Genomic DNA, 72,089 nt, shown 5'->3' on the forward strand with positions numbered 1-72,089 from the left:
CTACAGACTCTTATTTGATAATTGCTGGCATAATCATTACATTGCATAGAGTAATCAGTAATGTCACGGTTACACTATATTGCGCTGAAATTTTGTTGATGATATGTTCAACTCATCTTCATAGCTGCTAAAGTCTGGTTTCCATATCGATTGCGAGACTCCGGCGGTAACTTGCGCAGCAAAACGCTTGCGACGTTAGGATCGGCAGCTTCTGTTCACATCTAAAGCTGCATTGCTAAACATAATCGCAGCTTCACATAAAATGTTCGCTCGCCACGCCATTTTGATAATGGTGACCTTTACCTGTACAGTGCATTTCAGGAAGGTTTTGCTTGCGGCTATTTGCAAAATTTGAACAGCGCTAAACTCTTGTGTTAACTGCCGGCAACTACCGGTGGTACTCGGCGGTACCCGGCGTGTAGGCTCACATTTCACCGCCACAGCCTGCGGTGCTGTTGCCGGTGCTTTGCGGCATATATGAGAACCACGCTCAAGGTAGTCGTTGTGTAACTCATATTCATTTGCAGACGACTGTCGCCATGAACCTAGAAGATCAGCAGGAGACGATGAGCACCAATATGACATACATTCAGAGTAACGTGTCTGAGTGCCAAAACAATATCATGCAGATGGAAGAGGAGGCGAAGGTTTGTTCATTTGCTTTTGCTATGCGTCTGCTTAGGCTTGTAGTGGCTACTGCTAGCATTTACTAACTTTGCATTGTTTCCTGTCTAAGCATTTACTAACCTCGCAATGCTTCCTGTCTAAGCATTTACTAACCTCGCATTGCTTCCTGTCTAAGCATTTACTAACCTCGCATTACTTCTTGTCTAAGCATTTACTAATCTCGCATTGCTTTCTGTCTAAGCATTTACTAACCTCGCATTGCTTCCTGTCTAAGCATTTACTAATCTCACATTGCTTCCTGTCTAAGCATTTACTAACCTTGCATTGCTTCCTGTCTAAGCATTTACTAATCTCGCATTGCTTTCTGTCTAAGCATTTACTAACCTCGCATTGCTTCCTGTCTAAGCATTTACTAATCTCACTTTGCTTCCTGTCTAAGCATTTAGTAATCTCGCATTGCTTCCTGTCTAAGCATTTACCTAATATATTTCATCAGTGCGTTGTATGTTTAGTAATTATTCATTGCTTTATTTATCCTTTTTAATGTTACAGCGGGCTTAGCTAACAATTCCCATTTATCGGCCCGTTCCCATAGATGGCTATACTCGAATTTACGTAAGCGCATGTAAATCAGTAAAGTTATCTTCTACAGTCATGCAGCAACATTTGATTTTGTTAATTCAGAATCTATAATCTTTCACCTTTATTTGACATCCACAATGAGTTCATCTCCTATCGACTGGAAACATTTTCTCAATAATTCACTAGAAGCAGTTCATGTTATGTTTAAAACGCTACCCCTCTAACAACCTCTAAACCTCATCGTACGACTTGCATGCCCTTTCATATCTATCTTGTTTCTCATATAAAATATTATTATAAGCCAAGATAATCTTTTAACCTGTCGTTATTCACTAGAAGAAATGACACTTTTATTCCTATATCAATAATTTTATTATGGCTCAAATTCTTCTCATAGATTCAAGAAACAGTTAACATGTTATATATTCTTATAGAATGAACCCCTGCTGTTTTTTTCTTGAGTCCTTTTTCATTAGTTTTTATCAGTTTATATTACGACAAAACAAGTTACATTTACATATTGCGATAGCTCTTTGGTTTGAGCATCAAATTTGGTCATTGCTTTTGCAATCACAACGCAACTCGAAGAACTGGTTGTTATATTGCTTGTAATGATGTCTCTGAACCATATTACAAAATGTGCTCATTACACATAGTACCTTACTTGTTAGGATGAGACTAGTTTGACAAAAGCTTTGGATGTCTCCTCTGTTGATGAAAGCAAGTATCTGTTGGAGCACCTTCTCTCACTCGCTCTCACTCAGGGCTTTGCTTGTACTCAGAAAGAATCTCAATTCAAGGAGTTGACTGCTCGCTACGATAAAATGCAGATGGATTCCAGGTTACGGGATCAGCTTTTAGACCAGGTTTTGCAGGATTCCGGGATAACTATACAGTCGCAACAAGAATGTAAGCCGGCCAAATATTCTAAACACTCTACGTTTACTACCATAGTGTTAAGGATTATCAAAGAGAATGTGAAATGTCTTGCAGATGGTTGTAGTTATAAGCTGTGTTACCTTCTCTTGTGTTAAGGTCTACCTGTAGTTATAAGCTGTGGTACCTTCTCTTGTGTTAAGATCTACCTGTAGTTATAAGCTGTGTTACCTTCTCTTGTGTTAAAATCTACCTGTAGTTATAAGCTGTGGTTCACCTTCTCTTGTGTTAAGATCTACCTGTAGTTATAAGCTGTGGTACCTTCTCTTGTGTTAAGATCTTCTCTTGTGTTAAGGTTAATGTGATTGTTTCTATTTGCATCAGTTTACTGGACATTTAATCTTTTTCGAAATTTTTTTAAAGCACTAGTGCAATAAAATGATTATTAAAATACATGACTACGGACATTGCATTAATTCATGTTTGTGAATGCAAGTAAAATTTTATAGGGTGAGCTCCAGCAAATCTATCTATGACAGCTACAAGTTCACATACACAGTAAATAGTATTTATAGTAAATAGCTACTATCAGTTTTAGTAGCTTTTAGCTCTCTGTATGACAGGCCTTAACTCACTCTGTATGACAGGCCTTAACTCACTCTGTATGACAGGCCTTAACTCACTCTGTATGACCGGCCTTAACTTACTCTGTATGACAGGCTTTAACTTACTCTGTATGACAGGCTTTAACTTACTCTGTATGACAGCCCTTAACTTGCTCCGTATGACAGGCTTTAACTTACTCTGTATGACAGCCCTTAACTTGCTCTGTATGACAGGCCTTAACTCACTCTGTATGACAGCCCTCAACTTGCTCCGTATGACAGGCTTTAACTTACTCTGTATGACAGCCCTTAACTTACCCTGTATGACAGGCCTTAACTTACTCTGTATGACAGGCCTTAACTTACTCTGTATGAAAGGCCTTAACTCACTCTGTATGACAGCCCTCAACTTACTCCGTATGACAGGCTTTAACTTACTCTGTATGACAGCCCTTAACTTACCCTGTATGACCGGCCTTAACTTACTCTGTATGACAGGCTTTAACTTACTCTGTATGACAGGCTTTAACTTACTCTGTATGACAGCCCTTAACTTGCTCCGTATGGCAGGCCTTAACTTACTCCGTATGACAGGCTTTAACTTACTCTGTATGACAGGCCTTAACTTACTCTGTATGAAAGGCCTTAACTTGCTCCGTATGACAGGCTTTAACTTACTCTGTATGACAGCCCTTAACTTACTCTGTATGACAGGCCTTAACTTACTCTGTATGAAAGGCCTTAACTTGCTCCGTATGACAGGCTTTAACTTACTCTGTATGACAGCCCTTAACTTACTCTGTATGACAGGCCTTAACTTACTCTGTATGACAGGCCTTAACTCACTCTGTATGACAGCCCTTAACTTACCCTGTATGACAGGCCTTAACTTACTCTGTATGACAGGCCTTAACTTGCTCCGTATGACCGGCCTTGACCTACTTTTTCTGCCTGCAGAGATCTAGAACGGTATAGCTGTGGCACTAGTGGTGATAGTTCTGTGCAAACATTTCCTACTGAAATGGATAACAATTCCGTTTCTTCAATACCTCAGGTGATACTGACCTTTATTGATTTATTGAACAGGCATTTATTATTAATTTCAATAACTCTGCACGCATTGTTCAATCATTGTTAAGTGTCAGTAAGATGCGAATGGATATTTGAATAAATTACAAAGACAATTTGAATCAATGTCGTTGTTTATTTGGCAAAACACAGTTTTGTTAACCTAATAATTATATTACATGTTTTATATAGAATGCTTTTAAGTTGTTGTTTTGTTAAAGAATAGAGAAAGCATAATATTATTATGCTTTATTATTCATCTTGAGGTGTTGACTGATGTTCTAAAAAAAGAATCAAGAAGATTGACCAACCAGAAGCTGAGATATGGCCAGCCAAACACAGGTCTACCAAAAAAACAAAAGTGTTTCGGTAATCATCAATATATGACGTATGAAATCGCCTTGTGTGCCATTGGTCAATTAAGCCAACTAATGCGCTCTCCTATAACAATCACGGCGTTTTAATTGGTTTAATCCCTGGAAGTATAGAACAATCAAATTGGGCCTAACAATCATCGCTCCTAGAATTCCGAACCAGTCCCTCTGACGTGTAGATTAGTTTTAGCATAAAATAACTACACGCATCTATTATTTCGCAACATTTCGCTATCTTGCTAGTTCAGCTCAGTTTTGTTGTTCTCCTACTTAGCTTCCCTATTCAGACTCATCTTTAGCGTTGTTCAGATTTTTTAACTATAGCTAATAAATAGAATCAATTAAATCAATCATCAATCTCGGTTATCATTTGGAATTTTCTACAAATTATATTAGTTACATCATTTATTCTATACGCAGTTATATTATTATTTTGTATAATATGCATTATGAATATTATATAAATCATAAAAAATAATCATAGATAAGATAATAGATCAATAGAAAAATCAAAGCAAAAGTTATCGTTTTCTTTTCTTATAGCAAGAGCAGCACGGTCAAGTTAGTCTTTTTAAGATTATGGCTGTAGTGAACTTCCAGTGTGTTAATAGTGACGATAATCATGAAAATAAACTGAATGCTGCAGTAGATACACAGTAGAAAAATGATGAAGGGAACAAAAAGTCCCATTCCTATTTCTTATTCTAAACAAACTGCAATCGCGGATATCGCATATAGACTATACACGCGCCGTTCGTTGAACAGATGATCTTCGGAGCATATCCGTGGAGATCGAGTTAAAATTTGAAGCACAATAGTCAAAATCTGCTCTTCTGCTTTAAAAAATCATGGCGAGGGGTTGTGGGCAAATGCCTTTACCATACAATGTTTGGATGATTTTCCTGAGAAACCAGAGCTAGTATGTAAATTATTTACTATCGCGAGAAGCGTTTCACATCTCGTAGCCAAAACAATCATTATAAGTAACGACGGTAAGGGTGCGCAACTCCGGCACATGACCATTAAGTCGATTTTAAACGTCACAGTTTTTGGGATTTTCGAAGGGTTTTCCTCTGATTTTTTATTAGGTAGACCTGTGTTTGGCTGTCTATATCTCAGCTTCAAGGGGGTCAATCTCCTTGATTCTTTTTTTAGAACATCAGTCAACACCTCAAGATAACTAATAAAGCATAATAATATTATGCTTTCTCTATTCTTTAAGGCAGAAAAAAACTAGCTGGATTCTGTAAAGTCTGACCTTTTTTAACCAATCAATTTATTCTCTCTCAAAACCAACAGTAAAATTTACACAACAAAATTTCCTTAAAAACGCTAATAATAACAACTAATGATAATAAAAAATCTAACAAGAATGTCATGGCCTTCGCCTGGTAAAGGCTAATTCGCACTCGTCCATTTATTTGTCAATGTGACGTGTTATTTTGTGTGTCTAGCCACAACAGCCTCAACTCTTACACATTTTGACACATTTTTTAAATGTAAGTCAGTGGCTGTCATTTGTTGCTTTTCTTCTTAACGCCGCAAAAAACGTAGCGTTCATGTATCTTTTGTAATTAACTTGAAACTTTCAGAGCTACAAACTATTTGATACATTTTACATGATTAACTTATGTTTTAGCTCTGTCACAACTGCTAGTTACATTTTTCTTCGTCAAATAGTATTTGAACATTGTGCTTTACCAACTTATGTAAACTTTGTTGAACGCAAATAATATTGAAAGTTAGCCTATCTATAAATTATTTATCTGTAATTTTTAAAAAAGAATTGAATTCTATGTTAGAGTATTAAATGAGGTTTCTCTAGACTATTGTTCACTTGGGGGCAAAATCTGAGTTTTTCAGAAGTATTAAAGACCACCAACTAAGGTGAAATCTACAGTTTGTTAACAGTAATGGTATACAACTTGTTAAGTGAGTTATTGCCATAATAAGTCTATGCCATAATAAGCTAAGGCGGGTAAGGTATATCATGTAACAATTAATTCGATAATGTTTTGCTAGACTAACACAAGGAAGAGCAGCTCGCTAGAAGCAGTAAGCGTAGTGTGCAAGTCTAGATTACTTTCATTGATCGCTTACTAGCTATATCATATATAACAGCTACTATAACATATATAACAGCTGCTATAACATATATAACAACTGCTATAACATATATAACAACTGCTATAACATATATAACAACTGCTATAACATATATGACAGCTGCTTTCAGTTAATTTCTTTTGCCGCCTTGATCAGTTGATCACCCTTGGTTGATGCAACCGTTTAAAGGTCAAGGCCAAGATTACCCATATAGATACTATTCTACCCAGTATCTATACTAGGTAGAATAGCACCCATATAGATACCGGTACAATTCTACCCATATACGTATAGATACCGGTACTATTCTACCCATATACGTATATACACTGGTAACTATTCTACCCATATACGTCTATACACTGGTGCTATTCTACCCATATGAATACTGGTCGAAAGCATTGCTAAAACCTTCATATGCTCATCAGGACTTGATATAATCAGCTGGTTTTTATCATTTCTAATTCTTGTAGAGTCTGACCATCTTCAAGAAGACCTGGCAGAGCTGTCAGGAGAGATTTCACTTAAACAAAGAATGATTGAAGAACTCGAAAGGAGCCAGCGACAACTGCAAACAATTCGTCAGCATTACGAGGATAAAATGCGCAACTTGCAGGACCAAATAATGGCTGTTGAACGAGAACGAAACCAGGTCCTAAGCAGCTTAGGTAACCTCCTGTTATAGCTAGTATATGTTAGATCAGCTGTTATAGCTAGTATATGTTAGATCAGCTGTTAACAGTTAATCAGCTAGCTCTTAACAAGTTATAAAGTTCAGTCCATACAGTGCTATGGCTTCGGTGTAATAATCTGTCATTTAGATAGTAATTGGTATGAGTTTGATAATCCTAACGTGTAGCTAGCTTTGCAACCAGCTAATTCGTAACCGGACAGCAGTTACCAGGATAGCAAATACAAATGAAATAAACTGTTATGTGAGTTCTGTTTTCAGGCAGCAAGAAGCAGCAGTCGGAGGAGCAGGTGCGCAAAGTTAAAATGGAGTTTGAGAAACGGCTGGATACCATGCAACAGGAGCTCAATAAGGTAAATACTGCCAAAAAGGAGCACGCCAAAATGATGAAGAACCAAGTTGTCTGCGACCGGCGCATCAGGGACCTTAGTACTGAACTGAATGAGATGAAGAAGATAAAGGTAGGCTTGCTGACCGATACAAAAGCTGTGTTAGTTAATCCTACAAAGAGAGAAATCACCGCTATATTTATACCTGTGTTAGTTAATCCTACACAGAGAGATATCACCACTATATTTATATGTGTTAGTTAATCCTACACACAGAGATATCACCACTATATTTATATCTGTGTTAGTTAATCCTACACACAGATATCACCACTATATTTATATGTGTTAGTTAATCCTACACAGAGAGATATCACCACTATATTTATATGTGCTAGTTAATCCTACACAGAGATATCACCACTATATTTATATGTGTTAGTTAATCCTACACAGAGATATCACCACTATATTTATATGTGTTAGTTAATCCTACACAGAGAGATATCACCACTATATTTATCTGTGCTAGTTAATCCTACACACAAAGATATCACCACTATATTTATATCTGTGTTAGTTAATCCTACACACAGATATCACCACTATATTTATATGTGTTAGTTAATCCTACACAGAGATATCACCACTATATTTATATGGGCTAGTTAATCCTACACAGAGATATCACCACTATATTCATATGTGTTAGTTAATCCTACACAGAGAGATATCACCACTATATTTTTATGTGCTAGTTAATCCTACACAGAGATATCACCACTATATTTATATGTGTTAGTTAATCCTACACAGAGATATCACCACTATATTTATATATGTGCTGGTTAATCCTACACAGAGATATCACCACTATATTTATATGTGCTAGTTAATCCTACACAAAGAGATATCACCACTATATTTATTTATGTCTTACTTAATCCTACACAGAGAGACATCACTACTATATTTATATCTGTGTTAGTTAATCCTACACACAGATATCACCACTATATTTATATGTGTTAGTTAATCCTACACAGAGAGATATCACCACTATATTTATATGTGCTAGTTAATCCTACACAGAGATATCACCACTATATTTATATGTGTTAGTTAATCCTACACAGAGATATCACCACTATATTTATATGTGTTAGTTAATCCTACACAGAGAGATATCACCACTATATTTATATGTGCTAGTTAATCCTACACACAAAGATATCACCACTATATTTATATCTGTGTTAGTTAATCCTACACACAGATATCACCACTATATTTATATGTGTTAGTTAATCCTACACAGAGATATCACCACTATATTTATATGTGTTAGTTAATCCTACACAGAGAGATATCACCACTATATTTATATGTGCTAGTTAATCCTACACAGAGATATCACCACTATATTTATATGTGTTAGTTAATCCTACACAGAGAGATATCACCACTATATTTTTATGTGCTAGTTAATCCTACACAGAGATATCACCACTATATTTATATGTGCTAGTTAATCCTACACAGAGATATCACCACTATATTTATATGTGTTAGTTAATCCTACACACAGAGATATCACTACTATATTTATATGTGCTAGTTATTCCTACACAAAGATATCACCACTATATTTATATGTATTAGTTAATCCTACACAGAGATATCACCACTATATTTATATATGTGCTAGTTAATCCTACACAGAGATATCACCACTATATTTATATGTGCTAGTTAATCCTACACAAAGAGATATCACCACTATATTTATTTATGTCTTACTTAATCCTACACAGAGAGACATCACTACTATATTTATATCTGTGTTAGTTAATCCTACACACAGATATCACCACTATATTTATATGTGTTAGTTAATCCTACACAGAGAGATATCACCACTATATTTATATGTGCTAGTTAATCCTACACAGAGATATCACCACTATATTTATATGTGTTAGTTAATCCTACACAGAGATATCACCACTATATTTATATGTGTTAGTTAATCCTACACAGAGAGATATCACCACTATATTTATATGTGCTAGTTAATCCTACACAGAGATATCACCACTATATTTATATGTGTTAGTTAATCCTACACAGAGAGATATCACCACTATATTTTTATGTGCTAGTTAATCCTACACAGAGATATCACCACTATATTTATATGTGTTAGTTAATCCTACACAGAGAGACATCACCACTATATTTATATATGTGCTAGTAAATCCTACACACAGAGATATCACCACTATATTTATATCTGTGTTAGTTAATCCTACACACAGATATCACCACTATATTTATATGTGTTAGTTAATCTTACACAGAGAGATATCACCACTATATTTATATGTGTTAGTTAATCCTACACAGAGAGATATCACCACTATATTTATATGTGCTAGTTAATCCTACACAGAGATATCACCACTATATTTATATGTATTAGTTAATCCTACACAGAGAGATATCACCACTATATTTATATGTGCTAGTTAATCCTACACAGAGAGATATCACCACTATATTTATATGTGTTAGTCAATCCTACACAGAGATATCACCACTATATTTATATGTGCTAGTTAATCCTACACAGAGATATCACCACTATATTTATATGTGCTAGTTAATCCTACACAAAGAGATATCACCACTATATTTATTTATGTCTTACTTAATCCTACACAGAGAGACATCACTACTATGTTTATATCTGTGTTAGTCAGGGAAAAGTTTGAATGGGAAATAATTGTTTGGCGTATGAGTTTTTTGGGATCTTCGTAATGTGTTGTGTTGACTATTGCACCACCACATGATCTTGGTTTTGGAGATCTCGACAACTATGGTGATGCTATTGCAGGTGCGACTGATGGCACAAATGAAAACGGAATCAGAGAAGAATAAGATTAGTGACCAACGAAAGAATAAGGAGCTGCTACAGCTGAAAAAAGAGAAGCGGCAACGAGACAATCAGGTGCGCATGTTGGAGTTGCAAAACAGACAGAAAGATGCCATACTCAAGGTTGGTCTTTAACAACACTCAAATGTTGGTCTCTAAGTTTTCAAAGAGTGCCTTCATTAATTACAGGACGAATATAACAGTCTACTGATGTTTTAATTAATTCTGTCGTAAAAAGTAGGTGGCTTGGGATAGCCATCGACATTTCATGTATCTTTGACATATAAATCATTTTTATTTGATCCTAGCCTTTGCATAAGTCAGCGTATTGTATTGCCAGCGCAAGCACGAAGAGGTCAGTCAGTTGAGGAAAAGACAAAGAGACTCGTCCGCCTCTTCCAGGGTGATGGCCAAAAATAGGGCAAACCTCTCCCATGAAAATTCATCTGGCAAGACTTCATCATCTTCTGCTTCTAGGCACAAGTCAGCAGCTCTTCTCTTCTCTCCCAAGGTAACTGTTTGCATCGTCTTTTTTAACCTTTTTGTCCCAATCAATCTGCCAAATTTGCTTCAAAATGATTTTCATTTCTGGACAGTATTCTGGTAGCGAATGTTAGTTACTGAAGAACAACTTATAGCTGGGCCATAGCACTAACTGGGTCGTAACTTATAGCTGAGATAAAACTAGACAATGTTAAATGAGCAATTGCAGAGTAGATAACTGCTTGTTGCTCAGACGGCGATTTACTATTTGCCTTTTGTTGATACGTCTAGCACATGTTATCTCATGTTATCTCATGTTATCTCATGTCACCTCATGTTATCTCACGGCACCTCATGTTATCTCATGTCACCTCATGTTATCTCATGTCACCTCATGTTATCTCATGGCACCTCATGTTATCTCATGTCACCTCTTATATCAAAGTTTCTCACAGCCTGTTGTTATAATCTCAACTTACTAGTGACTTTTTCTACTGATTACAGCTAAACCTAAAGTAATATAAAATAATCTGCCACTTAAATTGGAAGAGTATTTTTTTTGTGTATGGCATGTTTCTTATATATACACATATTATGTCGTCTTGTCCTCTGTGCGAATGGACACTACGTTTTACTCGATTACTCTAACTCAGGTGGCGAAAAGCAAGTGGGACAAGCTTGAGCGGTACGTGACATCCGTTGTTGTGCGGAAACAGACAATTGCCAACATGGAAGCTGAGATGGATCTTCACATTAACAAGCGAGAACAGCTCAGCAAGAAGATAGATGCGTACAGTAAAAGGCTGGACACTGCCATTAGGAGAAATGAGGTCGGACACATGTATAGTCATTACTCTTAGGCTCTTAAAATGGGCAAATTTCTTAGCTGACATATGGCATAAACATCTGCTGCGACTACACAGATCGAGACTACTGAATAACTAGTTATGTTTTACAAGTATCAACCTAGGTCAAGTAAAGATCAAAACATCTATTGGATGTTGTCATTACCCTTATTGGAACATGATTGTATTAATTATATATATATATATATATAGTAGATATGGGTAAACCATAGTTTATCATTGCACTAATGTTTGTACAGCTATTTACACTTGTGTTTTCTTAAAAAAAAGATCCATCAACTTATAATCTAAAATCGTCCAACTACAACTTGAACTCAGGCTGATGAATTGTATCAAACTGCAAGTAAAACTTAGGTCTTTAAAATATTTAATCTAACATATCCTGAAATTTTATGCAAGCAGTTCCAATTTACACCAGTGTTCATCACATATCTTTTACAGCAAGTAACAGCCTTTTTCATATATAAATACTTGTTGGTCATCGTTGTCACTAGTTCAAAGCAACTTTCAAAAAAAATCGGTTTACTGTGAAAATGAACAAATTGGTGTCATGATTATGTTAATCAGGGATCAACACTTTTAACCAATCACAAATACATCAGTTTCTTCTATTACTACACAGCCATCAGGGGTGTGTGGTGTCTTTGCAAATAATAATTTTGCCAGCGTAAATAGCCAATGCCTTATTCCTTGTGTTTCTCTAATGTTTTCTGTTCTGTTGAACAGAAAACTCTCTACAGACTCTTATTTGATAATTTCTGGCATAATCATTACTTTGCATAGAGTAATCAGTAATGTCACGGTTACACTATATTGCGCTGAAATTTTGTTGATGATATGTTCAACTCATCTTCATAGCTGCTAAAGTCTGGTTTCCATATCGATTGCGAGACTCCGGCGGTAACTTGCGCAGCAAAACGCTTGCGACGTTAGGATCGGCAGCTTCTGTTCACATCTAAAGCTGCATTGCTAAACATAATCGCAGCTTCACATAAAATGTTCGCTCGCCACGCCATTTTGATAATGGTGATCTTTACCTGTACAGTGCATTTCAGGAAGGTTTTGCTTGCGGCTATTTGCGAAATTTGAACAGCGCTAAACTCTTGTGTTAACTGCCGGCAACTACCGGTGGTACTCGGCGGTACCCGGCGTGTAGGCTCACATTTCACCGCCCTAGCCTGCGGTGCTGTTGCCGGTGCTTTGCGGCATATATGAGAACCACGCTTAAGGTAGTCGTTGTGTAACTCCTATTCATTTGCAGACGACTGCACTGCTTCCTCCAACATAAATGTATTTGTGCAATTATTCAAGTTCATAGAATTGTTCAGGACATGTTTCGTGTATGCCATGGCAACCAAAGCTTTGGTAGTGTATTACTGCAAACATCAAGATAGCTTTTTAAAAGTATTAAAATATATTTTTGCTGATGCGTAGCTGTAGTGAAATCTAATGCTGAGTGTTACATATGCATGTCTTTCTGCATGCTCGGCTGCATTGTATAAGCTTAGGCTCCAAACCCCAGATTAGCCTTGCGAAAGTAATGCATTGATTGTGATAGTTTTTAGGAAATCAAATTAAAAATGTTGAATTCTGTTGATAGTAAAAAAGAGATAATTTGTTCTAGCTATAGCCTTAAATGATATAAAGAAAGATTTGTTGCATAGACAGTAAAGTAAATACTGTGTCCAGGTCAAACTATCGATTCTCCCGCGTGCATTTTATAAGGTGTCAGGTATAATCTTTTAAAGGTTGACTTGCAACAAAATTCACATTATTGGAAAGTTTCCTATGTATTTGATAGTCTTGTACAATGCTTGGTATATTTAACATGAATTTAAGAGCAGTGATAAATTTGTCAGATAGTGTTCCCCAAAGTCCATAGCAGAGATTGAGAACCCAAAGGGCAAGAGCGCTTAATAATATGCTTGCTGAAAGGTCATTAAGACAGCAGAAAAAACCTACTGACTGTTGTTCAAGCTTCAAAACAGCCTCAAAAGCTGGTGGTAAGATTAATGTATATAAAGGTAACCAATTTTAATTAGTGTTAATTCACCTGCTACATAGGATTTCAGACATATTGTCGGTTGTCTAGTGGTGCCATGTCTCCAAAACTATACAATTCTGAGTTTTGGCAGGTTAAGTTGAGTAAAAAATCGATTTATCAATACATTTTTTGCACCATAAGAATGTATTTGCTTTAGACAAATATCCTCAAATAATTTGTTCAGTTGAAGCATTTCCATAAAGCCATTAAATAGCTAATAGTTTTGAAGGCACTACTTATTAGATGACATTTTAATTTGTGGTTCTACCCATTACAGCATCGTGTAAAACACCACAGGTTTTAAAGAGAATAGAAATCACTGAGATGGCGCTGTGGAGAAACAAATGCGTATTAGGTGTTATAAAAAGTAAAACTCTCAGACAGTTTTAGCAGCCCACTGAACAACATGGCTGGCAAGAGCAAGGCAATAGGAAAGGTAAAAAAACTAAGGCAGTAAAAAAATGTAGGCCTTGTGGTGCATTTTTTAAGTTATTCTGCAAACCACTGCACCAACTATTTTCCCTGCACTGACTACAAGTGCGGAGCCAAGGAGCACTGGACAAAGGAGTGCAAAAAAGACCGCAAGTAACTACAGCAAAGTAGAGCCCACAATATCGGAGTTTGAAGCAAGTGAAGCATCTTTCTCTCCTGCAAAACCAAGGAAATGGGTTCTAGCTGTAGTTTTGAAGTCAGATTCAAGTGTAAAAGTTTTGGCCAGTGGGAATAGCTACTATTGCAGGATAAGATTGTGAGGCAACCAGAGGCCAATAAGATTAAGTCATCTCTCCTCAACATGAGGTCTGATTTTATGTTGTTAAGCGAGTTGTTGGTGATAGGGTAATACATATCAATAACAGAGAGTGAGAGGCCAGGGCTGGTAGAGAAAGATGCTGACCGGGCTTAAGGAAGAACATAGTAACCTTGAGGTACTTAGCAACCAGGCCCGTATTCCCTGGGGCGACTGGCCGGCTGAGACACCCCAACTTTTTAAGAAATTTTGGCGGCTAAGTACAGTCAAACTCGAATAACTCGCTCTCGGATAAAATGTAAAATTTTATCACGAACACTTGGTTAACTCGAACGGATTTGTTTGGTTCGTTTTCACGCAATGATAAATTGCTTTAGATAACTCGACCTCAACATCATTAACTGGAACAGTTATTTGCCCAACGACTACGGGAACGGTTTTTATCGCTGTATAATATCACTTTCTTCCATGCGATAGAGATAAACGTTAGCTTTTAATAGTTTTTGGGCGTCATTATTATCATCGGCAATATATTCTTGTTAACGACTTTATAAAGGTTTGCAAAAGGCCAAGTTTTAACAAACATCCGCTTGGCAATGGCCCAACGAAAGCGTAGAAACCTTCGGATGAACTTGAAATAAAATCGGCAAAATTGATCTTTGTTGATGTTGAAATGCTTAAAAGAAAAAGATATCTTTCTCTTTTGAGCATTTCTTTTAACTGCAATCAAGTTTAGCTTATTTTAATCTGAAAATGTCCTGGCAGTCACATCACCGAAAACAAACAAATCTCAAATAATAGAAAAAATGTTTATACTTTCTGATAAAATTTTTTAAAACTTCACATGAGATGCCCGGTTGAGGCCCTAAATGAAAGAAACCTGTTGGGGCTAACACCGCCATACATTACATAACTAGTTGCCTAACATTAGCCGCCCCAACTTGCAACTAGGGAATACAGGACTGTTAGCCACGGCCATTGATGCTGCAGCTAATGGCAATACCCGATAAAGCGGAGTTGCAACTAATAGCGTCAAAGGGAAAAACAAGGCCAGCAATTTCAACTGACCAGTGCATCCTAAAATCGTTGATAAATCTGTCAAACATTGGCCAAATTCTTTCAGCATAAAATGTCACAGCCACCACAATAGGCTGTCTTAGATCAGAGAACTTTTATTTCTTCTACGATTATTAAGTTTATGCTAGTCGGAGCTCCGGTTGGTACAATTGGAACTGCATATTCAAATAACTGAATAACATGGAACTTCTATCTAAAGTAACCACACTACTTGAGGTGTCATGCAAGAGCTATCATGTGTAACCCAGTGCTGCTATAATTTGTTTATACTATACATGTTTATATTGAAGCAAAGAAAATGGTGTGATCCCGATCATTGTACACATTGACTGCAGCCTCTTGATGTTGCTGTTTAATTTCATTTCCAATGTGCGCTTTTGATGATTGTAACTGCTGCTAACTATGTGATCCTGGCAGGACTCTAGCAGTATAACACTCGACTGAGCTGACTAGCAGTGCATTTTCAGTAGTAGTTACACCAAAAAAATTGCATCTGAATTTTATACTCCCAAATTTTTCAGTTAAATAGAAATAGTTACTAACAATGTGATTTGGTTAGCAGCTCAATTAGTGATTGGCCCTTACCAAACAGTTTGCTCCAAAGAAACAGCTTAAATATTATGCGGGATTAGTACTTGATTGTAGTAGAGAGTGAGACAAGAGTGAAAAATTTTAAGGAGAAACCTAACAGCCACCAGTCTACCTAGTCACCTTTATGACAGTCTTAGTCACCAGATGGTCCAAAGTAGATGACCAATTCCCCTAGTCACTTGGACTAGGGGACTAGCCCCTAGTCATTTTGGATGTATAGCTTGTTGACCGAGCTGATGGTGTTACGAAGAATCTCATTTAGCGGGTGGTACTTTTAAACCTACTTATTATGAATATTGGCAGTTTTAGAAAAATTTGCTATGTTACTCTCAAGAAATTGTACAAAATGTTTTTACTGCAAGTATATTGTTCATGGTGCTTTATTATTAGTCATTTTTATTTATCACACAGCTAGAACGGAGGGTCATCATTCCCGTTATCTGATTATCGTGGTGAGCTATTTAATCCAAAGTAAACAAGTTATTTTTCTTTTAAAAAATTAGCATACCAACAAAAAACTTTTCTTAAATAGAAATTAAAAAATATGATACAGCCTAACGGACTCAGCCACTCTAATTTTTGGCGCAATTACAATGATTTTTCAGCAACTACATTAAAGTTTTGTATGTAGCCCACAACATTGAATGGTAGAAAGGGAGCTATGAGTCCATGAGCCCTCTACATTAAAAACTAAATATAAACAAAAACTTGACTAAACCAGTTTGTTGTTCCTCCATACATAAGGTACATAAGGCTACATAAGGGTACATAAGGCTACATAAGGGAAAGTCATCACTTTATTACTAGCGTGCTAGTTTGCTAATAGCGTTCATCAATTGAGTCACTTTTTATTATAGGTATACCATTATTTTAATGCTTCAAAACAATATTAATATAATAAAACAATTATATCAGGTTGAACATAGACTGGAATAGATGGTGATATGGTTGGATTTTAATGCCTATGTAATTTTATTTTATCATCCATTTCACCAATGTTGTCATTTGATTCAAATTCAGTTGTGGAGTGTGTGCACCTTTGTTTTAGGATTTGTGAAAATCACTCTAGGTCAGTCAGAGACTTGTGATCATCAATAGGCTTGTGCTCCAGACTTATCACTTTATGTATTTTGATGCCCCTTTTATCATAAACTAGCACAGCGCTAATTCCGATGATGTGCAGGAAAATATCCAAACAAAATTAATATATATTAATTATAATAAATGAAATAATTGCGGCTTAGCAGCATTATGCATTTCATGTGCACAACAAGAGAACAGACAATCTAAAAGAGCAAACAGTCATCTAGGAGTATGCACAAGGGCATGCAAGAAGGGCTGCAAAGATTGCTTCCTACCAATAAGTGAGTGAGAAGTCTTGGTGTAATAAATAATCCAAATTAGGGTTAAGTAAAGGTAGCCTTGCAGTGCAATAAAACTAAATAACGCATCATGCATGATATACTTTCTTGATATTTCTATTATACCTATACAACATATCCATAAACATGCATAACTGCCACAGAAAACAATGTTTCTGTGCAACTGGTTCCAACAACATTCTCCACACTCGAAAAAAGATGAAATTAACAGCAAGTTTTCTTATTACTATTCTTAATCGCTGCTGTTATAATTTCTCCGCAAAACCAATATTTGGTACAAAAAAAATTTCTCAAGAATTTAGGACAGCTTGTAACATTTCTTTTGCAGTAACTGCATTTATATCGATAGCATTGACTACGGTTTTGAACCTCTGTCTGTATAAAACAGTCTAAAATGCATCTGAGGTGTTATTTAAGACTGGCTTCAAATATTTTCGCGAGCATGATCAGTCCCTCCTTTCTCTGTGGCCGTACCAATATCTTTTGAGAAATCTCCCCTCTGCGTAGAGGCCTTCGCATAAACAAGATTGTCGATAGTTGCTTATTCAATGTGTGAACATGTAGTAAACAGCGTCGAGAAACTGTCTGAGCTTCTTAGTAGAATAAATATTTCAATAACCAGATTGTTGCAATGTTAAAAAGATAACCTACGAAACGAGTCGTGAAAATCCGTCCATTTTACGATTCAAAGCTGCACGAATGCATAACGACAGTAGTGCGAGCATAAGACGTTTGCAAAGTTGGTACATTTGTCAATGGGCTTACTGCAACTATAATAGTTTATAGTACAACTATCATGAACTATCTTGCGTTAATAAATTTGGTATTTAATACGCATTTGCGATGGTATTACAAAGTCAGAGAAAAGAACAAGTGAGGTATATCTAATAAAATGCAACATCAAACCTGAAAACTATCTATGAAGTTGGTTTTGTAACCAAAGTCTATCATATTTAGCTGTTGTAAGAGTGGCAACATCAATTATAGCAGTTATAATTGTTCTTTTTTATCAAACCATGAACTATATCAACAGGAAATTAACTTATAATCTAGTATGGCAGAGCGCTTCGTGTTTTAGTTCTCAAAGCATCACAGACGGCTAATAGTTCGTACTGAAACTGGAGCGAACCGCCATGCCGAGCTTATCTTTAGCTTCCTTCGAACGCTCGAAGACTATTGAATGAAAGTCTTGCTCGACTAGCTAATCGTGGGTCTAAAAATGAGAAAGGCGACAACTTTTAACGAATTTATGAATAATTATTGCTTTTGAGTGTAAATGTATTACAAGATGAAGTCGGAGGCTCTTTTTATTGACATTGGCGGTGATGCTGCTTTACGATGCGTTAAAATAACTAGGAATTGATTCGTTTGAATTTTTTTGTAAGAAAAAATAACAATTGAAAAGTTAGAAAGTAATTACAAATTATATATCTTTGTAAATTTTTCTTACATTAGTTCAACCAATGATATACAGCCCCACAGGCTGTATATCATTGGTTCAACATATGTACATTGGAATCAAGCTTAAAAAACAAAATATCTGAATATGCTCTGGTGTTTGTTGATTAAAATTTAGCATTGAGGTAGATTATTTAATAGAATCTAGCATGAGCAAAATTCTGGCTAAAGCATGGATGATTTCAAGTTACCATGTAAAAGTAAAACTAATCATAGAAATAGCCGTTTGTCTATTAACCAAAATGCATTTCACTCTAGCAAAGCAAGCAGTTTTTGTTGCTTCTTTCAGCGTATTCTTGAAAGCAAGACTCTTTATATACTGATGATATACCAATGACATATGCCCCCTAGCCTGGGCATGGCTCTTGTGGGGGATTGGGAGAGAGGGGGTAGCCTGGGCATGGATCTCTCCCAATCCCCACAAGAGCCATGCCCAGGCTACCCTCCATATCTATGGGGAGTGGTTATATATCATTGATGATACACATTATTTTCTAAGTGGCTGAAAGCTCTGAAATCTTAGTCAGTTGTGGCTAGATTATACTTTATCAGTAGGCCTAAATATTACATATTTGCAGACAAAGTGACTCAAATACAAATATACTAGAGCTTTTGAGGATCTTGTATCTTACGTGAATTCAGTAAAGATTTGACTTATTGCATATCATCTCAAAATTTATCTTGCAGTATGGAAATTTTTTATTTTGCTGTCAATAGCAAATTAGACAGAAGCTCTTGAAAGGGTATGATATTTTCAACCTATCTCTGAAATTACCTTAATACATTAGATGACCCATAGAAAACTGAGTGATGTCGGTGTGTGAAATTTTAATGCCATTACTTTGGCATTAAAATAATACTTACCATTATTTTTAGAAGAAGGTGAAAGACAGTTTTGCAAAATACTAATGAGGAAGCAGATTACTTTAAACGGAGCAGTGGAGCTCAACACTAAATTAGTGAAGTGTGAGTGGTTATAGGTGTGAAGTATCTCTGCGTATTCTGTAAAATGGAACGTGAGATACTTTCCAAACAGTGCACATTTTACATATAGTCTTGGCTCATGTTCTGATCACTAAGTGTGTAAAAACTCACTAGAGTGTTTTTGTAGGGAGTGAATGCTCTCGACACAGCGAGAAAACTCTCCTGTTAAATATACATAACATTGATCTAATTCAACATGCCTGCATTGTGAAGCGTGCAAACGTCTGGCTCATTGCTTTATGCCATACTTCCAAACGATACCTGGGTGGTATGGTTTGCTAAAGAAATATGTTTTTACCCTAACAGCCTTACAAGGTAATGATTTTTATCGTCACGGTCACACCTATGGCAGTTATTTCGGAGCTCAAGATGTAAATGTAAAAGCTGAAATTAGTAAAATAAAGTTGAGATTAATATTATACAAACAAGATGTCACTTTAACCACATTTACATGTTTAAAAAATTAAGCATCTTCAATAAGTTTATTTTTTGAATAAGATTATTTGATAAAAAAATTAAAGATTTAAGTTAGTAAAGAGTCTTCCAGGTGTAGTAATTGGATTCCTGTTCATAGATAGAAATGATGTCTTCCAGGTGTAGTAATTGGATTTCTGTTCATAGATAGAAATGATGTTCAAAACGCACCTGGCATTGAAAGATATTTCTTACATTATCAAATCAAAACTACCTTATTTGGTGATGCAAGAGTACAAGTTTAGTTGCAGTTTGTTTCAAGTGTATTATTAACGTTAGTTAGCAAATGCAAACTGGCACCTGCGACTGGTATTATTTCAATGATAGTTCTTAAAACTCGCTCAAAATTCATGACTCAGTCGCAATGCGAAATCAGAAAGTGGAGTCAGTTATTTGGTATCACTAAATAAATGCCAAGTAAATTGTTTGTTTATTAATATTTAAAATGTTTAGTTACAAAAGCCTTTGGAAAGCGTTGACTGCTGCTAACAGCTTGATAATGGCGTTCCCTTAATAATAACCTTTAACTCAAAGTTCTTTAGATGAGAAGTCATTGAGAAACATATTAGTTTTCTCAAACTGACCAACTGGAAAAAAAGGGAATACTATAACATGCTCCACCCACACAGTACCAACTCATTATCAATGTTTAACTGTAGAGTAAGTAAGCAAGTATCACAGAGGGCTTCAAAGACCACATGGTAGACTACATTATGAGGTTTTTTATTACTTCGCAATACTACCTTCAGAACTGTTATCTTGCAATACTACCTTCATAACTGTTACTTTGCAATACTACCTTCATCACTGTTACTTTACAATGCTACCTTCATAACTGTTACATTGCAATGCTACCTTCATCACTGTTACTTCGCAATACTACCATCATAACTGTTACTTTGCAATACTACCTTCAGAACTGTTACTTTGCAATGCTACCTTCATAACTGTTACTTCGCAATACTACCTTCAGAACTGTTACTTTGCCTTTAAAAGTATCATTTTGATGTGTTTCCTTCCTTAAGGTGAATTATCATATCTATAAATGCATGCTTTTATTGGACCGAGGATGCAAACGCATGCAGCTCAACAATGAAACACTCAACTATTGATGTTATTGTATAGTTTTAATAAAATTAGACTAGCTGTGAGCCAATGTTGTTATGATAAACATATGTAGGTACCTTACAAAATTAGAGCAAAGTAAAAGGATTCGTGTTGATACATAAGACAGCTCCATTACTCTTAAAGTTAGTTTATTTTTGAGATAATTTCAACGAACAAGATTGAATACAATAAAGCCTATTGCACCAAAAATAAATGCGCATTTCGAAAATCTACGGCCAGTTAAAACAGACAAAGTGTTTAAAAGGTTAAAATAAATATCGACGAGAAGAGAAGAATAATTGCATCGATGGATATGATGTAACATCATGATAATCTTTGACACGAAAGAGTTTATAGTCGGATGTGTCCTAGGAATATAGACACATGCAAAGTACATGGGTCAAACAATTTGAACATTGATTTAAAAAAGGAATGTATAAGATAATTTTCCTGCATAGTCATCAACCGTAAAGAAAACAAAAATAGCTACATAAATACAGACAAAAAATATGAGAATATGGAGAATGAATCTGTGCTTTGGCTATGAACTGTATAGTTTATGTGGGTCCATCCACCAGATCCTTATCGTGCAATCACTGAAAGAGCATGAACCATGTCTGTTATACATGCTAAATCGTGGCGCATGAAAAGTTCTTGGACAAAGAACAAGATATGTTGGTACAACCAACCAAAGTTATCAACTTCTCCATTTGGCATATTTACACAATTCACACAATGATGCTATTGAATAACTATAAAAGAAACTGTCAGCCCAATATATTGCATTTATTTAAGATTTTGTTTGACGTATCAACAACGTTGGATGCTTAAGGGGTTCTAGTCGCGTTAAAAATATCAATCGGTTTTGCTCCCAATTGACAAAGTAGCATCGCAATCATTTGACCGCTATACAATTTGTAAAACGTCACTTTTGAGGCATCTGTATTGCCACACCGATCGACTAGGTAAGTAGTCACACAGTCAGTACAAAAATCATTAGTATTGCTTAAGCGAACGGTTCTCAGTAAATCAGGCAACAAGACGCTATGCGACTACTTGTGCTTACTCATGATTTATCATTAAAAATGGGTAAAAAATTTTGTGATTATACTCGAATACATACAGTAATCAGTGAATTAATTGGATTTAAGGAAAAGCCAGTAAATCTATACTATTTGGCTAATTGGCCAAGTGTCTCATTAGAACACATGGCTGACAGACGTAACATTAAATTTACAATAAGCTTACATAATTTGTATATTGAACAATTACCTACCTCTGGTGACAGTAAGTACTATATACTAGTTAGTAGATATAGTGAACAGTTACCTACCTCTGGTGACAGTAAGTACTATATACTAGTTAGTAGATATAGTGAACAGTTACCTACCTCTGGTGACAGTAAGTACTATATACTAGCTAGTAGATATAGTGAACAATTACCTACCTTTGGTGACGGTAAGTACTATTTACTAGCTAATAGATATACTGAAAAGTATCCTGCCTCTAATGGCAGTAAGTACGATATACTAGCTAGTAGATATATTGAACAATTACCTACCTCTAGTGACAGTAAGTACTATATACTACTTTACCTAGAGGCAGTAAAGAGATTGCTGCGGTTGGTAGCCATAGAGTTGACGGCTAATGAATGAGCACGCACTTCATTTAGCTGCTGGCAAGTCTCGTTTGACCGAATCTTCACAGTGCCAGAGCGACAGCAGCTTAGCAATATGTCATTATCTGGTAGCATGCACATGTCGGTGATCCAGTCCTTATGGGCGCCATTAACTGACTGAAAACAATGCAAGTTGAGGAATGAGGAACCAGGAGTTTGTTTGAAATTGACATTCAACTTAAGCGGAAAGGAGCGGCGTGAACTGCATTAAAGATGGTAAAGATTAAACACTGGCAAATCAACTTGTCCCTTTTGAATGAGTCAACAATGCAATCCTGCAATATGAAACTTTTAATCATAAACGAGTCTCTGTATTGTAACAAACCTACAAGACATTTGCAAATATTGGTGAGAGACACAGCATAATGTCTTGCGTATGACAGGTTGATCTGGTGAGACTGAACCAGATGGGCTCAACAATGCAGCAATGACTAGGTCTGACATATTTTATATTGACTCTGATCTCTAGGCCATCAAGTAGGATCACAATTGGATTGAGTGATTACCAGGAAAACCGATATACTGATATCAATCATTCACTCCATCTCAAATATTACTTCTAATAAAAAATATTTATTACAAAGTGGTGATCTTGATTGGTGACCATTACCGGAAATAACTATCACCTTTATTTTGCTACTAAATAGAGCAACACCTAGTATTGTAAAAACACCAATTTTACCTGTGGTTGAGAAGAGGGTTCACTGAGGTTCCATTTTTTGATACGCATATCCCGAGAACCACTAAAAAGGATGTCCTGACGATGCGCGAGACATTGAACACCATCATAGTGAGGAGGGTCCATAGTAAATTTGGCCTGAATTGGATAATTTGAAGTTTGTTCATTGGAAATATCAAATCCCTTAATTAGATGATCCTTGGAGCCAGTTAAGAGTTGTTCTTTCCCTCTTGAGTCGTTGTATAAACTAAGGCAAATAATCGGTGCTTGGTGGCCGCTAGCAACCTTTCCGACTGCCGATAGCCTGTAAGCGTACAATATTTTACAGATCACCAGCCTTGACAGTTTAAATGAATATAGCAATTAGTCATCAAAAAGGTGCAGAAGCTAAATTGCTAGATTTAGTTGTAAGTGCTGTTAACAATATATATATGGTTAAATGATGTTGTGCATGCAAGCGGACAACCAATGAAAAATAACTGTCAGTTACAAAATGCCACATGGGTAGATCAAATACACATTAGGAGTGACCCTTGGACTTATACAAAGAAAGAAGATTACGGTTGTGCGCATAAACCACTGATAGAAGAAAGGTTATAGCTGTGTACATAAACCACCTATAGATGAATGGTTATAGATGTGTACATAAACCACCTATGGAAGGTTATAGTTGTGTACATAAATCACCTATAGAAGAGAGTTACAACTGTGGTGGATTTTCTAAGATTCATACACCAACCTCTAATAATAGTAAGTACCATATACTAGCTAGTAGATATATGGATAAGTATCCTACCTCTAATGGCAGAAAGTACAATATACTAGCTTGTAGATATATGGAGAAGTACACTACTTCTAATGGCAGTAAGTACTATATACTAGCTAGTAGATATATGGAAAAATATCCTACCTCTAATGACTGTAAGTACAATATACTAGCTAGTAAATATATCGAGAAGTATCCTACCTCTAATGACAGTAAGTACAATAGAGCTAGTAGATATATCGAGAAGTATCCTACCTCTAATGACAGTAAGTACAATATACTAGCTAGTAGATATATCGAGAAGTATCCCACCTCTAATGACAGTAAGTACAATATACTAGCTAGTAGATATATCGAGAAGTATCCCACCTCTAATGACAGTAAGTACAATATACTAGCTAGTAGATATATCGAGAAGTATCCCACCTCTAATGACAGTAAGTACAATATACTAGCTAGTAGATATATCGAGAAGTATCCCACCTCTAATGACAGTAAGTACAATATACTAGCTAGTAGATATATCGAGAAGTATCCCACCTCTAATGACAGTAAGTACAATATACTAGCTAGTAGATATATCGAGAAGTATCCCACCTTGGATGTGGTATAAAAACCTTTTCATATTTTTTATTATTTTACCTATCTATAATTTTGCTTGTTACATTTGCATTAGACCCTTGCCATACGAAATAAATTTGTTCCGGTGTTGGCATCGTAACATAAAAATGTCGTATAGAGGGGTGTAGAAGCCCATCATGATTATTTAATACAAACACCCCTTGGTGAAAATCATCAAACTTTTATATTTTCGTACTGACAGATTGATCTGGTGAGACTGAACCAGATAGGCCCAACAATGCAGCAATGACTAGGTCTGACGTATTTTATAACGACTCTGATCTCCAGGCCATCAAGTGGGATCACGATTGGATTGAGTAATTACCAGGAAAAACTGATATACTGAAATTGATCATTCACTCCATCTCAAATTTTATGTGATGAACAACACTAAAAATTAATGAGAAAATATTATGTTAACCTTGGTAACTACAGTTACTAATACTAATATTTTTAAAGTGCTTTTAACAGAAATAGCTGTCAATGAGAGTGTGTGCCTCAAAATTCTCTAATTTTCGTAATCTTCAATTTTTTTTAACTGGAAAATTCTCAAACTATAATATACACAAATATTTACAAGGAAATTGAAGACAAGCCGGCATCCAAACTAAATCCATCATTCTCAGAGGGATTCTTAGCAACAACATTACATTTATGGACAACATACAAACTAACAAATGTAGATTTTTATTCTAGGGATCGTAACTGAAAAAAACGCATCAACTTATGTATTGAGGTCCCAGAGCTGAACGGTGGTTCCAGTAGTTGTGTATAGTTTATGACCATCTCTGCTGACTTGGATATCAAATATCTGCTGCTCTCCCTGTTGGAGAATGGCCTGACTGCTCGACGCTGGCTCCACAGGGATACTGTCATGCACCAGACCAGAGGAACTGCAACATAAGATATAAAACCTCACATTGTGTCCATCTCTGTTGGCACAGTATTCACTATAATAGGAACTAACCGTTATGATAGGAACTAACGGTTATGATAGGAACTAACCGTTATGATAGAAACTAACCGTTTTGATAGGAACTAACCGTAAGAATAGGAACTAACCGTTACGATAGGAACTAACCGTTACGATAGGAACTAACCGTTACGATGGGAACTAACCGTTACGATAGGAACTAACCGTTACGATAGGAACTAACCGTTACGATTGGAACTAACCTTTACGATGGGAACTAACCGTTACGATAGGAACTAACAGTTATTATAGGAACTACCCATTACGATAGGAACTAACCGTAAGGATAAGAACTAACCGTTACGATAGAAACTAACCATTACGATAGGAACTAACCGTTATGATAAAAACTAACAGTTATTATAGGAACTAACCGTTATGATAGGAACTAACCGTAAGGATAAGAACTAACCGTTACGATAGGAACTAACCATTACGATAAGAACTAACCGTTACGATAGGAACTAACCATTACGATAGCAACTAAACGTTATGATAGGAACTAACCGTAACGATAGGAACTAACCGTTATGATAGGCACTAACCGTAAGGATAGGAACTAACCGTAAGGATAGGAATTAACCGTTTTGATAGAAACTAACCGTAAGGATAGGAACTAACCGTTATCATAAGAACTAACCGCAAGGATAGGAACTAACCGTTACGATAGGAACTAACCGTTACGATAGGAACTAACCGTTATGATAGGAACTAATGGTTATGATAGGAACTAACCATTTTGATAGGAACTAACCGTAAGAATAGGAACTAACCGTTACGATAGGAACTAACCGTTACGATGGGAACTAACCGTTACGATAGGAACTAACCGTTACGATAGGAACTAACCGTTACGATTGGAACTAACAGTTATTATAGGAACTACCCATTATGATAGGAACTAACCGTAAGGATAAGAACTAACCGTTATGATAGAAACTAACCATTACGATAGGAACTAACCGTTATGATAAGAACTAACCGTAACGATAGGAACTAACCGTTATGATAGGCACTAACCGTAAGGATAGGAACTAACCGTAAGGATAGGAATTAACCGTTTTGACAGGAACTAACCGTAAGGATAGGAACTAACCGTTATCATAAGAACTAACCGCAAGGATAGGAACTAACCGTTACGATAGGAACTAACCGTTATGATAGGAACTAACGGTTATGATAGGAACTAACCGTTTTGATAGGAACTAACCGAAAGAATAGGAACTAACCGTTACGATAGGAACTAACCGTTACGATGGGAACTAACCGTTACAATAGGAACTAACCGTTACGATAGCAACTAACCGTTACGATTGGAACTAACCGTTATGATAGGAACTAACCTTTACGATAGGAACTAACCGTTACGATAGGAACTAACAGTTATTATAGGAACTACCCATTACGATAGGAACTAACTGTTATGATAGGAACTAACCGTTATGATAGGAACTAACTGTAATATCTTATGTTGGACAGTTTGACTGTATGTGTGGTAGAGAAGGTAACAAGTAGCCATATAAATGTAATTGCATCTGAAAGCAAGTATGAGTCGAGCTAGGCTTACCTGAGCACTGTTATACATTTAGCTCCAGCTCGGATGTCCCACATTTTGACAAATGAATTGGAGACAGTGTAGACAAGCCGGTTGACCTCGCAATATCGAACTTTGGAGACATAGTTAGGGTGGCCACCAAGACACAAAACTTCTGAACCAATTGACATGTTCCACACTTTGCACGTCAAGTCTGCGAGACAAAAGGAAACGCAGGTCAATTATGAGGTATTAGAATATGTTAGTGCGTTAGATTAGAGTCAACTTGACACTTACCTTTACTGCCAGAAACCAAAAGATTTTCGGCGGCACATATAGATAGTACAGCCTTTGTGTGACCAACTGCCTTCTTTACACATATGAGACTCTGGTTGGAGCTTGTCACCTGCAAGAGACCCACCCAAATGAAAACATGTAAATTTAAATAACAATGTTGCTGAGCTTCTAGTAACAACATCGCTATTACAATTTGATAAGGTTACACATACATAGCTCTTAGACAGAAACCAATCATACCTCCTATAAATGATCTACTGCAGGTATAAAGATGACTCGAAAATATCTTCACCCCAATGTTCTATTAGTGAAATTTTTTACGTCAATCGTTTTAAAGGCTTATGGGGAATAAAAATTATGCTTTCAACATATAATTATTTTACTTGCATATCGTGTAGTTAGTCTAATGCTAATTTAATGCTCTCTAGCCATTTTAATATATCAAAGAGTGCATCGCTTAGCCTAGAAAAACTAACATTAAAATCATAACGATTCCTAAAATTATTATTTTCTTGTAAAGAAGAGGTGCTGCAGTCCGTGGTTTGGTGTGCTACTAGAACACCAAAGGCAAAAAGTGGGGCTAGTTGGAAGAGTAGCGATTTGCCAACTCATAGCAATCAAAATAGAGGCTCATGAAGCAACGCGCTACAATAGGAGTACTTTGGAGCAGCATCACTCAATATTATCGTCATAAATAAACCTCTCCAAGTCGTTATACAATGGGACTACTATGGACTACGAATGCCTATTGTTTGCTCATCTGGCTCATCACTCGTGTTGTTTGAAAAGCAAACATTTGTAAGCACTTGCTTAGTTACAAGTTACTCCTAGGATGCCATGGCTAGTATCACCTCTCTAGTCAAGATACACAAGGTCATAAGGTCAATTGCCCAACTAGTTGCCTAGATTGTGTATAGATTGTGTGTAGACAAGTGTACCAGACACATGATGTAGCGAGGTTGTTTACAATACATTGTCGCATGGTAAAAATCATAGACTACAGAAAACGTATTGTAGGGCCATTCAAAAGGTTTACGCATTGGGCTTTTATCTAAGAGCTGATAACGCCAAAATTGAGTTGGCCCCTTCAAGGCAGTGAAACGCATCTGTTATAACAAACCACTCTGCGATTTGGTGCGCGCTCTTTGTTAATTCGTGCTATTTGAGACTAACAACACTAATTCTAGCCTGAGTTTCTAATTTCTAAGAGATGCAATATTCCTATTTAGTCCAACGTGAGCCGAATAGTATATCTTTAGGGGAATGGCATTAGGGCAACTGTTTGTTCAGTCTGAGACTTTTTGCAGCAGTACTCACTAAGCAATGCTCTAGAAACACGCGACTGTTCATCATCGTGATTATGAAATGTTTTTTCCATGCTCAGTTAATATTTGTTTTTGAATGATTTTAATGATGTTGGAGGTATCACAGTAAGTTAGTATTAGGCTGTATAGACTCACATACATGCAAATCCAGCTCATAATTTGTTAGTCAACACATGAAGACAATTACGTAAGTAGTTCAACGGGTTAAACTTGAAAACTTGGGCCTCATTACTTTGTCACAGCTGCTGACGGTGCCAAAGCTCTGCGCCTTTTTATTTTGTGTGCCGCCAGTTTGTGTGTTGGTGAGCCTCATGAATACATTAGTACTGTCAGAGTCCTGGAGTGGCTGGCGTCTCCTGCTCAGCGATGGCGAGGATGGGGGTGTCAACCGCACGTCTTTTATTTCAGAAGTGGTCAACTGTGATTTATCTCTGCTGAAATTAAAATAGCAGAATAAAATTCAGCCTGCAGAGCAAGAGAATCATTATAGCTCATAGTGCAAAATGGAATATTTAAATTTGGAGAGACACTTTCATGAACTTTTTTATACTAAAATTTAAGGCTATACCAGTTACAGAATTGTCACCCTTTTATTAACACACTTCTTTGTTTAAGTGAAATCTCTCCTGACAGCTCTGCCAGGTCTTCTTGAAGATGGTCAGACTCTACAAGAATTAGAAATGATAAAAACCAGCTGATTATATCAAGTCCTGATGAGCATATGAAGGTTTTAGCAATGCTTTCGACCAGTATTCATATGGGTAGAATAGCACCAGTGTATATACGTATATGGGTAGAATAGTTACCAGTGTATATACGTATATGGGTAGAATAGTACCGGTATCTATACGTATATGGGTAGAATTGTACCGGTATCTATATGGGTGCTATTCTACCTAGTATAGATACTGGGTAGAATAGTATCTATATGGGTAATCTTGGCCTTCACCTTTAAACGGTTGCATCAACCAAGGGTGATCAACTGATCAAGGCGGCAAAAGAAATTAACTGAAAGCAGCTGTCATATATGTTATAGCAGTTGTTATATATGTTATAGCAGTTGTTATATATGTTATAGCAGCTGTTATATATGTTATAGTAGCTGTTATATATGATATAGCAGCTGTTATATATGTCAAAATATGATGCTAGTAAGCGATCAATGAAAGTAATCTAGACTTGCACACTACGCTTACTGCTTCTAGCGAGCTGCTCTTCCTTGTGTTAGTCTAGCAAAACATTATCGAATTAATTGTTACATGATATACCTTACCCGCCTTAGCTTATTATGGCATAGACTTATTATGGCAATAACTCACTTAACAAGTTGTATACCATTACTGTTAACAAACTGTAGATTTCACCTTAGTTGGTGGTCTTTAATACTTCTGAAAAACTCAGATTTTGCCCCCAAGTGAACAATAGTCTAGAGACACCTCATTTAATACTCTAACATAGAATTCAATTCTTTTTTAAAAATTACAGATAAATAATTTATAGATAGGCTAACTTTCAATATTATTTGCGTTCAACAAAGTTTACATAAGTTGGTCAAGCACAATGTTCAAATACTATTTGACGAAGAAAAATGTAACTAGCAGTTGTGACAGAGCTAAAACATAAGTTAATCATGTAAAATGTATCAAATAGTTTGTAGCTCTGAAAGTTTCAAGTTAATTACAAAAGATACATGAACGCTACGTTTTTTGCGGCGTTAAGAAGAAAAGCAACAAATGACAGCCACTGACTTACATTTAAAAAATGTGTCAAAATGTGTAAGAGTTGAGGCTGTTGTGGCTAGACACACAAAATAACACGTCACATTGACAAATAAATGGACGAGTGCGAATTAGCCTTTACCAGGCGAAGGCCATGACATTCTTGTTAGATTATTTATTATCAATAGTTGTTATTATTAGCGTTTTTAAGGAAATTTTGTTGTATAAATTTTACTGTTGGTTTTGAGAGAGAATAAATTGATTGGTTAAAAAAGGTCAGACTTTACAGAATCCAGCTAGTTTTTTTCTGCCTTAACAAAACAACAACTTAAAAGCATTCTATATAAAACATGTAATATAATTATTAGGTTAACAAAACTGTGTTTTGCCAAATAAACAACGACATTGATTCAAATTGTCTTTGTAATTTATTCAAATATCCATTCGCATCTTACTGACACTTAACAATGATTGAACAATGCGTGCAGAGTTATTGAAATTAATAATAAATGCCTGTTCAATAAATCAATAAAGGTCAGTATTACCTGAGGTATTGAAGAAACGGAATTGTTATCCATTTCAGTAGGAAGTGTTTGCACAGAACTATCACCACTAGTGCCACAGCTATACCGTTCTAGATCTCTGCAGGCAGAAAAAGTAGGTCAAGGCCGGTCATACGGAGCAAGTTAAGGCCTGTCATACAGAGTAAGTTAAGGCCTGTCATACAGGGTAAGTTAAGGGCTGTCATACAGAGTAAGTTAAAGCCTGTCATACGGAGCAAGTTAAGGGCTGTCATACAGAGTGAGTTAAGGCCTGTCATACAGAGTAAGTTAAAGCTTGTCATACGGAGCAAGTTAAAGCTTGTCATACAGAGTAAGTTAAGGCCTTTCATACAGAGTAAGTTAAAGCCTGTCATACGGAGTAAGTTAAGGCCTGCCATACGGAGCAAGTTAAGGGCTGTCATACAGAGTAAGTTAAAGCCTGTCATACAGAGCAAGTTAAAGCCTGTCATACGGAGCAAGTTAAGGCCTTTTATACAGAGTAAGTTAAGGCCTGTCATACAGAGTAAGGTAAAGCCTGTCATACGGAGTAAGTTAAGGCCTGCCATACGGAGCAAGTTAAGGGCTGTCATACAGAGTAAGTTAAAGCCTGTCATACAGAGTAAGTTAAAGCCTGTCATACAGAGTAAGTTAAGGCCGGTCATACAGAGTGAGTTAAGGCCTGTCATACAGAGTGAGTTAAGGCCTGTCATACAGAGTGAGTTAAGGCCTGTCATACAGAGAGCTAAAAGCTACTAAAACTGATAGTAGCTATTTACTATAAATACTATTTACTGTGTATGTGAACTTGTAGCTGTCATAGATAGATTTGCTGGAGCTCACCCTATAAAATTTTACTTGCATTCACAAACATGAATTAATGCAATGTCCGTAGTCATGTATTTTAATAATCATTTTATTGCACTAGTGCTTTAAAAAAATTTCGAAAAAGATTCAATGTCCAGTAAACTGATGCAAATAGAAACAATCACATTAACCTTAACACAAGAGAAGATCTTAACACAAGAGAAGGTACCACAGCTTATAACTACAGGTAGATCTTAACACAAGAGAAGGTGAACCACAGCTTATAACTACAGGTAGATTTTAACACAAGAGAAGGTAACACAGCTTATAACTACAGGTAGATCTTAACACAAGAGAAGGTACCACAGCTTATAACTACAGGTAGACCTTAACACAAGAGAAGGTAACACAGCTTATAACTACAACCATCTGCAAGACATTTCACATTCTCTTTGATAATCCTTAACACTATGGTAGTAAACGTAGAGTGTTTAGAATATTTGGCCGGCTTACATTCTTGTTGCGACTGTATAGTTATCCCGGAATCCTGCAAAACCTGGTCTAAAAGCTGATCCCGTAACCTAGAATCCATCTGCATTTTATCGTAGCGAGCAGTCAACTCCTTGAATTGAGATTCTTTCTGAGTACAAGCAAAGCCCTGAGTGAGAGCGAGTGAGAGAAGGTGCTCCAACAGATACTTGCTTTCATCAACAGAGGAGACATCCAAAGCTTTTGTCAAACTAGTCTCATCCTAACAAGTAAGGTAGTATGTGTAATGAGCACATTTTGTAATATGGTTCAGAGACATCATTACAAGCAATATAACAACCAGTTCTTCGAGTTGCGTTGTGATTGCAAAAGCAATGACCAAATTTGATGCTCAAACCAAAAAGCTATCGCAATATGTAAATGTAACTTGTTTTGTCGTAATATAACCTGATAAAAACTAATGAAAAAGGACTCAAGAAAAAAACAGCAGGGGTTCATTCTATAAGAATATATAACATGTTAACTGTTTCTTGAATCTATGAGAAGAATTTGAGCCATAATAAAATTATTGATATAGGAATAAAAGTGTCATTTCTTCTAGTGAATAACGACAGGTTAAAAGATTATCTTGGCTTATAATAATATTTTATATGAGAGACAAGATAGATATGAAAGGGCATGCAAGTCGTACGATGAGGTTTAGAGGTTGTTAGAGGGGTAGCGTTTTAAACATAACATGAACTGCTTCTAGTGAATTATTGAGAAAATGTTTCCAGTCGATAGGAGATGAACTCATTGTGGATGTCAAATAAAGGTGAAAGATTATAGATTCTGAATTAACAAAATCAAATGTTGCTGCATGACTGTAGAAGATAACTTTACTGATTTACATGCGCTTACGTAAATTCGAGTATAGCCATCTATGGGAACGGGCCGATAAATGGGAATTGTTAGCTAAGCCCGCTGTAACATTAAAAAGGATAAATAAAGCAATGAATAATTACTAAACATACAACACACTGATGAAATATATTAGGTAAATGCTTAGACAGGAAGCAATGCGAGATTACTAAATGCTTAGACAGGAAGCAATGCAAGGTTAGTAAATGCTTAGACAGGAAGCAATGCGAGATTACTAAATGCTTAGACAGGAAGCAATGCGAGGTTAGTAAATGCTTAGACAGGAAGCAATGTGAGATTAGTAAATGCTTAGACAGGAAGCAATGCGAGGTTAGTAAATGCTTAGACAGAAAGCAATGCGAGATTAGTAAATGCTTAGACAGGAAGCAATGCAAGGTTAGTAAATGCTTAGACAGGAAGCAATGCGAGGTTAGTAAATGCTTAGACAGGAAGCAATGCGAGGTTAGTAAATGCTTAGACAGGAAGCAATGCGAGGTTAGTAAATGCTTAGACAAGAAGTAATGCGAGGTTAGTAAATGCTTAGACAGGAAGCAATGCGAGGTTAGTAAATGCTTAGACAGGAAGCAATGCGAGGTTAGTAAATGCTTAGACAGGAAACAATGCAAAGTTAGTAAATGCTAGCAGTAGCCACTACAAGCCTAAGCAGACGCATAACAAAAGCAAATGAACAAACCTTCGCCTCCTCTTCCATCTGCATGATATTGTTTTGGCACTCAGACACGTTACTCTGAATGTATGTCATATTGGTGCTCATCGTCTCCAGCTGATCTTCTAGGTTCATGGCGACAGTCGTCTGCAAATGAATAGGAGTTACACAACGACTACCTTGAGCGTGGTTCTCATATATGCCGCAAAGCACCGGCAACAGCACCGCAGGCTATGGCGGTGAAATGTGAGCCTACACGCCGGGTACCGCCGAGTACCACCGGTAGTTGCCGGCAGTTAACACAAGAGTTTAGCGCTGTTCAAATTTCGCAAATAGCCGCAAGCAAAACCTTCCTGAAATGCACTGTACAGGTAAAGGTCACCATTATCAAAATGGCGTGGCGAGCGAACATTTTATGTGAAGCTGCGATTATGTTTAGCAATGCAGCTTTAGATGTGAACAGAAGCTGCCGATCCTAACGTAGCAAGCGTTTTGCTGCGCAAGTTACCGCCGGAGTCTCGCAATCGATATGGAAACCAGACTTTAGCAGCTATGAAGATGAGTTGAACATATCATCAACAAAATTTCAGCGCAATATAGTGTAACCGTGACATTACTGATTACTCTATGCAATGTAATGATTATGCCAGCAATTATCAAATAAGAGTCTGTAGAGAGTTTTCTGTTCAACAGAACAGAAAACATTAGAGAAACACAAGGAATAAGGCATTGGCTATTTACGCTGGCAAAATTATTATTTGCAAAAACACCACACACCCCTGATGGCTGTGTAGTAATAGAAGAAACTGATGTATTTGTGATTGGTTAAAAGTGTTGATCCCTGATTAACATAATCATGACACCAATTTGTTCATTTTCACAGTAAACCGATTTTTTTTGAAAGTTGCTTTGAACTAGTGACAACGATGACCAACAAGTATTTATATATGAAAAAGGCTGTTACTTGCTGTAAAAGATATGTGATGAACACTGGTGTAAATTGGAACTGCTTGCATAAAATTTCAGGATATGTTAGATTAAATATTTTAAAGACCTAAGTTTTACTTGCAGTTTGATACAATTCATCAGCCTGAGTTCAAGTTGTAGTTGGACGATTTTAGATTATAAGTTGATGGATCTTTTTTTAAGAAAACACAAGTGTAAATAGCTGTACAAACATTAGTGCAATGATAAACTATGGTTTACCCATATCTACTATATATATATATATATATATATATATATATATATATATATATATATATATATATATATATACACATATATATAGTGTTAATACAATCATGTTCCAATAAGGGTAATGACAACATCCAATAGATGTTTTGATCTTTACTTGACCTAGGTTGATACTTGTAAAACATAACTAGTTATTCAGTAGTCTCGATCTGTGTAGTCGCAGCAGATGTTTATGCCATATGTCAGCTAAGAAATTTGCCCATTTTAAGAGCCTAAGAGTAATGACTATACATGTGTCCGACCTCATTTCTCCTAATGGCAGTGTCCAGCCTTTTACTGTACGCATCTATCTTCTTGCTGAGCTGTTCTCGCTTGTTAATGTGAAGATCCATCTCAGCTTCCATGTTGGCAATTGTCTGTTTCCGCACAACAACGGATGTAATGTACCGCTCAAGCTTGTCCCACTTGCTTTTCGCCACCTGAGTTAGAGTAATCGAGTAAAACGTAGTGTCCATTAGCACAGAGGACAAAACAACATAATATGTGTATATATAAGAAACATGCCATACACAAAAAAAATACTCTTCCAATTTAAGTGGCAGATTATTTTATATTACTTTAGGTTTAGCTGTAATCAGTAGAAAAAGTCACTAGTAAGTTGAGATTATAACAACAGGCTGTGAGAAACTTTGATATAAGAGGTGACATGAGATAACATGAGGTGCCATGAGATAACATGAGGTGACATGAGATAACATGAGGTGCCGTGAGATAACATGAGGTGACATGAGATAACATGAGATAACATGTGCTAGACGTATCAACAAAAGGCAAATAGTAAATCGCCGTCTGAGCAACAAGCAGTTATCTACTCTGCAATTGCTCATTTAACATTGTCTAGTTTTATCTCAGCTATAAGTTACGACCCAGTTAGTGCTATGGCCCAGCTATAAGTTGTTCTTCAGTAACTAACATTCGCTACCAGAATACTGTCCAGAAATGAAAATCATTCTGAAGCAAATTTGGCAGATTGATTGGGACAAAGAGGTTAAAAAAGACGATGCAAACAGTTACCTTGGGAGAGAAGAGAAGAGCTGCTGACTTGTGCCTAGAAGCAGAAGATGATGAAGTCTTGCCAGATGAATTTTCATGGGAGAGGTTTGCCCTATTTTTGGCCATCACCCTGGAAGAGGCGGACGAGTCTCTTTGTCTTTTCCTCAACTGACTGACCTCTTCGTGCTTGCGCTGGCAACGCAATACGCTGACTTATGCAAAGGCTAGGATAAAATAAAAATGATTTATATGTCAAGGATACATGAAATGTCGATGGCTATCCCAAGCCACCTACTTTTTACGACAGAATTAATTAAAACATCAGTAGACTGTTATATTCGTCCTGTAATTAATGAAGGCACTCTTTGAAAACTTAGAGACCAACATTTGAGTGTTGTTAAAGACCAACCTTGAGTATGGCATCTTTCTGTCTGTTTTGCAACTCCAACATGCGCACCTGATTGTCTCGTTGCCGCTTCTCTTTTTTCAGCTGTAGCAGCTCCTTATTCTTTCGTTGGTCACTAATCTTATTCTTCTCTGATTCCGTCTTCATTTGTGCCATCAGTCGCACCTGCAATAGCATCACCATAGTTGTCGAGATCTCCAAAACCAAGATCATGTGGTGGTGTAATAGTCAACACAACACATTACGAAGATCCCAAAAAACTCATACGCCAAACAATTATTTCCCATTCAAACTTTTCCCTGACTAACACAGATATAAATATAGTAGTGATGTCTCTCTGTGTAGGATTAAGTAAGACATAAATAAATATAGTGGTGATATCTCTTTGTGTAGGATTAACTAGCACATATAAATATAGTGGTGATATCTCTGTGTAGGATTAACTAGCACATATAAATATAGTGGTGATATCTCTGTGTAGGATTGACTAACACATATAAATATAGTGGTGATATATCTCTGTGTAGGATTAACTAATACATATAAATATAGTGGTGATATCTCTGTGTAGGATTAACTAGCACATATAAATATAGTGGTGATATCTCTCTGTGTAGGATTAACTAACACATATAAATATAGTGGTGATATCTCTGTGTAGGATTAACTAGCACATATAAATATAGTGGTGATGTCTCTCTGTGTAGGATTAACTAGCACATATAAATATAGTGGTGATATCTCTCTGTGTAGGATTAACTAACACATATAAATATAATGGTGATATCTCTGTGTAGGATTAACTAACACAGGTATAAATATAGCGGTGATTTCTCTCTTTGTAGGATTAACTAACACATATAAATATAGTGGTGATATCTCTGTGTAGGATTAACTAGCACATATAAATATAGTGGTGATATCTCTCTGTGTAGGATTAACTAGCACATATAAATATAGTGGTGATATCTCTGTGTAGGATTAACTAACACATATAAATATAGTAGTGATATCTGTGTGTAGGATTAACTAACACAGATATAAATATAGTGGTGATATCTCTGTGTGTAGGATTTACTAGCACATATATAAATATAGTGGTGATGTCTCTCTGTGTAGGATTAACTAACACATATAAATATAGTGGTGATATCTGTGTGTAGGATTAACTAACACAGATATAAATATAGTGGTGATATCTCTGTGTGTAGGATTAACTAACACATATAAATATAGTGGTGATATCTCTCTGTGTAGGATTAACTAACACAGGTATAAATATAGCGGTGATTTCTCTCTTTGTAGGATTAACTAACACAGCTTTTGTATCGGTCAGCAAGCCTACCTTTATCTTCTTCATCACATTCAGTTCAGTACTATGGTCCCTGATGCGCCGGTCGTAGACAACTTGGTTCTTCATCATTTTGGCGTGCTCCTTTTTGGCAGTATTTACCTTATTGAGCTCCTGTTGCATGGTATCCAGCCGTTTCTCAAACTCCATTTTAACTTTGCGCACCTGCTCCTCCGACTGCTGCTTCTTGCTGCCTGAAAACAGAACTCACATAACAGTTTATTTCATTTGTATTTGCTATCCTGGTAACTGCTGTCCGGTTACGAATTAGCTGGTTGCAAAGCTAGCTACACGTTAAGATTATCAAACTCATACCAATTACTATCTAAATGACAGATTATTACACCGAAGCCATAGCACTGTATGGACTGAACTTTATAACTTGTTAAGAGCTAGCTGATTAACTGTTAACAGCTGATCTAACATATACTAGCTATAACAGCTGATCTAACATATACTAGCTATAACAGGAGGTTACCTAAGCTGCTTAGGACCTGGTTTCGTTCTCGTTCAACAGCCATTATTTGGTCCTGCAAGTTGCGCACTTTATCCTCGTAATGCTGACGAATTGTTTGCAGTTGTCGCTGGCTCCTTTCGAGTTCTTCAATCATTCTTTGTTTAAGTGAAATCTCTCCTGACAGCTCTGCCAGGTCTTCTTGAAGATGGTCAGACTCTACAAGAATTAGAAATGATAAAAACCAGCTGATTATATCAAGTCCTGATGAGCATATGAAGGTTTTAGCAATGCTTTCGACCAGTATTCATATGGGTAGAATAGCACCAGTGTATATACGTATATGGGTAGAATAGTTACCAGTGTATATACGTATATGGGTAGAATAGTACCGGTATCTATACGTATATGGGTAGAATTGTACCGGTATCTATATGGGTGCTATTCTACCTAGTATAGATACTGGGTAGAATAGTATCTATATGGGTAATCTTGGCCTTCACCTTTAAACGGTTGCATCAACCAAGGGTGATCAACTGATCAAGGTGGCAAAAGAAATTAACTGAAAGCAGCTGTCATATATGTTATAGCAGTTGTTATATATGTTATAGCAGTTGTTATATATGTTATAGCAGTTGTTATATATGTTATAGCAGCTGTTATATATGTTATAGTAGCTGTTATATATGATATAGCAGCTGTTATATATGTCAAAATATGATGCTAGTAAGCGATCAATGAAAGTAATCTAGACTTGCACACTACGCTTACTGCTTCTAGCGAGCTGCTCTTCCTTGTGTTAGTCTAGCAAAACATTATCGAATTAATTGTTACATGATATACCTTACCCGCCTTAGCTTATTATGGCATAGACTTATTATGGCAATAACTCACTTAACAAGTTGTATACCATTACTGTTAACAAACTGTAGATTTCACCTTAGTTGGTGGTCTTTAATACTTCTGAAAAACTCAGATTTTGCCCCCAAGTGAACAATAGTCTAGAGACACCTCATTTAATACTCTAACATAGAATTCAATTCTTTTTTAAAAATTACAGATAAATAATTTATAGATAGGCTAACTTTCAATATTATTTGCGTTCAACAAAGTTTACATAAGTTGGTAAAGCACAATGTTCAAATACTATTTGACGAAGAAAAATGTAACTAGCAGTTGTGACAGAGCTAAAACATAAGTTAATCATGTAAAATGTATCAAATAGTTTGTAGCTCTGAAAGTTTCAAGTTAATTACAAAAGATACATGAACGCTACGTTTTTTGCGGCGTTAAGAAGAAAAGCAACAAATGACAGCCACTGACTTACATTTAAAAAATGTGTCAAAATGTGTAAGAGTTGAGGCTGTTGTGGCTAGACACACAAAATAACACGTCACATTGACAAATAAATGGACGAGTGCGAATTAGCCTTTACCAGGCGAAGGCCATGACTTTCTTGTTAGATTTTTTATTATCATTAGTTGTTATTATTAGCGTTTTTAAGGAAATTTTGTTGTGTAAATTTTACTGTTGGTTTTGAGAGAGAATAAATTGATTGGTTAAAAAAGGTCAGACGTTACAGAATCCAGCTAGTTTTTTTCTGCCTTAAAGAATAGAGAAAGCATAATATTATTATGCTTTATTAGTTATCTTGAGGTGTTGACTGATGTTCTAAAAAAAGAATCAAGGAGATTGACCTCCTTGAAGCTGAGATATAGACAGCCAAACACAGGTCTACCTAATAAAGAATCAGAGGAAAACCCTTCGAAAATCCCGAAAACTGTGACGTTTAAAATCGACTTAATGGTCATGTGCCGGAGTTGCGCACCCTTACCGCCGTTACTTATAATGATTGTTTTGGCTACGAGATGTGAAACGCTTGTCGCGATAGTAAATAATTTACATACTAGCTCTGGTTTCTCAGGAAAATCATCCAAACATTGTATGGTAAAGGCATTTGCCCACAACCCCTCGCCATGATTTTTTAAAGCAGAAGAGCAGATTTTGACTATTGCGCTTCAAATTTTAACTCGATCTCCACGGATATGCTCCGAAGATCATCTGTTCAACGAACGGCGCGTGTATAGTCTATATGCGATATCCGCGATTGCAGTTTGTTTAGAATAAGAAATAGGAATGGGACTTTTTGTTCCCTTCATCATTTTTCTACTGTGTATCTACTGCAGCATTCAGTTTATTTTCATGATTATCGTCACTATTAACAGACTGGAAGTTCACTACAGCCATAATCTTAAAAAGACTAACTTGACCGTGCTGCTCTTGCTATAAGAAAAGAAAACGATAACTTTTGCTTTGATTTTTCTATTGATCTATTATCTTATCTATGATTATTTTTTATGATTTATATAATATTCATAATGCATATTATACAAAATAATAATATAACTGCGTATAGAATAAATGATGTAACTAATATAATTTGTAGAAAATTCCAAATGATAACCGAGATTGATGATTGATTTAATTGATTCTATTTATTAGCTATAGTTAAAAAATCTGAACAACGCTAAAGATGAGTCTGAATAGGGAAGCTAAGTAGGAGAACAACAAAACTGAGCTGAACTAGCAAGATAGCGAAATGTTGCGAAATAATAGATGCGTGTAGTTATTTTATGCTAAAACTAATCTACACGTCAGAGGGACTGGTTCGGAATTCTAGGAGCGATGATTGTTAGGCCCAATTTGATTGTTCTATACTTCCAGGGATTAAACCAATTAAAACGCCGTGATTGTTATAGGAGAGCGCATTAGTTGGCTTAATTGACCAATGGCACACAAGTCGATTTCATACGTCATATATTGATGATTACCAAAACACTTTTGTTTTTTTGGTAGACCTGTGTTTGGCTGGCTATATCTCAGCTTCTGGTTGGTCAATCTTCTTGATTCTTTTTTTAGAACATCAGTCAACACCTCAAGATGAATAATAAAGCATAATAATATTATGCTTTCTCTATTCTTTAACAAAACAACAACTTAAAAGCATTCTATATAAAACATGTAATATAATTATTAGGTTAACAAAACTGTGTTTTGCCAAATAAACAACGACATTGATTCAAATTGTCTTTGTAATTTATTCAAATATCCATTCGCATCTTACTGACACTTAACAATGATTGAACAATGCGTGCAGAGTTATTGAAATTAATAATAAATGCCTGTTCAATAAATCAATAAAGGTCAGTATTACCTGAGGTATTGAAGAAACGGAATTGTTATCCATTTCAGTAGGAAATGTTTGCACAGAACTATCACCACTAGTGCCACAGCTATACCGTTCTAGATCTCTGCAGGCAGAAAAAGTAGGTCAAGGCCGGTCATACGGAGCAAGTTAAGGCCTGTCATACAGAGTAAGTTAAGGCCTGTCATACAGGGTAAGTTAAGGGCTGTCATACAGAGTGAGTTAAGGCCTGTCATACAGAGTAAGTTAAGGCCTGTCATACAGAGTAAGTTAAGGGCTGTCATACAGAGTAAGTTAAAGCCTGTCATACGGAGCAAGTTAAGGCCTTTCATACAGAGTAAGTTAAGGCCTGTCATACAGAGTAAGTTAAGGGCTGTCATACAGAGTAAGTTAAAGCCTGTCATACGGAGCAAGTTAAGGCCTTTCATACAGAGTAAGTTAAGGCCTGTCATACAGAGTAAGTTAAAGCCTGTCATACGGAGTAAGTTAAAGCCTGTCATACAGAGTAAGTTAAGGCTGGTCATACAGGGTAAGTTAAGGGCTGTCATACAGAGTAAGTTAAAGCCTGTCATACGGAGTGAGTTAAGGCCTGTCATACAGAGTGAGTTAAGGCCTGTCATACAGAGAGCTAAAAGCTACTAAAACTGATAGTAGCTATTTACTATAAATACTATTTACTGTGTATGTGAACTTGTAGCTGTCATAGATAGATTTGCTGGAGCTCACCCTATAAAATTTTACTTGCATTCACAAACATGAATTAATGCAATGTCCGTAGTCATGTATTTTAATAATCATTTTATTGCACTAGTGCTTTAAAAAAATTTCGAAAAAGATTAAATGTCCAGTAAACTGATGCAAATAGAAACAATCACATTAACCTTAACACAAGAGAAGATCTTAACACAAGAGAAGGTACCACAGCTTATAACTACAGGTAGATCTTAACACAAGAGAAGGTGAACCACAGCTTATAACTACAGGTAGATTTTAACACAAGAGAAGGTAACACAGCTTATAACTACAGGTAGATCTTAACACAAGAGAAGGTACCACAGCTTATAACTACAGGTAGACCTTAACACAAGAGAAGGTAACACAGCTTATAACTACAACCATCTGCAAGACATTTCACATTCTCTTTGATAATCCTTAACACTATGGTAGTAAACGTAGAGTGTTTAGAATATTTGGCCGGCTTACATTCTTGTTGCGACTGTATAGTTATCCCGGAATCCTGCAAAACCTGGTCTAAAAGCTGATCCCGTAACCTGGAATCCATCTGCATTTTATCGTAGCGAGCAGTCAACTCCTTGAATTGAGATTCTTTCTGAGTACAAGCAAAGCCCTGAGTGAGAGCGAGTGAGAGAAGGTGCTCCAACAGATACTTGCTTTCATCAACAGAGGAGACATCCAAAGCTTTTGTCAAACTAGTCTCATCCTAACAAGTAAGGTAGTATGTGTAATGAGCACATTTTGTAATATGGTTCAGAGACATCATTACAAGCAATATAACAACCAGTTCTTCGAGTTGCATTGTGATTGCAAAAGCAATGACCAAATTTGATGCTCAAACCAAAGAGCTATCGCAATATGTAAATGTAACTTGTTTTGTCGTAATATAAACTGATAAAAACTAATGAAAAAGGACTCAAGAAAAAAACAGCAGGGGTTCATTCTATAAGAATATATAACATGTTAACTGTTTCTTGAATCTATGAGAAGAATTTGAGCCATAATAAAATTATTGATATAGGAATAAAAGTGTCAATTCTTCTAGTGAATAACGACAGGTTAAAAGATTATCTTGGCTTATAATAATATTTTATATGAGAGACAAGATAGATATGAAAGGGCATGCAAGTCGTACGATGAGGTTTAGAGGTTGTTAGAGGGGTAGCGTTTTAAACATAACATGAACTGCTTCTAGTGAATTATTGAGAAAATGTTTCCAGTCGATAGGAGATGAGCTCATTGTGGATGTCAAATAAAGGTGAAAGATTATAGATTCTGAATTGACAAAATCAAATGTTGCTGCATGACTGTAGAAGATAACTTTACTGATTTACATGCGCTTACGTAAATTCGAGTATAGCCATCTATGGGAACGGGCCGATAAATGGGAATTGTTAGCTAAGCCCGCTGTAACATTAAAAAGGATAAATAAAGCAATGAATAATTACTAAACATACAACACACTGATGAAATATATTAGGTAAATGCTTAGACAGGAAGCAATGCGAGATTACTAAATGCTTAGACAGGAAGCAATGTGAGATTAGTAAATGCTTAGACAGGAAGCAATGCGAGGTTAGTAAATGCTTAGACAGAAAGCAATGCGAGATTAGTAAATGCTTAGACAGGAAGCAATGCAAGGTTAGTAAATGCTTAGACAGGAAGCAATGCGAGGTTAGTAAATGCTTAGACAGGAAGCAATGCGAGGTTAGTAAATGCTTAGACAGGAAGCAATGCGAGGTTAGTAAATGCTTAGACAAGAAGTAATGCGAGGTTAGTAAATGCTTAGACAGGAAGCAATGCGAGGTTAGTAAATGCTTAGACAGGAAGCAATGCGAGGTTAGTAAATGCTTAGACAGGAAACAATGCAAAGTTAGTAAATGCTAGCAGTAGCCACTACAAGCCTAAGCAGACGCATAGCAAAAGCAAATGAACAAACCTTCGCCTCCTCTTCCATCTGCATGATATTGTTTTGGCACTCAGACACGTTACTCTGAATGTATGTCATATTGGTGCTCATCGTCTCCAGCTGATCTTCTAGGTCCATGGCGACAGTCGTCTGTAAATGAATAGGAGTTACACAACTACTACCTTAAGCGTGGTTCTCATATATGCCGCAAAGCACCGGCAACAGCACCGCAGGCTATGGCGGTGAAATGTGAGCCTACACGCCGGGTACCGCCGAGTACCACCGGTAGTTGCCGGCAGTTAACACAAGAGTTTAGCGTTGTTCAAATTTCGCAAATAGCCGCAAGCAAAACCTTCCTGAAATGCACTGTACAGGTAAAGGTCACCATTATCAAAATGGCGTGGCGAGCGAACATTTTATGTGAAGCTGCGATTATGTTTAGCAATGCAGCTTTAGATGTGAACAGAAGCTGCCGATCCTAACGTCGCAAGCGTTTTGCTGCGCAAGTTACCGCCGGAGTCTCGCAATCGATATGGAAACCAGACTTTAGCAGCTATGAAGATGAGTTGAACATATCATCAACAAAATTTCAGCGCAATATAGTGTAACCGTGACATTACTGATTACTCTATGCAATGTAATGATTATGCCAGCAATTATCAAATAAGAGTCTGTAGAGAGTTTTCTGTTCAACAGAACAGAAAACATTAGAGAAACACAAGGAATAAGGCATTGGCTATTTACGCTGGCAAAATTATTATTTGCAAAGACACCACACACCCCTGATGGCTGTGTAGTAATAGAAGAAACTGATGTATTTGTGATTGGTTAAAAGTGTTGATCCCTGATTAACATAATCATGACACCAATTTGTTCATTTTCACAGTAAACCGATTTTTTTTGAAAGTTGCTTTGAACTAGTGACAACGATGACCAACAAGTATTTATATATGAAAAAGGCTGTTACTTGCTGTAAAAGATATGTGATGAACACTGGTGTAAATTGGAACTGCTTGCATAAAATTTCAGGATATGTTAGATTAAATATTTTAAAGACCTAAGTTTTACTTGCAGTTTGATACAATTCATCAGCCTGAGTTCAAGTTGTAGTTGGACGATTTTAGATTATAAGTTGATGGATCTTTTTTTTAAGAAAACACAAGTGTAAATAGCTGTACAAACATTAGTGCAATGATAAACTATGGTTTACCCATATCTACTATATATATATATATATATATATATATATATATATATATATATATATATATATATATATATATATATATAATTAATACAATCATGTTCCAATAAGGGTAATGACAACATCCAATAGATGTTTTGATCTTTACTTGACCTAGGTTGATACTTGTAAAACATAACTAGTTATTCAGTAGTCTCGATCTGTGTAGTCGCAGCAGATGTTTATGCCATATGTCAGCTAAGAAATTTGCCCATTTTAAGAGCCTAAGAGTAATGACTATACATGTGTCCGACCTCATTTCTCCTAATGGCAGTGTCCAGCCTTTTACTGTACGCATCTATCTTCTTGCTGAGCTGTTCTCGCTTGTTAATGTGAAGATCCATCTCAGCTTCCATGTTGGCAATTGTCTGTTTCCGCACAACAACGGATGTAATGTACCGCTCAAGCTTGTCCCACTTGCTTTTCGCCACCTGAGTTAGAGTAATCGAGTAAAACGTAGTGTCCATTAGCACAGAGGACAAGACAACATAATATGTGTATATATAAGAAACATGCCATACACAAAAAAAATACTCTTCCAATTTAAGTGGCAGATTATTTTATATTACTTTAGGTTTAGCTGTAATCAGTAGAAAAAGTCACTAGTAAGTTGAGATTATAACAACAGGCTGTGAGAAACTTTGATATAAGAGGTGACATGAGATAACATGAGGTGCCATGAGATAACATGAGGTGACATGAGATAACATGAGGTGCCGTGAGATTTGGAGCAAAGTTTTAAAAACAATAATGATAATTCCGAAGACAGTCACGCAGACCCGGACAGACACACATCCAAAATCATGCTAACAACTGCGAAGACACATACACATAGCACGAGGACAGATGCGCAGACCTGCATAGACGCATGTATACATGTTAAAACACACAAACAAAACGCATACACATACAAGCGCACACACACACACATGTGGACGCACATGCATACACACACGCACACACACAGGTAATCAAACACACATTAAATAGTGTTAAATGTATCTTTTACTTGTGGGTATAAAACTGGTTTTTAAAATGCACTGTAACTTCTTGACAGATTAAAACAGCTTGGCGTGATAGAATAAAGTTCCCCACATTAAACCTCGCGATATTGCGCCATTTGAAAAGATGTTTGCAGAACATTGATGGTAATTCTAATAATAGCCACGCAGACACAGAGACGGACAAATACATTCATATACTTGCTCAGAACAGACACAGACATGAACGCGCAAAGACATACACACAGACACAGACAGCGACACACACACACACACACACACACGCGCGTGGACGCACATGCATACACACACGCACACACACACACAGGTATTCAAACACACATTAAATAGTGTTAAATGTATCTTTTACTTGCGGGTATAAAACTTGTTTTTAAAGTGCACGGTAACCTCTTGACAGATTAAAACAGCTTCGCGTGATTGAATAAAGTTCCCCACATTAAATCTCGCGATATTGCCGCATTTGGAAAAATGTTTGCAGAGCTTTGATGGTAATTCTAATAATAGCCACGCAGACACAGAGACGGACAAATACATTCATATACTTGCTCAGAACAGACACAGACATGAACGCGCAAAGACATACACACAGACACAGACAGCGACACACACACACACACACACACACACACACACACACACACACGCGTGGACGCACATGCATACACACACGCACACACACAGGTATTCAAACACACATTAAATAGTGTTAAATGTATCTTTTATTTGCGGGTATAAAACTTGTTTTTAAAGTGCACGGTAACCTCTTGACAGATTAAAACAGCTTCGCGTGATTGAATAAAGTTCCCCACATTAAATCTCGCGAAATTGCCGCATTTCGAAAAATGTTTGCAGAGCTTCGATGGTAACTCTAATAATAGTCACGCAGACACAGAGACGGACAAATACATTCATATACTTGCTCAGAACAGACACAGACATAAACGTGCAAAGGCATACATACAGACACGGACAGCGACACACACACACACGCGTGCACACCCAAACTCAGATACACAAACATACAAAGATGTACAGACACAGCTGTGCACAGAAATACACAAGCTCACACGCAGAGACACACACAGAAACACACTTGGGCGATTAAACGAACACACACTTGCACACACACACATAGTCAGACTCACATACGGTCACGCATAGCAGTCATGCGCAAACACGCTTGCACACACCAAACTCCCACCAACATGCATGCACAAACAAACACACCTATGTAACAGGATACCTGTATGTACCACTAAATGCATCGGATTTGATTTGTTTATCAATCGCCAAATGTTCTATCGATAGTTCACCGTAGCAGCTTGATAACGGTCCCAAATAGTGACAGTTTGATAGTTCCAACTGTACCTTCAACCTTCGAGTTGAAAGGCCGTCCTTGAAGATTATGGTAACATCTTGACAAACTTGAAAATCTTGTTGTTATTGAACAAAATTCACCTTGGCGTACCTGCAACATTTGGAGCAAATTTTGAAAAAAAATAATGATAATTCCGATGACAGTCACCCAGACACAGACAGACACACATTCAAAAACCTGCTAACAACTGCGAAGACACATACACATAGCACGAGGACAGGTGTGCAGACTCGCATAGACACACACATACATGTTCACACATACAAACAAAACGCATACACATCCAGGCACACACACACACGCATAGAAACACATGGATACACACATGTATACACACATGCACACACACGCACACATACGTGTATGCAAACACACATTAAATGGTTTTAAATGTATGTTTTACTTTCAGGTATAAAACTTGTTTATAAAGTGCACTGTAACTTCTTGACAGATTAAAACAGCTTGGCGTGATAGAATAAAGTTCCCCACATTAAACCTCGCGATATTGCGCCATTTAAAAAGATGTTTGCAGAACATTGATGGTAATTCTAATAATAGCCACGCAGACACAGGGACGGACAAATACATTCATATACTTGCTCAGAACAGACACCTGCCATAAACGTGCAAAGGCATACACACAGACACGGACAGCGACACACACACACACACACGCGCGCGCAAACACACCCAAACTCAGATACACAAGCATAGAAAAATGTACAGACACGGCTGTGCACAGAAATACACAAACTCACACGCAGAGACACACACAGAAACACACTTGGGCGATTAAACGAACACACACTTGCACACACACATAGTCAGACTCACATACGGTCACGCATAGCAGTCATGCGCAAACACGCTTGCACACACCAAACTCCCACCAACATGCATGCACATACAAACACACTTATGTAACCGGATACATGTATGTACAAGTAAATGCAACGGATTTGATTCGTTTACCAATCAATGTTCTATTGAGAGTTCACAATAGCAGCTTGAGAGAGGTCCCAAATATTGACAGCTTGATAGTTCCAACTGTACCTTCAAATTTCGAGTTAAAAAGCCGTCCTTGAAGATTTTAGTAACCTCTTGACAGACTTTGAAGATCTTGTTGTGATTCAATAAAATTAACCTTGGCAAACCTGCAATATTTGGAGCAAAGTTTGAAGAAAAATGATGATAATTCCGAAGACAGTCACGCAGACCCGGACAGACACACATCCAAAATCATGCTAACAACTGCGAAGACACATACACATAGCACGAGGACAGATGCGCAGACCTGCATAGACGCATGTATACATGTTAAAACACACAAACAAAACGCATACACATACAAGCGCACACACACACACACATGTGGACGCACATGCATACACACACGCACACACACAGGTATTCAAACACACATTAAATAGTGTTAAATGTATCTTTTACTTGTGGGTATAAAACTGGTTTTTAAAATGCACTGTAACTTCTTGACAGATTAAAACAGCTTGGCGTGATAGAATAAAGTTCCCCACATTAAACCTCGCGATATTGCGCCATTTGAAAAGATGTTTGCAGAACATTGATGGTAATTCTAATAATAGCCACGCAGACACAGAGACGGACAAATACATTCATATACTTGCTCAGAACAGACACAGACATGAACGCGCAAAGTCATACACACAGACACAGACAGGGACACACACACGCGTGGACGCACATGCATACACACGCGCACACACACAGGTATTCAAACACACATTAAATAGTGTTAAATGTATCTTTTACTTGCGGGTATAAAACTTGTTTTTAAAGTGCACGGTAACCTCTTGACAGATTAAAACAGCTTCGCGTGATTGAATAAAGTTCCCCACATTAAATCTCGCGATTTTGCCGCATTTGGAAAAATGTTTGCAGAACATTGATGGTAATTCTAATAATAGCCACGCAGACACAGAGACGGACAAATACATTCATATACTTGCTCAGAACAGACACAGACATGAACGCGCAAAGTCATACACACAGACACAGACAGGGACACACACACGCGTGGACGCACATGCATACACACGCGCACACACACAGGTATTCAAACACACATTAAATAGTGTTAAATGTACCTTTTACTTGCGGGTATAAAACTTGTTTTTAAAGTGCACTGTAACCTCTTGACAGATTAAAACAGCTTGGCGTGATAGAATAAAGTTCCCCACATTAAACCTCGCGATATTGCGCCATTTAAAAAGATGTTTGCAGAACATTGATGGTAATTCTAATAATAGCCACGCAGACACAGGGACGGACAAATACATTCATATACTTGCTCAGAACAGACACCTGCCATAAACGTGCAAAGGCATACACACAGACACGGACAGCGACACACACACACACACACGCGCGCAAACACACCCAAACTCAGATACACAAGCATAGAAAAATGTACAGACACGGCTGTGCACAGAAATACACAAACTCACACGCAGAGACACACACAGAAACACACTTGGGCGATTAAACGAACACACACTTGCACACACACATAGTCAGACTCACATACGGTCACGCATAGCAGTCATGCGCAAACACGCTTGCACACACCAAACTCCCACCAACATGCATGCACATACAAACACACTTATGTAACCGGATACATGTATGTACAAGTAAATGCAACGGATTTGATTCGTTTACCAATCAATGTTCTATTGAGAGTTCACAATAGCAGCTTGAGAGAGGTCCCAAATATTGACAGCTTGATAGTTCCAACTGTACCTTCAAATTTCGAGTTAAAAAGCCGTCCTTGAAGATTTTAGTAACCTCTTGACAGACTTTGAAGATCTTGTTGTGATTCAATAAAATTAACCTTGGCAAACCTGCAATATTTGGAGCAAAGTTTGAAGAAAAATGATAATTCCGAAGACAGTCACGCAGACCCGGACAGACACACATCCAAAATCATGCTAACAACTGCGAAGACACATACACATAGCACGAGGACAGATGCGCAGACCTGCATAGACGCATGTATACATGTTAAAACACACAAACAAAACGCATACACATACAAGCGCACACACACACACACATGTGGACGCACATGCATACACACACGCACACACACAGGTATTCAAACACACATTAAATAGTGTTAAATGTATCTTTTACTTGTGGGTATAAAACTGGTTTTTAAAATGCACTGTAACTTCTTGACAGATTAAAACAGCTTGGCGTGATAGAATAAAGTTCCCCACATTAAACCTCGCGATATTGCGCCATTTGAAAAGATGTTTGCAGAACATTGATGGTAATTCTAATAATAGCCACGCAGACACAGAGACGGACAAATACATTCATATACTTGCTCAGAACAGACACAGACATGAACGCGCAAAGTCATACACACAGACACAGACAGGGACACACACACACACACGCGTGGACGCACATGCATACACACGCGCACACACACAGGTATTCAAACACACATTAAATAGTGTTAAATGTATCTTTTACTTGCGGGTATAAAACTTGTTTTTAAAGTGCACGGTAACCTCTTGACAGATTAAAACAGCTTCGCGTGATTGAATAAAGTTCCCCACATTAAATCTCGCGATTTTGCCGCATTTGGAAAAATGTTTGCAGAGCTTTGATGGTAATTCTAATAATAGCCACGCAGACACAGAGACGGACAAATACATTCGTATACTTGCTCAGAACAGACACAGACATGAACGCGCAAAGACATACACACAGACACAGACAGCGACACACACACATACACGCGTGGACGCACATGCATACACACACGCACACACACAGGTATTCAAACACACATTAAATAGTGTTAAATGTATCTTTTACTTGCGGGTATAAAACTTGTTTTTAAAGTGCACGGTAACCTCTTGACAGATTAAAACAGCTTCGCGTGATTGAATAAAGTTCCCCACATTAAATCTCGCGAAATTGCCGCATTTGGAAAAATGTTTGCAGAACATTGATGGTAATTCTAATAATAGCCACGCAGACACAGAGACGGACAAATACATTCATATACTTGCTCAGAACAGACACAGACATAAACGTGCAAAGGCATACACACAGACACGGACAGCGACACACACACACACACACGCGCGCAAACACACCCAAACTCAGATACACAAGCATAGAAAAATGTACAGACACGGCTGTGCACAGAAATACACAAACTCACACGCAGAGACACACACAGAAACACACTTGGGCGATTAAACGAACACACACTTGCACACACACATAGTCAGACTCACATACGGTCACGCATAGCAGTCATGCGCAAACACGCTTGCACACACCAAACTCCCACCAACATGCATGCACATACAAACACACTTATGTAACCGGATACATGTATGTACAAGTAAATGCAACGGATTTGATTCGTTTACCAATCAATGTTCTATTGAGAGTTCACAATAGCAGCTTGAGAGAGGTCCCAAATATTGACAGCTTGATAGTTCCAACTGTACCTTCAAATTTCGAGTTAAAAAGCCATCCTTGAAGATTTTAGTAACCTCTTGACAGACTTTGAAGATCTTGTTGTGATTCAACAAAATTAACCTTGGCAAACCTGCAATATTTGGAGCAAAGTTTGAAGGAAAATGATGATAATTCCGAAGACAGTCACGCAGACACGGACAGACACACATCCAAAATCATGCTAACAACTGCGAAGACACATACACATAGCACGAGGACAGATGCGCAGACCTGCATAGACGCATGTATACATGTTCAAACACACGAACAAAACGCATACACACATACACACACACACACACACACGCGTGGACGCACATGCATACACACACGCACACACACAGGTATTCAAACACACATTAAATAGTGTTAAATGTATCTTTTACTTGCGGGTATAAAACTTGTTTTTAAAGTGCACGGTAACCTCTTGACAGATTAAAACAGCTTCGCGTGATTGAATAAAGTTCCCCACATTAAATCTCGCGATATTGCCGCATTTGGAAAAATGTTTGCAGAGCTTTGATGGTAATTCTAATAATAGCCACGCAGACACAGAGACGGACAAATACATTCATATACTTGCTCAGAACAGACACAGACATGAACGCGCAAAGACATTCACACAGACACAGACAGCGACACACACACACACACACACACACACACACGCGTGGACGCACATGCATACACACACGCACACACACAGGTATTCAAACACACATTAAATAGTGTTAAATGTATCTTATACTTGCGGGTATAAAACTTGTTTTTAAAGTGCACGGTAACCTCTTGACAGATTAAAACAGCTTCGCGTGATTGAATAAAGTTCCCCACATTAAATCTCGCGATATTGCCGCATTTCGAAAAATGTTTGCAGAGCTTTGATGGTAATTCTAATAATAGTCACGCAGACACAGAGACGGACAAATACATTCATATACTTGCTCAGAACAGACACAGACATAAACGTGCAAAGGCATACATACAGACACGGACAGCGACACACACACACGCGTGCACACCCAAACTCAGATACACAAACATACAAAGATGTACAGACACAGCTGTGCACAGAAATACACAAGCTCACACGCAGAGACACACACAGAAACACACTTGGGCGATTAAACAGACAAACACTTGCACACACACACATAGTCAGACTCACATACGGTCACGCACACACAGTCATGCGCAAACACGCTTGCACACACCAAACTCCCACCAACATGCATGCACAAACAAACACACTTATGTAACAGGATACATGTATGTACCACTAAATGCATCGGATTTGATTCGTTTATCAATCGCCAAATGTTCTATTGATAGTTCACCGTAGCAGCTTGATAACGGTCCCAAATAGTGACAGTTTGATAGTTCCAACTGTACCTTCAACCTTCGAGTTGAAAGGCCGTCCTTGAAGATTATGGTAACATCTTGACAAACTTGAAAATCTTGTTGTTATTGAACAAAATTCACCTTGGCGTACCTGCAACATTTGGAGCAAATTTTGAAAAAAAATAATGATAATTCCGATGACAGTCACCCAGACACAGACAGACACACATTCAAAAACCTGCTAACAACTGCGAAGACACCTACACATAGCACGAGGACAGGTGCGCAGACTCGCATAGACACACACATACATGTTCACACATACAAACAAAACGCATACACATCCAGGCGCACACACACACGCATAGAAACACATGGATACACACATGTATACACACATGCACACACACACGCACACATACGTGTATGCAAACACACATTAAATGGTTTTAAATGTATGTTTTACTTTCAGGTATAAAACTTGTTTATAAAGTGCACTGTAACTTCTTGACAGATTAAAACAGCTTGGCGTGATAGAATAAAGTTCCCCACATTAAATCTCACGATATTGCGCCATTTGAAAAGATGTTTGCAGAACATTGATGGTAATTCTAATAATAGCCACGCAGACACAGAGACGGACAAATACATTCATATACTTATTCAGAACAGACACAGACATGAACGCGCAAAGATATACACACAGACACAGACAGCGACACACACACACACACACACGCGCGTGCAAACACACCCAAACTCAGATACACAAACATACAAAGATGTACAGACACAGCTGTGCACAGAAATACACAAACTCACATGCAGAGACCCACACAGAAACACACTCAGGCGATCAAACAGACACTTGCACGCACGCATAGCCGCACACACATACAGTCACACACACGCAGTCTTGCGCAAACACACTTGCACACACCAAACTCTCACCAACACGCATGCACATACACACGCGCTTATGTAACCAGATACATGTATGTACCATTAAATTCAACGGATTTGATTTGATTATCAATCGCCAAATGTTCTTTTGAGAGTTCATTGTGGCAGCTTGATAGCTGTCCAAAATAGGAACAGTTTGATAGTTCCAACTGTACCTTCAACTTTCGAGTGAGAAGCCGTCCTTGAAGATTATAGTAACCTCTTGACACACTTTGAAATTCTTGTTGTTAATGAACAAAATTCACCTTGGCGTACCTGCAACATTTGGAGCAAAGTTTTACAAAAAATAATGATAATTCTGATGACAGTCACGCAGACACAGACAGACACACATCCAAAATAATGCTAACAACTGCGAAGACACATATGCATAGCACAAGGACAGATGCGCAGACTTGCATAGACACACACATGCATGTTCACACATACAAACAAAACTCATACACATACAGGCGCGCACGCACACATACACGTGGACACACATGCATACACGCATGCACACACACAGGTCTTCAAACACACATTAAATAGTGTTAAATGTATCTTTTACTTGCACGTATAAAACTTGTTTTAAAGTGCACGGTAACCTCTTGACAGATTAAAACAGCTTGGCGTGATTGAATAAAGTTCCCCATATTAAATCTCGTGATATTGCACCATTTGGAAAAATGTTTCCAGAGCTTTGATGGTAACTCTAATAATAGTCACGCAGACACAGAGACGGACAAATACATTCATATACTTGCTCAGAACAGACACCTGCCATAAACGTGCAAAGGCATACACACAGACACGGACAGCGACACACACACACACACGCGCGCAAACACACCCAAACTCAGATACACAAGCATAGAAAAATGTACAGACACGGCTGTGCACAGAAATACACACTCACACGCAGAGACACACACAGAAACACACTTGGGCGATTAAACGAACACACACTTGCACACACACATAGTCAGACTCACATACGGTCACGCATAGCAGTCATGCGCAAACACGCTTGCACACACCAAACTCCCACCAACATGCATGCACATACAAACACACTTATGTAACCGGATACATGTATGTACAAGTAAATGCAACGGATTTGATTCGTTTACCAATCAATGTTCTATTGAGAGTTCACAATAGCAGCTTGAGAGAGGTCCCAAATATTGACAGCTTGATAGTTCCAACTGTACCTTCAAATTTCGAGTTAAAAAGCCGTCCTTGAAGATTTTAGTAACTTCTTGACAGACTTTGAAGATCTTGTTGTGATTCAACAAAATTAACCTTGACAAACCTGCAATATTTGGAGCAAAGTTTGAAGAAAAATGATGATAATTCCGAAGACAGTCACGCAGACACGGACAGACACACATCCAAAATCATGCTAACAACTGCGAAGACACATACACATAGCACGAGGACAGATGCGCAGACCTGCATAGACGCATGTATACATGTTCAAACACACGAACAAAACGCATACACATACAAGCGCACACACACACACGTGGACGCACATGCATACACACACGCACACACACAGGTATTCAAACACACATCACAGTTGTAGCTTTCATCGCAATGGAAGCTACAAGTAGAATAGGTATGACATAATCCACAGTGGTAGTTTTCATTGCAATGGAAACTACGAGTACAATAGGTATGACATGACCCACAGTTGTAACTTTCAATGCAAGGGAAGCTACAAGTAGAATAGGTATGACATGATCTACGGTTGTAGCTTTCATTGCAATCGAAGCTACGTGTACAATGGTTATGACACGACCCACAGCTGTAGCTTTCACTGCTATGGAAGCTACAAATACAATAGATATGACATGACCCACAGTTGTAACTTTCCTTGCAACGGAACCAACGAGTACAATAGGTATGACATAGTCCACAGTTGGAGAATTCATTGCAATGGAAGGTACTAATACCATTAACTAGTCTGAAAACTGACCTATAGCTAGCAGGTTAACTAGTCTGAAAACTGACCTTTAGTGAGCAGGTTAACTAGTCCGAAAACTGACCTTTAGTGAGCTGGTTAACTAGTCTGAAAACTGACCTTTAATGAGCAGGTTAACTAGTCTGACAACTGACCTTTAGTGAGCAGGCTAACTAGTCTAAAAACTGACCTTTAGCGAGCAGGTTAACTAGTCTGAAAACTGACCTTTAGTGAGCAGGCTAACTAGTCTAAAAACTGACCTTTAGCGAGCAGGTTAACTAGTCTGAAAACTGACCTTTAGCAAGCAGGTTAACTAGTCTGTCGTGTTTAGCTGATGAATTGCTCGGTGCTGCCTTTTCAAGCCCGATGAACCTGCTGACCAGTGGGTATAGCTGAAAGAACAGAGACAATATTGACAGCAAAATAAGAACATAAAACCTTCTCAAACATCGTGTTTAAACATTCCCTACATCCATGATTTGTAATATACTGTACAGGTTGTAGTTATTCCTGGTAGGGCTAAAAACCTCCTCGCCAAGCAATGGTTTTGATAAATTTACCATCATGGTAAAAATGTTGTTCAATTGTATCATTAGGCTATGTGTGATCAAAACTTCACTAAGGCCTAAGGTTGTATCTATCATTTAGCACAGCCAAAGTTAATGGAACTCATGCTATCTATACTAACTGTGTACATGGAATATTCAAGTACAGTTGATATAAGGTTGTCAAGGGGAACCGGCGTCCCAGTGATAAGTGAAAATTTGCTAAATAAAAGCTTATGTTTTAAAGTATATGTAAGAGCCAAAATTTTAACACCAAAACACTTACATTGCTTTCTAAACATATTGTATTGCTTTCTTATATAATAAGTAATTTGAAGTTATATTGATTGACCTACAGTTTATATTTCAACCCCAGTCCCAGTATTTAAAACCACAGAATACACTTACATAGTATGAACGTAGTTTGGACTTCATCTGACCTGAATATTCATACTTGTGTTAACTCGGTTCGTTGTGAGAAGGAAGTCACATGTTTATAATTCATGAAATTGATGTGTCTTATGTATTTTACTTTTTAAATGGTTTTTAATTAATTTTCTCTCAATTTTAACAAAAATTTTCTACTGTGAAGTACTGAATCGGTGAATGGTGAGCCAGGAAGTAGTGATGGATTACTGTATAGTTACAAATGTTAGTACTGAAGTGTAATTGTGCAAAGCAAGGAGTGTAAATGATAACCCAACTGACTAAGTAACCCCATGCAATAAGAACATGGAAAGCATGTAATTGTGCAAAGCAAGGAGTGTGGATGATAACCCTACTGACTAAGTAACCCCATGCAATAAGAACATGGAGAGCATGTAACTGTACAAAGCAAGGAGTGTAGATGATAACCCCACTGACTAAGTAACCCCATGCAATAAGAACATGGAAAGCATCTAACTGTACAAAGCAAGGAGTGAAGATGATAACCCTACTGACTAAGTAACCCCATGCAATAAGAACATGGAGATCATGTAACTGTACAAAGCAAGGAGTGTAGATGATAACCCCACTGACTAAGTAACCCCATGCAATAAGAACATGGAGAGCATGTAACTGTACAAAGCAAGGAGTGTAGATAATAACCCCACTGACTAAGTAACCCCATGCAATAAAACAACATTGGGAGCCGACCTCATTAAAGCAGTTGATACGGGCGCTGGAAGGGTTCCAATTCTTGTAGGCCTGATCAGAGGAAATAGAGGGAAGAGTCAATAGAAAGCACAAGTTGTCATACTCCTTACTATCAGAACAAAGATGCTCTAACTCAGTGAGGCAGCTGACGACCTCGTCCAATGTGGAGTCATGGTTCTGTATGAACAAAATGAAAAAATAATGATTGCTAGCCAACCACAGGGATGATGATGGAATGACAGCCAAGGAAGACATTAGCCAATCACAGATGTCAGAAACAGACTGTGTTTAATCGAAAATACAAAAACTGAAGAAACTAAACATCCAAACAAAGTAGCATCAGAACTAAAAGTGTTTTTTAGAAAACAGTGAGTCAATGAGTGACAACTTCATGGCACGTGTAGTTGTAACTATAATTATATGTATTCTCACATGTAATGGCCTGTCAAACACACTCACATGTAATGTGAGTGTCAGACAAACTCACATGTATTGGCCTGTCAAACACTCCCACATGTAATGGCCTGTCAGATACACTCACATGTAATGGCCTGTCAGACACACTCACATGTAATGGCCTGTCAGACACAACCACGTGTAATGGCCTGTCAGACACTCTCACATGTAATGGCCTGTCAGACACACTCACATGTAATGGCCTGTCAGACACTCTCACATGTAATGGCCTGTCAGACACTCTCACATGTAATGGCCTGTCAGACACACTCACGTGTAATGGCCTGTCAGACACACTCACATGTAATGGCCTGTCAGATACTCTCACATGTAATGGCCTGTCAGACACTCTCACATGTAATGGCCTGTCAGATACTCTCACGTGTAATGGCCTGTCAGACGCACTCACGTGTAATGGCCTGTCAGACACACTCACATGTAATGGCCTGTCAGATACTCTCACATGTAATGGCCTGTCAGACACTCTCACATGTAATGGCCTGTCAGATACTCTCACATGTAATGGCCTGTCAGACACTCTCACATGTAATGGCCTGTCAGACACACTCACATGTAATGGCCTGTCAGATACTCTCACATGTAATGGCCTGTCAGACACTCTCACATGTAATGGCCTGTCAGATACTCTCACGTGTAATGGCCTGTCAGACACTCTCACATGTAATGGCCTGTCAGACACACTCACATTTAATGGCCTGTCAGACACACTCACATGTAATGGCCTGTCAGATACTCTCACATGTAATGGCCTGTCAGACACTCTCACATGTAATGACCTGTCAGATACTATCACATGTAATGGCCTGTCAGGACAACTTACCTGTAACGGTCCAGGATCCAACTTTATGCAAAGGAGTTCCAGGAATTTATGCTTGTAAATGAGGTAAAGGCAGCGTTTTTGTCAAAGCCCTCCACCCCATGGAGCGGCAGAAGGAACTCAAGCACGTCATCCCAGTGACCATCAAGAATCAGCTGCCGGAGAAAAAGTCCATCTTTTGAGAAAACACCTACAAATATCACAAATTAATATGAGAGCAGAATCAAAGCACCTGAGAATCAGAGCGTTTCCATGATTTTAATAGATTTGGAGTTGCTTCCACTCCAAATCACAAGAACAGACGAATCCAAACCTATTCCAGACCATTTCGCTTCGATAAATTTATGTGAAGGTATTTGCCGTGGGAGTACTATTCAGTATCACAGAAATGCTGACTGCTGATGGATCGGATTTGATAATACTCAGCTAAGCTCTCCCCAGTAGAGGTAAAAAATATTTCAGCGTACTTCACACAGCTATGCGGGTATCGGCTACAAAAACATTCTACTGCTTCTCCATACTATTTCATCTGGACCTGTTACTTTCATATTAATATTTACATGCGAATGATGGGTTGCTCATATGAAGATGATGAAATAATTTCTTATTTTGATCTGGCGATTGGCTACTCATGAATTGAAAAGTGACCCTGATATGAAAAAAGTTAGAAAAACTCTAACAAGTTTTATTTTGAGGAATACATCGCTCATCTTGGAATGATCTAAATAGTGCAACTCCGAATTGATGAAATGGTAGGGCAATTCCTAACCCATTCAAAGCATGAAAACACAGAAGAATCGTGAATGAGACATCTCATTCCTGTTCAAAGAGATGGTCACCTAGACGATGAAAAATCAGTAACAATAAAAACAACCTCCTTAGTTATGCGAAAGATTTACACTAACATAGTCAAACATAGGACATAAAAGGTTAACTTGTTCTGATAATTTCTTGAAAACTAAATAAACTGAAGTATTGTTACAACTTTTCTTGCCCACAAATCAACTTACTAGTGGTACGTCTACTAGTATGCGCATGAAAGTTCAACATGAATTTCATAATTAGAAATTCCCTGTCATACAGCCCACGACCAAAATGATATTGGAAAAAAGAAAGGGTACTGATGGTTGAGAAATGCAATATTGGCAATCAAATGGCACTGCAGTGCAATAGGATAACTGCAATGGTAGCTGTAATGTACTGGGCATTATTATGTACAACAGACAACAACAATAAAAGGAAAATATTATATATATCTCTCCTCTGCAATAGGAGAAATGCAATATTAGAAGTAAAATGCACTGATATTATTAGAATAACCAATATTATTAATATAGTAATACAGTAATAATAGAAAACCAATGCACGATTTTGTTTACATTTCAAAACGTCATAGCAACCAATATCAAGAAGTTGTGATATTTATCTAGATTTTTAGAATATCTATTTAACAAAATTATTTAGAAAAAATAATAACAGTAACATACTGCCCAACATCGGTCACTATACACTTCGATCTTGTAAATTCGAATGATTATTCTTATAATTAAATCTTATAAAATCGAATAATTATTTTTATAATTAAATATTGTAATAATCTTATAAGAATCGTTAGAGAAATATCATTGTCATTTCCTTTACTTTCACTGCTTCGAACATCAGTTGGAATACCAAAGTAATCATTGTAAGTGTCCAAAATGTCAGTTACTTTGAAATCGGCAAAAAAACTATTACTTTTCAGTACTTCTACGTTAGTTATAGAAACCTTCAGCAATTGGACAATGCCATAGACTGGTGAAATGTACACGTTTTTCTCGTAAAATGCACACGACTTAATAGTTCTACTCTCTATCGCGCGGCCTTGTCGGCGTTTCGTTGTCCGGTCTTAACTTTGATGAAAAAAAGCTTGTCAAAGTTTTAATGACGATTTTAGGCTAAATTAATCTGCCCATTTATGTATAATCCGATCAGATGGGTTAGTTTTAGGATATTGTCTACAAATTTCAAAGACTTGGCAATATATTTAAAAAGGTTTATACGTGTTTTGTATCGTTATTATACTTAATCGACTCCATTGAAAAATGGTTAAATTGTTGATGAGATTTCGGTACAAAGGTTTGCGACGGCTGTTCATAAATAATTTTCGTGAGTTGTGTGCACATACGCATTTATCATAAAGCTCTCAAACAATCGCTTCGCTCGTGGTTGGTCGTGGGATAAGTGGTATTGATACAGTGGCTGGGTTGCCTTCCGCACAATGTGCAGTGCTAGATGTTATGAGAGTGTTGCTAAGGTGTATTTCGCAGTGCAAGGTGTAGTAGGAATGTTAGTAGTACACCATACATACATCCTAAGCACAATTTTTGTGAAAACTCATCACAAAATCAAATATTGAGTTGACTTTGACACAACCACAGCACGATGGCGAGATGTGAATGCTGTCAAAGTTGAGTACGAGTGGGCAAACAAATTGATCACAATTAGCTATATGGTTGAAATGCAAAAATCTATTTCGTTTTTAACATATTATGTTATAGAGAATACAACACAAAAACCTCAATTGCATCGATCAGAATTGTGATAATGCCAGACTGACTTCCTATTATGAAAGGATGTGAGAGTAGGAGTATCCTACATGGACTGGCTAAACACAGTATGTGAAAAATGGTACACAATGCAGTATAGAGGCTTGGAAAGTCAGGATTGTCAGCTGGTCCACAGTATCAACTTCATACTAATCAGCAGTTGCAGTACACAAGCAGTTTCATGTTATGAAGAATGTGCATTCAGAGCATGCGTGCGTGAAGTGGTGGTTGTCAGGTAATGCTTCATAAAAGTGAATGCCCAATATATAGCAATGGGCAATGTGAAACAGGAGCACAGTAGCAGTGGATGTCTACTGTGAATTAGAAAGTTGTAATGTATTGCAAAATTATTGCGTACTGCACTTCGTTGACGCAGTTCCGTTCTAATGCATCGTAACCCTGTACTCTGGTGTACAAGAGAGTTTGTGATAAATTTCCTTCTCACACTGTAATGTACGATAAACTGGGTTGACAAAACTACCTTTCAACCTCAAGAGAAGAATGCACCACATTTTCTTTTCTCATCCAAGGCTAGCTAATCGCTTGGTGCACATCAAGGATATTCCAGAAAAAGTATTTTTTCCACATGACAGGACAAGCAGATGCCCAAGTGTTCTATGTACCCTGTTTAATTTATAGATATAATTTAAATTATTTGTGACCATGTTCTATGAGCTTGGCATCTAACCAAGCTAATCTTACATTTAACTAAAAAGTTGTTTAAGTTACTGCATTATTGTACAACATCGTCTAAGTGACCGTCTCTTCGCGCAGGAATGAGAGATCTCGTGGATCTCAGGTGTTGCATGAGAAGTAAGAAGAGTTGGCTAGCCATTTAAAAAATCTAGACAACAGATTTTAAGATTTATCTACTGAAAAAGTATGTGAACTAGCTTACAAATACAGCATGGCTAATGACTTGAGTATTCCACCAAGCTGGTCAAGAAACAAGAAAGCAGGTGAGCCGGTGTTTAAAATGTAGCAACATGTGTCTACTTGGATTAGATCTACGCTAAAAACATCCAAAGTAACTGTGACTAAGAACAAGACAAAGAAAAACTAAGAAAAAAGAGCAAACAGATTCTTCATCAGAGGAAGAAGAGTTAGCCCAATAATTATTGTGTTCTGATGAAGAAAGTCCAGATAAAGATGAAAGTAAAGATGTACCTCCTACTAGGGACAATATTAACATCAATAATCATGTTTTAGTTTGGTACGGAATTGGCTAAGGTTGACTTGCAACAAAATTCACATTACAGTTATTTGGTATCAAAAGACCGTATCAAATATAGATGATCGCTACTTTACAGTTTTGTTTCGACTTGAACTAATCATCTAGTCGTAATCTGATCATGTGACCCATACTTCGTGAATAATTTTTGCAACATATTTTGATTATCACAGGTGACCAACAGGCTCGTCATGTTTACCAGACAATGATATGTACTCCTTCGAGCTAAGGTTAAAAAATTAAATAAATTCTCACGGTAGGTTATAAGTTATCAGTGCTGAAAGAGACGGCATTACAATGACGATGAAATAGACATGTGAGGACAATAGACATGGTTTCATTGAATGCATGAAGTATATTTGTGAAAATATTTCGACGAATGAGGTTGCGTGAAAGTGTAAACAGAAGCCATCTGGTACAACTACGTCCCATTTGAGCCGTTTTGGAAAGAGATTCTAATTTATGGCGGTCTCGTAATGACCGCGATTAACTGTTCGTTTTTGAGCTTTTAAGAGTTTGTAAATCCATTTCCACCTATTTTGCAACTACAACACAGCAGAGTAAGACATGGTGAATGTTTTGATAGCAAATAACTGTAATGTGAATTTTGTTGCAAGTCAATCTTTAATGTTTATTATGCAGGAAGAGTCATGAAATGTAATGAAAACTCAGTTACCATCAGTTTCATAAGAAAAGCTGGAAACTGCTTTGTTTATCCAGAGGAGGAAGACGTGTATGATGTTGACTTTGAATCTATAGTTATATTTTTTGGGCAGCCAGTAAACACTGGTGGGACTCTGAGGGTTAGAAATCGAACTACATTCAGAGTAGATTTATCTGCTTACACTGTAAGATAAACTATTCTCAATAACACTGCTGATAGAGACTGTAGGCGACACACTTTTTACTACATTATTTCACGATAATGCTCATACGACTTGCTCCCACATTTTATGTTATAAACTATGTATAATTAGTTCACCATGTTCTGTCTTAGTCATAAGTCAAATTTAGTTAGCCAATTGTCACACTCAATGTTTTAAAACAGTTAAAAGATATCAAATATATATTATGTGCAATCAAATCACATATTTATTGCTATGGCTCACTTTGCCCCATTGGGTGGCTCACCTTGCCTCGGTAGTGGAGCAAAGTGAGCCAGGTGTAAAATGTTGCAAAAACAATAAAATCTCGCGATTGATCCAAAGTGAATCATTACAATTCAAATACAATAATAACAACATGTTAAATTTTTATAGACCAAGTTTAAGCTCAATTCAAGCAGTCACTTATATTTTATTTGAGAAACAAACCAAAATTGGCTTACTGTGCCCCGTCTTCCCCTACAAAACGATAGTGATGAGTGATTACGTTATCTCACGGTGCACAAGACCAAAAACTGTACTAGTTATTGTGTAATAAGCCAAAACGGTCAAATGGTGTAGATGTTGGAGTGTCTGTCTACTGAGCTAAATGTGGTGAGTTCAAATCCCATCTGGTGAAATCCTTTTTTCATAATCTACCTGTCTCTTCAGACAGCCAGACAAGGCTTTGATCATACCGCATTAAGATTATACGGCATACAATTATTATACAATATTATGTAATTATCATACAAGTATTATATAATATTGTGTAATTATCATACAATTATTGTACAATATTATTTATATATTATATAATATTATGTAATTATCATACAACTATTATATAATATTATTCAATTATCATACAATTATTATATAATAGTTACATTATTATACAATTATTACATAATATTACTCAATTATCATACGACTATTATAAAATAATGTAATTATCGTACAATTATAATATAATATTATGTAATTATCGTATAATTATTATATAATACTATGCGATTATCATACAATTATTATATAATATTATGTCATTATCATACAATTATTATATAATACTATGTAATTATCATACAATTATTATATAATTACCACACTGTAATAGCGCGAAGGTCAGAAAAGAATACTATTACTTGAATTTTAACTTAGTTTTCAGCAAACTTGTTGGTGGAAGGTCTGACGGAGAGACAAGCCTATGAATGGTTTTAGACATGGTTTATGACAACGAGGTATCCCTTTCAACCAGAACCATATTCAGGACATACCATTAATGATTCCCGACTCTCTCTCTCCAAACATATGAGGGCAATATCAACCTGTTTATTTGCTAGGTACTCCTCTATTATCTTGATGATTTCCTTGTCGCCGAGCTCAACCGTATGAGAGAGTGTCATGATGAGGGAAGATTAAACTCTCACGAATCGGAAAATTAAAAAATTAGCGCTGTTTCTACATCGAGGCAGCACCATCCTGTAGAGATAGAAGTAACAGTCTGTGTAATAATTTAGTGAGAAGACACTCAGACTTTAGAAAGTCAAGGTAGAAACACTGAAGAAAGATTGTCAGAGGTCAATAACACCTAGGAAAAAATGTTTTTAAATATTTCAGTGTCTTTGGCTGTCATTCATACTCTGTGTAAAACTGCTAGTAGCTTGACTTCACCAACTTACACGTGGTTTGTGCGTATATTTTTTATATGGCTGTTGAATGCAAGAAATATAAGAATTTCTCAAACTAAAACATGTAGACTATTACAATCAACAAGCAACAGACATATCTTTCAAAATAGGAGGTAGATGCTACCTATTCAGACTTGAGATTGGCAAAAATTGTAGCCGAGCCCTTTCAAGTCAGTACCTGAGCCTGTTTCATACTTTGTATCGAACAGATGTCACAGCAAACATAGTACCGTGTATCAAGCCCTTTGCAAAACCAAGCTGAGTTTCAGTAAAGCGATTAAAACTTGTACATGAAAATGTTTCACCCTCGTACATCGTACAGAACTAACGCAAAGGAGATACCAGATATAGAGAAAAACACTGATTCTGGAAAGTGAGAGAATGACCACTATATAGAGTGAATAGAAGATATGAGCTACGAGATCGTACAACAAAAGCGGATGACAAATTATATTTATGATGATGAGAGAGAGTACGAATAAAAATAGCTTACAGCGCCCAGCTTAACATGAATATATATATCAAAACATAAAACAATCAAAAAACTTGATAACATAAAACCTACAAAAAGAATGTTTGGATCCTTAATAATTATAAGCAACTTACATGAAATAATAAGCAAATATATAAATAATTATACTCAATACAGTTGACTATCGCAATGATACAGCAACCACAATATATTTCCTGAATGACCTTCTACTAACTTAATGTAAATTATGTAAATTTACATATACATATATACATGTACTTTACAGCTTGATCTTATGGCATATATACAGCTAGATAAACGACTATGAATATACGGATTCCGAATAATTATAAGCAACTTACATGAATTAATAAGCAAATATATATATATATATAATTATATTCAATACAGTTGACTATCGCAATGATACAGCAACCACAATATATTTCCCGAATGACCTTCTAATAACTTTACATATACATATATACATGTACTTTACAGCTTGATGCTATGGCATATACAAGGCTAGATATTTAAAAGTGACTATGAATATACGGATTCCGAATGATTATAGGCAACTTACATGAAAGGACAAACAAGCCAGTATGCAATCCAGCTAAATACTGTTAAGATTAAATGATTCAACTCCAGCACCATGGTGACCATTGCACGAGTATATAACTATAGAAACCTACGAGAATACGATTATGAACCCCGGGGTGACTAGATCACAACTGATCGAGGGATAATTGACATTCCTCAAACTGGGACAAATTTGCCAAACGATGGAAAGCCATCCAATAACTGTCGCACAATAAGACTAGCTACTAACTAGCCGCGACGAGACACTGCATTAAGAGACCGCCACACAAAATGTACTCAGTGGAAAAACCAAAAACATGACACAGAGGCGTGTAACCAATGTTATTGAACTGAGATGAGGATCACTGCTGGGAAAAACTGATAAAGACCGAGGGCTACGCACAAAGCAACCAATAAATGGCAGATTATTAGGACGGATTCGGCATGAATTTTTAAGCTAGGGTCTGGCTTCACCTGACGGCTAATATGTGTCAGGGTTTAAAACGATATATGACCAATCAGCAAATATGAAAACCTAGAGCAATTGCTATGCTGCCGGAAATATCAAGTATGGGATTTGTCCAACCATCACAGCTGATGCGATGTGAATGTATGGGACATCAATTGAATTGGGAATTCTCTGGCCATTGTAATGAAGAGCTTAGGAATGAAAACATAAAATTACAACTAAATAATGGATATTATTTATCAACACCACTTAATATAAAAGAGAGTAACTGGCTACAACAAATACTAACAGGTATTCAACGAAGTCAGCAACTCTACAGAGTGTCAAGCACAAGGAGAGGGATATCAACAATATAACAGGAGGCAGCCAGAATTAGGACTGTTGAAACATTGTAGCAGTCAGCATACACCAGATCAGCAACAAATAACATCTGTCAATTTATTTTAGCTTCAATTATATTAAGTTTATATGTTTTTCTGCCCTGTACTTCAGTCTCTTACAGCTAGGAGCCTTAACTGTCAAAAAAAGACTCTCTTTGGCATGTTCTCCATCTGGTGTTGACGCAATTTCTATGATTGATTTCTTCCAATTCTGAAGTTCATAATTTTCAATTGACATTTTCTAATTATCGAATCTTTTAATGTCCTTTGGCGTCTTGCTGCTTGTACGTATTATATGCTTATCCTGTGGTCTGGCTACATTCCCTATCGGTATCTTGTTTTCACAGTATTTCCATACAACAACCTTCTCTAGTACTTGAACCAGTAATGATCAATTCAGTTCCCACAAGCTAAGCAAAAGTGTGTAAACTGAATAATATAGTCAAAATAGATTAAAATGACAAAGCACATTCAACACTGATGTCGTGTGTGGATTTGTGTTAGTTTTTAGTTATACATAACGTAAATTCTCCATATCCACCCATGGGTTTTTAAGCAAGAGTTGCATAAATCAGTTATGTAGGCTAAGTGTTTTTTATTTGAGCTTTGTAGAAACATGGTTACTCTACAGTCAATGTGATGGAAATAAATACATAGTCGCAGATTACCTGCTTTTTCCTGTACTATGGTGGTACTTTTCGGTTGTAAACAACAATTGCAAACGAAATGCGCGCTTCAGCGACCAATCCATTGGTCATGACCCTAGCATTAAGCTATTCTAGGCGTAAGGTGCCGGTGCGTATATCGATATATCATTGATATTCGTACGTTATTGGCTAATAGCCTATAAGCTGCCACGATTACTTATGTTTACGGTGAAAATAACTACATGTATGGACGATTGTTTGCATGAGTGTAAGGATATTACGCTATGCGTTAAAGTCTATCAAAACAATTATTTATTGGAAGGGGTCAGGTATAATTGCAGTGGCTCAAAACCTGGTCAGTTTCTGGGTCGTTTTGTAGGGGCGGAGCTTAATCCGGAAATACAAAAGCTTTAAAGTTAGTCGAACCACTGCAAACGTTTAGTTGTTGATAAATCGAGTAGTTATCTATTCGTTTAACAAAATATCACGTAAGCATCTTTTCCAAGCAAATTTTTAATTACAAATATGAGTTCTTTTAGCAAAATAACATAGAGTATTTACATAGCTGTTTATCGTAGTTTTTTCTTGTTAAGAATAAATGGTAACACGCTCACAAAACGGAAAAAATCTTCTCAAAAATACACCATTAGTTATTCTGTATTCGTTTATATTTGAAAAATAGTTATATATTTTTTTAATATGAATACACTTTTGTAAAGCGGTATTACATAAAATATTGAAAAGTTACGATTATGTTCTGAACAAAGAAAATGCATATTAAAACGGTTGTCCACTTTGTTACCATTCTGAGAGCCTAAAATGATTTTATTTTAATTCACTGTAAATATTAGTATTAGCATCTCGTTAGGCATTGATTGTAAAAATGAAGGCAACAGAAGACATCAGTTTTTTATCTTTACTGTATTTGCTGCAAGCACACACTTTTTTAACAACTAACTTTATATTACTACCAAGTCTCAACTGTAGGACATTTTGAAGCAACGACAGTATGTAGCTACCTAAGGAACAACCATTTAATTGTGTATCTCAAATTTTATTTGAACTTGTTACTACAATGGTGCGCTGTCAGTAGCACCGCCAGGCCTAGGCTGTATCTCATCTGTTTGGTTCACAAAAAGTGTAGGAGAGGAGGCAAGGTAAAGCAAGTTTTTGTAGTCTTCTGCAATGCAGGGCAGTTATATTTTTGGACTAGACAGCCTGCCTGTGATCAGTAGTCCTCAGTAGTCAGAGTCGCTTTCTGCTTGCAATTTGTCTTAAAAAATTAATTGAAATGCACTGCATATTCATATTGCTTCAAGACCTCAGTGGGTCATCATGTATTCATAACTGACTTTTTGTATTCATCATTTCATCTTCTATATAGACCTACCTACAGGCCTCCCGTGCCTGTAGTCGGCAATCATGTCGGTAGGTTATCGAAGCCTCGATAGCTGAATGACATGATCGCTGACGACAGTCAACTTCTACGAGGAGCCTGAGGGCCTACCAAATATATATTTTTAATTGCAGTGCATTTAAGCATTATGCCGCTCCTTCTTGCCTCATTGTTAGACGAGTCTGAGCAAGCTATCAAAGCCCATGAAATCGAATATGGCAACAAGTTTTACACAAACCATGAGGACGGCATATTCAACAAGCATGAAAGACTTTTTGAAGGTAATCTCATATCCTTAAAGCACTTTTTCTTCACTGCCTAATTTGTGATCTTGCGTTAAAAATGAACATTTTATACCTCGGATATTTTAGTGTAATATTGATGTTGAAGTGTAACCTTGATTGTAAAATGTAGGCCTATGCTTGGTTGTTGTGCAATAGAAGTACATGTCAATAGTAGCTTATATGTTTTTATGCTGCAGTTTGATGGAGCCCTTTTTGGTTTATTTTTGTACCATGTGATCTATGACGTCACAGGCCCTACTTGAAGCAGAGTTGACACAATTTTCATCAGTTCACTAGCAACTCACACTGGATACACACCATCTAAGTCTTAGCAATAAAGGATTACTCTCTATAGACACTCAACTTTTAAGCTTAATTTGACGAAGTGGATATTCGGGTATATACAGACATGCAGTGGATTACGATCAAGCTTATAGTGCAGCCTTGATTAGAAGATATACATGGACTTCAGTGTACAAGCATTGGCATGCAATTGAGATGACATTAAAAATCATTGTATATATTAATAACTACAATCAAGCAAGCAATAAATGTATCAAGCATCATATACATGCAGCAGTTAGTTCCCAATTGAGTGTTAGCAATCAAGTAAGGCTAAAAACCTACGACGTCTTCAGCTAATGAATCTAAAAAATCTGTACCATGTTTCTTAATTTTAAAATTTTATCTGCTCTAATTTAGCAAGGTGAAGATATTTGGAGAGGTAAGAACGTCATCCATGACAGTCAAAGCTATTTATGTATGTATGGCGAAGAAAAAGAGTATGGCGAAGAAAAAGAGTATGGCTGCATGTACGGCCCTGAAAGACAGCAAACCCAGAAGGAAAAGTACAAAGAACAGCGGAGGGTAAGTTACCGGTACACCAAGAATATTTTACTCAGCCTATTATAAGGGATATTTTTGGACAGCAAAACTCGGTCATTGTATGTCCAATATATTTAGACAGGGCTATCCTTCCATGTCTTTGCAAATGCACAGATAGTATAGTATGGATTTTACATAGAGATGATGAATAATATTTATTACTTTTATGGATTTTAAATTGTTTTATTTCTGAAATAGCTATCTTGTAACAAAAGCATGCGTGCACATTTATATTCTTGTAAGCCAAAATCAGAGAATGCAGTAAATCTAAGTCTACACTACTGTGAGGGTTGCGACATGTCTAAGCTGTATTCGATACTTTGCTTTCGGTCTCACAGTACATCAAAGTTCAAAAACATTTTCTCTTCTTTTATTCATCTACACTCTCATAGAAATTTGGTAGAATTGCAAAGAAACACAGACTTGATTGGAATGCTCAGATACCATATCCTTGACCCAATAGCCAGTGAAGTTTACGGCAATCTGTCTCATT

General features: G+C 37.0%; 2 protein-coding genes across 5 annotated transcripts in view; one reads left to right on the forward strand and one right to left on the reverse strand.

Annotated features, from left to right (window-relative positions):
* Positions 1-21,539: 21,539 nt before the first annotated feature.
* On the reverse strand, positions 21,540-30,041 carry LOC137409986 (kinesin-like protein KIF21A). 3 transcript variants are annotated; one of them, XM_068095612.1, is made up of 8 exons: positions 29,883-30,041; positions 29,513-29,714; positions 27,956-28,064; positions 27,692-27,872; positions 25,858-26,044; positions 23,768-24,068; positions 23,003-23,202; positions 21,540-22,003 (listed from the first exon to the last, which is right to left on the reverse strand). In XM_068095612.1, exons 2-5 carry the CDS (start codon positions 29,591-29,593, stop codon positions 25,876-25,878), a joined length of 540 nt encoding a protein of 179 aa, XP_067951713.1. In that variant the 5' UTR covers positions 29,594-29,714; positions 29,883-30,041; the 3' UTR covers positions 21,540-22,003; positions 23,003-23,202; positions 23,768-24,068; positions 25,858-25,875. The 3 variants fall into 3 exon arrangements, with proteins under 3 accessions (XP_067951713.1, XP_067951714.1, XP_067951712.1); XM_068095613.1 differs by having other exon boundaries at positions 25,876-26,044; positions 29,513-30,041; XM_068095611.1 differs by lacking the exons at positions 27,692-27,872; positions 27,956-28,064; positions 29,513-29,714; positions 29,883-30,041 and having other exon boundaries at positions 25,876-25,970.
* Positions 30,042-69,445: 39,404 nt separating this feature from the next.
* The window catches only part of LOC137409984 (uncharacterized), a 4,846-nt gene continuing 2,202 nt past the window's right edge, over positions 69,446-72,089 (forward strand). Inside the window, exons 1-3 of one of the 2 annotated variants that reach the window (XM_068095609.1) lie at positions 69,446-69,519; positions 70,562-70,708; positions 71,414-71,578. In XM_068095609.1, the coding sequence (XP_067951710.1) occupies positions 70,631-70,708; positions 71,414-71,578 (243 nt within the window). In that variant the 5' untranslated portion in view covers positions 69,446-69,519; positions 70,562-70,630. The remainder of the gene's footprint in view (positions 69,520-70,561; positions 70,709-71,413; positions 71,579-72,089) is intronic. The other variant, XM_068095610.1, reaches the window with a different exon arrangement.

The sequence above is a fragment of the Watersipora subatra genome, unplaced genomic scaffold, assembly GCF_963576615.1.
Source record: "Watersipora subatra unplaced genomic scaffold, tzWatSuba1.1 SCAFFOLD_26, whole genome shotgun sequence".
Classification (NCBI taxonomy): domain Eukaryota; kingdom Metazoa; phylum Bryozoa; class Gymnolaemata; order Cheilostomatida; family Watersiporidae; genus Watersipora; species Watersipora subatra.

Coding starts and splice junctions, on each gene's coding strand:
- LOC137409986 (XM_068095611.1), bottom strand. CDS start 25,937: ATGGTCATAAACTATACACAACTACTGGAACCACCGTTCAGCTCTGGG. Junction 24,069..25,875: donor TCTGGGACCTCAATACATAA/GTTGATGCGTTT, acceptor GTACGCTTACAG/GCTATCGGCAGTCGGAAAGG. Junction 23,203..23,767: donor AACCCTCTTCTCAACCACAG/GTAAAATTGGTG, acceptor CATTGTTTTCAG/TCAGTTAATGGCGCCCATAA.